The 72,089-nt window shown below is 37.1% G+C and overlaps 5 protein-coding genes across 7 annotated transcripts in view; 2 read left to right on the forward strand and 3 right to left on the reverse strand.

Moving 5' to 3' along the window:
* Positions 1-5,972, reverse strand: part of LOC132133413 (CD209 antigen-like protein C) — a 17,700-nt gene extending 11,728 nt beyond the window's left edge. The window contains exon 1 of one of the 2 annotated variants that reach the window (XM_059546217.1): positions 3,804-3,936. In XM_059546217.1, the coding sequence (XP_059402200.1) occupies positions 3,804-3,906 (103 nt within the window). In that variant the 5' untranslated portion in view covers positions 3,907-3,936. Of the gene's footprint in view, positions 1-3,803; positions 3,937-5,090 lie in introns of those variants that run through there. The other variant, XM_059546219.1, reaches the window with a different exon arrangement.
* Positions 5,973-13,581: 7,609 nt separating this feature from the next.
* On the forward strand, positions 13,582-17,744 carry LOC132133419 (dnaJ homolog subfamily A member 4-like). Of its 2 annotated transcripts, none has more exons than XM_059546225.1 (8): positions 13,582-13,744; positions 14,041-14,188; positions 14,967-15,141; positions 15,296-15,400; positions 15,510-15,737; positions 15,819-16,049; positions 16,187-16,287; positions 16,994-17,744. In XM_059546225.1, exons 2-8 carry the CDS (start codon positions 14,057-14,059, stop codon positions 17,207-17,209), a joined length of 1,188 nt encoding a protein of 395 aa, XP_059402208.1. In that variant the 5' UTR covers positions 13,582-13,744; positions 14,041-14,056; the 3' UTR covers positions 17,210-17,744. The 2 variants fall into 2 exon arrangements, with proteins under 2 accessions (XP_059402208.1, XP_059402209.1); XM_059546226.1 differs by lacking the exon at positions 13,582-13,744 and adding an exon at positions 14,446-14,552 and having other exon boundaries at positions 14,176-14,289.
* A 769-nt stretch (positions 17,745-18,513) lies between these two features.
* LOC132133064 (small ribosomal subunit protein eS27-like) lies at positions 18,514-20,618 on the reverse strand. Its single transcript, XM_059545756.1, has 4 exons — positions 20,455-20,618; positions 18,965-19,073; positions 18,767-18,877; positions 18,514-18,641 (listed from the first exon to the last, which is right to left on the reverse strand). Exons 1-4 carry the CDS (start codon positions 20,458-20,460, stop codon positions 18,613-18,615), a joined length of 255 nt encoding a protein of 84 aa, XP_059401739.1. The 5' UTR covers positions 20,461-20,618; the 3' UTR covers positions 18,514-18,612.
* Positions 20,619-21,815: 1,197 nt separating this feature from the next.
* Positions 21,816-34,888, forward strand: LOC132133774 (ras-related protein Rab-8B-like). Its single transcript, XM_059546729.1, has 7 exons — positions 21,816-22,008; positions 25,729-25,789; positions 28,575-28,635; positions 28,738-28,815; positions 30,527-30,616; positions 30,919-31,035; positions 33,048-34,888. The coding sequence occupies exons 1-7, from the start codon at positions 21,885-21,887 to the stop codon at positions 33,138-33,140; spliced, it is 624 nt and encodes a 207-aa protein (XP_059402712.1). The 5' UTR covers positions 21,816-21,884; the 3' UTR covers positions 33,141-34,888.
* A 364-nt stretch (positions 34,889-35,252) lies between these two features.
* LOC132133775 (transient receptor potential cation channel subfamily M member 1-like) lies at positions 35,253-55,369 on the reverse strand. Its single transcript, XM_059546730.1, has 28 exons — positions 55,168-55,369; positions 53,165-53,389; positions 48,283-48,359; positions 47,639-47,831; positions 47,260-47,473; positions 46,815-46,939; positions 46,493-46,664; positions 45,754-45,928; positions 45,328-45,451; positions 43,753-43,825; positions 43,562-43,662; positions 43,298-43,474; positions 42,641-42,775; positions 42,408-42,458; positions 42,103-42,243; positions 41,466-41,495; positions 41,087-41,379; positions 40,663-40,891; positions 39,948-40,076; positions 39,411-39,542; positions 39,048-39,176; positions 38,659-38,910; positions 38,378-38,552; positions 37,941-37,961; positions 37,634-37,778; positions 37,255-37,457; positions 36,998-37,130; positions 35,253-36,891 (listed from the first exon to the last, which is right to left on the reverse strand). Exons 2-28 carry the CDS (start codon positions 53,240-53,242, stop codon positions 35,397-35,399), a joined length of 5,202 nt encoding a protein of 1,733 aa, XP_059402713.1. The 5' UTR covers positions 53,243-53,389; positions 55,168-55,369; the 3' UTR covers positions 35,253-35,396.
* Between the last annotated feature and the right edge of the window lie 16,720 nt (positions 55,370-72,089).

A 72,089-nucleotide genomic window follows, 5' to 3' on the forward strand; every position in this document is an offset into this window, starting at 1 on the left:
GAACTATCCACTACATGTTCCACAAATTGGTCGCGTAACAGATTCTCAGAATTTGACATTACGTATGGGGACTGTTGCTTAACGCCCTCAAGGAGGCTCATTAGAGCGAGGGAAAACTCCAACAAAGTCTCCCCTTCCCGCTGCTTTCGTGAGAAAAAGGCCTCCTGTAATGCCACATATGATTGAGAGCAACCAAATACCTCTCGCAATGCGGAGAGAATTTTGTCTGGGTCCCCTTTTTCAACCGCGGAACGGTGCCGGATCTCCTCCCGTGCCTCCCCCTCCAAATGGTCAAACAAAAAAAATGCCCTATCAGTCACAGAGAGGTGACGCAACTGCATGCACGCTTGTACTTCCTCAATCCACTCCTCAATGCTGATGCCCGTATGGCCATTAAACTTTGGGCACCTTCGATCTCGAGGCACAAAAACAAATCTTTCCGGCTGGGTGGCACCCGTACCCAAGGGTACGGGTGCCCCCACAGGCATTACTGGAGCACTAAATGCTGCACTGGGACCCGGAAATTCAACAGTACGTTCTTGATGGAGCTTTTCATTATCAGTTTTTAGCTGCGCCACCAACTCTCTTAACTGTTGCAACTCTTCCTCCATAATAATGCACTCACCAATCGTAGAGGGAAGCCAACTGACAGGGGAGGTCCAGTTCACACCAACTACGCCGCTGTTTTGCCTCAAAAACAAACAAACAAAAAAAAACACAAGATACAAACACACAAGTATGCAAAAGTATATATATTTCTTTTTTTTTTTTTTTAAATATACATAGTCACGTCCTCACCCAACACACCCAAAAAAAAAAAGTCATCCTGCCGACTACGCCAATTTGTAACGTGGCGGTACAAAAGCAAAGGAGGTCGTAAGGGTGTTTTCCCACACTCTTAACACAAAATATGCATATGTATGACAATGTATGGTCGACTACGCCACCCCAGACCACTGGGGAAATAACAGCCCTAAGGGCACACAGGTTCGTCTTGAATGAGTGGGTGAGGAGACATGAATAATATAGAAAAGTTTATTATGTTTGTCAATATTGACCAATAAATAGCTAAAAACTTCCAAGTGAAAACTCTACATTGGCCATATAATAAACAGGAAAGCACACCATCAATCTGCATCTACACACACACACAATAAATCAATTCCCATTAAAGAAAACCAAATGGCCAACAGGAGCGGTAGCTGGGGGTCCGGGTCGGCTGCCAAATTGTACAACGAACCCCCCCCCCCACAATAGTCCACTACAAATACCCAAATGCACACGTGAAAGTTAGATGGCAGCAGGCACACAGCACTATAACGTGAACACCACACAAATGGCAGCCTCGCCTTCACCCCCCAGAGACCCAGCTCCTATAACAAAAAAAAAAAAGAAGAAAACACAAACTGATAACTACAATCTGACAGAAACTCAAAGAAATAAATAAAACAAAAATAACAAACGTTTATAAAGTACAATACCCCCAAATAAGTAAAACAAAAAAAACAATGTCACAAAATAAATCAAATAATTCAAGAAATTAAACCACTTAGCACAAACAAAATAGCACAATGTAACAAAAACAGGTTAACAGTTTGAAATAAACCAAGTTCACTCCGGTTTACAGTGCTCAGAGATGAGGCACGGACTGAACGTAAACCAAGGAAAACCAAATAATCAAACAACCACACGGTAGACACGAGATGCTGATTCCAAGTTAGACCAAGGGAATTCCATATGCGGCGGCCCGGGGAGACGTTCAGCCTGCCCTCGAAACCATGCACTACACCCCGATAGCAACGTGAATCAACCGCTGGGTTGCTATCGTGATAAAGGTCGAGGCAAAACAGCGACGCAGTCGCGATCACGGTTCAGTGTTGATGCTCACTTCCCACTAATTAGCCCAAAAAGACTCAGTTATGCAGGAGAGCCCACGGGATGATCCTGCACGCAAACCGCTTCGTAGTTGCACACCATATTCAATATAGCGGCTCAGTCAGACCATATGAGTGACGTGCTATCAATGCCACTGAGGACAAAACCAATCATAAATAGCCGAGTCGCAGTCAATTACTTGTTATAAACAAAACTATACATACCGGTGAAGAGTGGGCAGCCAGCACAAAGCAGCGGGAAGGAAAAAAAAAAGAGCAGCTTACAATCCAAGCCTGACAACAAGAAAAATTCTCATCAACCACCTGCACAGAACGAGACGCACGAGTTCACCCCAAACAACTCACATACCTGTGGCGACCACGGATGACGTCACGAGGGAAATACAAGGACGCATGCCAAGTGGCCATAACATGTCCTTTATATATCTCAAACCAAATAAGGAGGAGGGGTTACTAAACTAAGCACAGGTGGATGACATTCCCTACAGTGGATTCAACCACCCTGCTACATTTACAAAGCCTTTACTATGATGCAGTTGATTATTGTTAACTTGATTCACTATGTCGGAGTTATTGAATCACAAGATAATAGCTGCTGAAAGTTTAATCTTCTGGACCAGTCGAATTCACAAATAAATCATTGGGATTTAAAGTCGCGCTGAACATGAAAATATGTGGATTTATGCATTAAAATGGTGTTTTAAAAGATCAAACTCAGTAAACAAATAATTAATAATAAAGCATTATATTCACAGAAAAGCAGATATGAGCGCAGAATACGAACGCAACACGTTTAATTACGCATTAAGAATTTTCCTCCCATAACCTGCTAGACTGTAGATAGAATGCTTTATTAAAAATGTTTACTGAGTTTGGACTTTTTTAAAACACGTTTTAATGCATTACGCCACGTTAAGCATTTTCATTTTAGGCCAAGGGTTTTCTATGGGAGGAAAACGCTTAAAACGTAATTAAATGCATTGCGTTCTTAATCTGGACTTATCTGCCTGTCAGTGAATAGAATTCTTTATTACTAATGTGTTTACTGAGTTTGGTCTTTTAATTGCTTAAGCCACGTTAAGCATAGAATGTCCCGAATCATTCCAGCTGATTGAAAAGAATCGTCTCAATTAATGGTCACAAGATGGGTGTCGGAGAATATACCGATTTAATATATTAATTTAATATCTCAATATGTGTTGTTTTGGCACAACGATGATGGAGATCAGTGTTTGCTTTAGTTGCGCTCTTGAACCTTAATCATATAACATTAACGTTTGTTTGGCTGCCACAGCTGTGTGTTTTTGAACACATTTGTTGTGGCAAAAAAGGTCAAAGGCAAATAATGACATAATCATCTTTAAAAATTATGTTTTCTAATTTTGTCCATTGAATCTTATGTAAACATGTTCTAATAATACATTAAAGTTAAATAATGAACAGGCTGTTATGGAATATTGTCAAGCACATAAAAAACAGTAGTTTTTTTCAACTTGTAGTACCACAGCTATAATAATAATAATAATAATAATAATAATAAAAACTCATTAAAGATTAGTCCGCAATAAGATCAGAACTTGTTCAGATTTGAAATACTGTTTCTCAGTGTTGACTCTGAGCACTGTAACTTTACATTATCTACTTTCTTGTAAACAGAATGCATTGTTTTCTACGGGATTTTACTGTTTTAATGCAAAATCAGTTGTTACTGTTAGAATATGCAATTTTTTACAGTGTATAGGCAAACAAGAACATATGCTGAAAAGTTAAAATAATTCCATTTCATAAAAAGCAGAAACACTTACTTATTTTTAAAAAGAAAATTGAAATAATATTTAGATTAGATCGAAATATTATATTTATCATTCCTCATTTCCATTTCTGCTTCAAATTAAACTTTCTGCTTACTTTGCTTTTGAGCTTTTCCTTCATCCTGGCAGTGAGGTGCACATGTGTCCTTCATATCTACATTTTCAATATTTTCATAAATGTCTTCTAATTCCATTGTCATCTCTTATGTCTGACAGCATGAGTTAAAAGAGGAGTTGTGGCTGAATGATAGGAATGGTTTCTCTTGTCTTGTAAATAGGACTAACCCTCAACAGGAAGTGGCTTTTTAAATTTAGATGCAGAGTACTTTGAAATTCTCTGCGTGCAGACTCAAACCCTTAAACAGGCCTCACTGGACCTTTGTATTGATGGCAATAAACTGGAAGGGAATGAATTATGTTTTTAAGCTGTGACAGAGAGGATGATGGTAGGAAAAAATGCCTTTAAAAGATGCCTTCATGTTTCAGTTTACACACAAGCGGGTGGCAACAGTATATTTACGCAGGCATTTACTCATATGTAGAGGTCAGTGCTCTGCCATTTATTTACTTTATGAATACATATAATAGCTGACATAAATGTAAAAAAAGGTTGTAAATTGTTAGTTTATTAGTGATTAGTTTACATTTACCTTCTAACAAATCTAATCTGAAAATCCAAATTTTGTACATTACAGACAATAATATAACAAAATGAATATCATGATGGAGATTTATATGATGCAATCAGCTGTCAGTGACATAGCATGGACCTCAAATTATGCAATTACAATAGCAATTGATTGCTTAAAATATAACATAAAAGTGAATACATTATGAAATATCAATAATTTAGGGGTGAAAGTTTCACAACCCCTTTTCTATTCAGTGAGCATGGCAGATCATTCCAGTTGCTCAAGACAGATTTTGCAGTTCAGTGCAATCCTCAATTCCATTATCATCATTTGGCTCACCATCAACCCAAAACCTGAACATAACGTGTCAGACTCTGTTAATGTTTCCGTTATTAGGACTTCTTATTTAGATTTAAACAGATTTTGATTCAAAAGATTTAGTCAGCATCTAAACAATAGGGATAATTGCATTTACATTTATTCATTTAGCAGCTAAATATAGAAACATCAAATTTAATATTATGTAAGTGCCAACAGTTCTTGTCACCACAATGACAAGTTTCAGGAGTATGCTAAAAATACAGAAGGGACATTTTTACAGCAGCATTTTCATTAGAAGTGCCCTCAATTGTGTTTGCAGTTCAAGTTGGTTGCAGAACAGGTGCGTCTTCAGCTGTAATAGTCTCACTTCTCATGTTTTTAAAATAATAATAATAATAAAAAAACAACAAATAAAGTGTTTTAGCTCTTACCATTGTTTCAGTGGTGAATTATCCACCCATTTCGTGTTGCCCTCCTGCTCTCTGTGAGACAAACCAATCCACACCATGTCCTTGATGGATGAAGTTATGAACCTCTGTGTGTGAATGAAAATAGGAATCAGCGTGATTCTTTCACTTTCTCTCCTTTCACACAAACACACACAGAGACAGTACTGTCTATGATAAAATAATAGGAAAATAAAGAAAATTTGAAAATAAAAATATTGTGTGAATGTGATGGGAAAGTAAAATACAGGCAAAAATTACGCAATGGGGCAATTTTATTGAGTTGCTGATTTCAGTATTTAAAACACAGACTATGTTCTATGTTCAGTCTGAATGGGTGAACCAGTAAAATTGAGAGGCCTAAATAACCCCATGTGCACATATTTAAATATTATTAAATAAATAAATAAATATTTACTTACTATTGATTTCAACAAGATTCTTCTGACTTAAAGATTTGCAGTTGCTCTGTAAATGTCTTTTCTCAGCAGTGAGATCATTGAATCTGGTCTCCAACTGGCCTTTCGTAAGATCATTGACTCTGGTCTCCAGCTCTAGTTTCTTCTAATTTGAAGAGTTGCTCTGTAACTGGCTTTTCTCAGCAGTGAGATCATTGAATCTGGTCTCCAACTGTCTACAGTGTTGCCAAATCTGTGGTTGTCTTGTGGAATTGGGCTACTTTATCACTGCTACCACGGGTTACTTTTCATGTTCGAACACAATAATGTGATATTAAGTGTCTGGAATGCGATTTTTACAAGGGAACCCACCTTAGAAATGCAGTTAGTTTGGGCTAGTTTTGTGGTTCCTTATGTTAATGTGATGTAGGTCCAGAAGGTCAAGCATGGGCTCAAGCAGATAATCAAGGTCTTCAGGATTACAAGAGTCCTTCAACGTGTCATCGGGATTCACAAAGTCAATTTTTGAAATTGATATCGGGGAGTAGAGAGGAGCCACAGACTTTCGATCTGAGGAAGGAAAGTCTATGTCTGAGCAAAACGCCAGCAAAACACCAGCAGTCTGAGCAAAACACCAGCATTTGAGCACGATACCAAGACTGAGGAATAGAAAGAAAGACTTCACTATGAACAGACTTCAGCAGACTATAATACAGACATGTGGATGTTCATATATTAACAACATTATACTGATCCTTCATTCTCTGAGCACAAAGGCACTAATGCTATAAGTCGAAGAGCCTTTTTTTCTTGAAGCAGCAGCTCTATAGAGGTCATGAACTCCTTCACAGTAAACTTGAATGCTCAAGTCAAGTCAAGTCAAGTCACCTTTATTTATATAGCGCTTTAAACAAAATACATTGCGTCAAAGCAACTGAACAACATTCATTAGGAAAACAGTGTCAATAATGCAAAATGATAGTTAAAGGCAGTTCCTCATTGAATTCAGTGATGTCATCTCTGTTCAGTTAAATAGTGTCTGTGCATTTATTTGCAATCAAGTCAACAATATCGCTGTAGATGATGTGACCCCAACTAAGCAAGCCAGAGGCGACAGCGGCAAGGAACCGAAACTCCATCGGTGACAGAATGGAGAAAAAAACCTTGGGAGAAACCAGGCTCAGTTGGGGGGCCAGTTCTCCTCTGACCAGACGAAACCAGTAGTTCAATTCCAGGCTGCAGCAAAGTCAGATTGTGCAGAAGAATCATCTGTTTCCAGTGGTCTTGTCCTGGTGGTCCTCTGAGACAAGGTCTTTACAGGGGATCTGTATCTGGGGCTCTAGTTGTCCTGGTCTCCGCTGTCTTTCAGGGCAGTAGAGGTCCTTTCTAGGTGCTGATCCACCATCTGGTCTGGATACGTACTGGATCCGGGTGACTGCAGTGACCCTCTGATCTGGATACAGACTGGATCTGGTGGCTACGGTGACCTCGGAATAAGAGAGAAACAGACAAATATTAGCGTAGATGCCATTCTTCTAATGATGTAGCAAGTACATAGGGTGTTATGGGAAGTGTTCCTGGTTCCGGTTTACCTAATTAATGCAGCCTAAAAATCCTTTAATGGATTTGGATATTAAAAGCATATTAGTATGTTATGTGTAAGACAGGTTAAAGAGATGGGTCTCAAATCTGTGTTACTTTCATATCAACACTTGATCACATGAGGGAAGCCAAATTTCCTGCCACAAATGAGTGGCGTTCATTCTTAGAGGAAGTGTTTATGCCTGCTCCTACATCACCATGGGCTCACATGATACCAACCCTTTATACTTTTCTCCTGTTCATAGCCTTAACTTTATTTCTTTTAAGCACTTGTTATGCCAGATGTTTTGTAAATCCTACTGTACAAATTACCTTCATCTCAACACCTGATGACTAAATAAATGAATAGATTTAACAAGGTCTTGGAAACATTCCTCTGAGATTTTGGTCCATATTGACATGATAGCATCACGCATCATAATGTGAATCTCTCGTTCCTCCAAATCCCAAAGTTGCTCTATTGGATTAAGATCTGTTGACTGTGGAGGCCATTTGAGTAAAGTGAACTCATTTTAATGTACAAGAAACCAGTCTAAGATGATTTGAGCTTTGTGACATGGTGAATTATCCTGCTGGAAGTAGTCATCAGAAGATAGGTACACTGTAGTCATAAATTGATGGACATGTTCAGCTACGGCACTCAGGTAGGCCGTGGCATTTAAAAAATGCTCAATTGGTACTAAGGAGCCCAAAGTGTGCCAAGAAAATATCCCCCACACCATTACACCACCACCAGCAGCCTGACCGTTGAGACAAGGCAGGATGGATCCATGCTTTCATGTTCTTTATACCAAATTCTGACCCTACCATCTGAATTTTGCAGCAGAAGTCCATACTCATCAGACAACGTTATTTTCCAATCTTCTATTGTTTAATTTTGGTGAGCCTTTTGGTGTAGCCTCAGTTTCCAGTTCTTAGCTGATAGGAGCGTTGTTCAGAGATAGTATTCTGCCTTGGTTGTAACAAGTGGTTATTTGAGTTACTGTTGCCTTTCTATAATCTATAAAATCTATAATAACCAGTCTGCTCATTCTCCTCTGACCTGTGACATCAACAAGGCATTTTTGTTCTCACAACTGCCACTCACTGAATATTTTCTGTATTTCGGACCATTCTCTGTAAACCATAGAGATGGTTGTGCATGAAAATCCCAGTAGATCAGCAGTTTTTGAAACACTTAGACCAGCCCGTCTGGCACCAACAACCCACTTCAACTTTCAAAACTTAAATCTCCTTTCTTCCCTACCCACATAGCAAATGTCTCCTGGCCCAGATCTGGGCCACACAATGACTTTTCCCTCTGCCGAAGTACAGCAAAGAATGACAGCCCAGAAGTGGCCCAAAACTGGATTAAAGACTCAGGCCACACATGGGCCATAACTGGCCTGAATCTCAGCCAGTTAATCAGCCTTAGCTGGCTCTGATCTGGGTCAAAACAGGTTTTATTATTGGTGCCAATTCTCAGCCTTAAGTAAACCAGAATCCCCAAATCTGAGCCACACCTGAGCCTTATATAGGCCCATATCCAGCCCGAATGGATTTCACACGGGCCATATGTGGGCCAGATCTGGGCCAACACTATATTGCTGTCTGGGAATTTTAATATTTCATGTTATTAACTTGTATATTACTATGATCGCAATTATTCATTTTGTGACATGCTTTAATGTAGACACAAACTATGCCAATAAAGTACATTAAACTTAATAGAAAATCAGACTTAAAACCCACACATCATGTAACTGTGCAATAAAAAACGTATTGCATTGGCTTTTCTATTTACTTTTATAAAGAATAAATCAACCAATAAAAAGTGAGTGTATAAAGTATACAGTCTATAAGAGAAATGTAACAGATACACTGTAAAAAATCTAATGAGCTATTTACTTAAAAAATGTAGGTAACAATATTACACATAATATTTTTGAGTAGTTTTTCAGGCTTGATTTTTTTAATGGCATCTACCTGAATAAATCATGTGAAATCTCCTAAATTAATGAATCTATGACACAATACATTTTATATAATTAGGGAAATGTGCTCATTTATTTTAAGTTTATTCTCAAAAGTCTGTGATTTTAAATGAGGTATGTTTGTATTTTGTTATTTTATTTACAAGAGTCTATACAGCCAATCACATCAAGTAGGAAAATACTTGAGAAATACTGGAAAGTACTGCACTAGCAAAGCTACTGCTCATTAAACAAGGTTTAATGCCTTAGAAGAATAGTATCCATACCCACAAGCTCTACTCTTCAGCACAGTGGTAACAACTGCACTGTGCAATGGAAACTTCAATGTTACAGAAACTCTTACAAAGGTCAAATGTAACTGAACATTAAACATTAATAGATGCTTCCTTTCACCCAAAAATATAAAGTAGCATTTAATTTCAAAATTTACTCTCCATATCCAGCCATATGCAAAGAATGCTGGGAACTAACAGTCACTCCTAAAATAAAACTGCAAAACTGAGCTAATTCTCTTAAAATAAATAGGCAGCCTTCTTTCCTTAATTATTTTAGTTTAATCAGTTCCTCAATTCAAGCACCAAAACTGCTTAAGTTTCCTTAAAAAAATGAGGGAAACACATATCTTGGTTTTATTTATTAAAAATTCCTCATTCTTTTCTATACAACACTGAATCATAATTTCTTTAATGAAATCCACACATTATTTTTAATTATCACCTTAATTTTTTTAATGAAAATTACAAGACTCATGGTTCACTTTTTACAGTGTAGGCACATGTAACTTAATCATAATAATTTATTACAGATGTGACAAAGAGCAGTACCACAGTAGTCCAAATGACGATGCATTGCAGTTGCAGTCCACTCTGGCAGAATATAATAGTAGTGTGAGGAACAGGGCATAATTTAAGTTGTTAAAGCTGAAAATACTATCCCGATCCACTCCATCAAGACCAGGGGGGCAGGGTTTCATATTTTTTTGAAACACCCCTGGGCGCCGCCGTTGGCTAGCGGACCCCCACCTGCTGTTAGCATTCATTGACTCCCATTCATTTTGGCGTCACTTTGACAGCGAATAACTTCTGAGGCGTTTAAAGACTCCATTTGTCCATTCATTATTTCTAAAGAAACACGAAAATGTATAAAAGGCCCCATTACCTTGTATTTTACCTTATGGCCCCGTAGAGACAGTTTTTGTAAAAATAGGCTAACCATTGCATCATAACCTGCGACTCTCTGTCGCACAGTAGAGAAATTACCGTATGGACAGGAGGAGAAGCTCGCAGGCAATCTTTAACTGTCTATGAGGCAATCGGGGGGGGGGACATGGAGGCATGAAGTCAAGGGAGAAGCCATAGAGAGTCCATAAAAGCAACTGGACAAAATTATTCAACAACGCCTGCAAGATTCGGTGGGTGATTCAGATTTCTCTTGGCACAGCGATTAGAAGACTTACAATTGTCAGACAGGTTGCTCACGTGACATCTACGTCATCAAGCTCAGTTTGAGTCTGCGCAATATGCTCGACCCCCAGGAAGTGCGTGCTTCTAATTGACTTCACTTGTCTCCATTGAATCCAATGGGGTCGCTGTGTACTGCACAGTTTCATACTGAGCTTGATGACATAGATGTCACGTGAGCAACATGTAAGTCTTCTAATCGCTGTGCCAAGAGAAATCTGAATCACCCACCGAATCTTGCAGAGAAGGCGAGCGTGAACAGGAGCAAATTTTGGTAAGTATTCTGATTAATTATCTCCCTTGACTTCATGCCTCCACATCCCCACGATTGCCTCATATTTCTCTACTGTGCGACAGAGAGTCGTAGGTTATGACGTAATCATTAGCCTATTTTTTACAAAACCTGCTTCTACGGGACCATAACGTAAGATACAAGGTAATGGAGCATTTTATAAATTTTCGTGTTTCTATAGAAATAATTAATGGACAAATGGAGTCTTTAAACGCCTCAGATGTAAAGTTATTCGCTGTCAAAGCAACGCCAAAATGAATAGGAGTCAATGGAATGCTAACAGCAGGTGGGGGTCCGCTAGCCAATGGCGGCAGAGGTGCTTCAAAAAAATATGAAACCCTGCCCCCCTGGTCAAGACGAGCGTTTCTCATTCAAAACACGCATCACCGGAAACGTGGCATGTCACAATCTATGACAAAACCGGAAAGAGCCAATGAGCGTTTGATATCGCTGCCGTAAAACTTGTTGTAAAACTTCTTAACGACACATTTTTAAATAGTTACTATAGCTACAGAGGAAGGAGATACATATTGCCAATGAATGTGGTTTGAATTTGGATCTGTTCCTCACACCAAGTATCAAATGGATACAGGATTTAAATAAAAATAAAATACTTTCATGATCATTTTATTTAATGCTTGTGCATGACAGCATACTAATACAAATGATGTGCCCCCACTATCTATTATAGATCAGTGTGTGTCCCATAGTAAACCAAATAAATATTACATGATAATGGTTAAATACTCTCTCTCTCTCTCTCTCTCTCTCTCTCTCTTTCTTTTCATGTAAGGATTCTAAGATTATTTGTACCAAGAATAATAATATAACATTTAATTAAATTATAATTAAGTGCAGTTTAATGCACTTGACTGATTTGCTTAATTTTTAAATTATAATATTTTATTCTGTTTTGACTTGCCATTTCAAAAACAAAATTTTAACAATACTACACTTCATTAAAATGTATGTGATCATTTAACAATTAACATGCAATATTGTATTAAATTTTATCTTGCTTATCATGGGTCATAATATGCTGCCAGATCTTAGCCTGATTTGGGCCACATATTATCACCTGACTGATCTGGGCCACACTCCTCCCATCAACAATCGGCCCTCATATTGTTTGCCGGATCCCCGCCGTGCCGTCATTCCACTGTCGGGCCAGTGCGACCCAGGGGTTAAAGCGGGCCGGGCGGGGCTCATAGCCTCGGGCCAGTAACACCGAGGCCAGAATAGCGCAGGGTTTCCACAGTGGAGCCTGAAGCTCCGCTGCGCGTCACTAAAACACGCCCTTTACACGCCTCTCAGAACAACGTCACGCAATCTCATCATTTCACCAACAAAGAGTTATCAGAAAACTAAGAAATAAGTCACTGGAACATGCGCGATCACAAAACGAACATGATAAAAGCGGCCGTTTGTTAGCATGCTTTGTTATATATTCAAATTCAAAAGCATCAATGTTTTAACTATAGAATAAGTGATAGCCTACATTGATCATATTGATTTAATTTATCAGGACTCACAATTAATCACACATAAATACACTTATTTCTATTTTATTTATTTTTAACGCTTATGAAAATAGCCTGCTTATTCAGTCGAGTCTGTTTCTGTTTATTTGTAGCCACAGTAACCTATGTCACATTTAGAATGAAATATCTCTATTTTTATAAAAGCTCCCGAACAAAAAACATTAGGCTATTATATTTTTTTATGATGAGCTAAACTCACGAAACGAGATGACAGATAAAATGTTACTTAATAAATACACAATTGTGATAGAGAATAAGAAGCTGACGTCGGATTTATCCAAGCGGTCATATTTACCATGTTTACTATGGTAAGGTTAATGTTTAGCGTGCATTAGTCTTTTACATCGCTTATAAATATTTCTGCCTTGTTTAGTGGTTATAATCCACATCGGATCAAGTTATTTCAAACACTTGCTGCTAACTAAGAGTGAGTTTTGAGCTCAACTTATTTTAAAAAGTCTTTAATACCGGTGTTAAAGCTGTTATCTTTCTGAAATGATCCGCAGTGCTGAGCTCTCTAGACGCGGAGAAACTCCGCCTTTGTTCATACTATGCTATGCTATGTGGGTAGACGCCTAAATGCATCGAGTTGCTGCCATGTGATTGGTTGATTATCAGTTTGTTTTACCAAGCAATTTGACGGGTGAGTGTATAGTCCTTATTCAGATTCATATTTTATATTGCTTGCAATAAAATCAGCATTTAACTTGTTATTTCAGCTAAGTGTCCAGAAAACAGTTTATGTACTAAAATTAAATAAAATTAAAATGACACTAAAAGAAATAAATGAATAAATATCATCACAACTATACGTAATATATCCACCATCGTCATGTAGCCTGATGAAACGTTTGTTAAAGAGCGACCTCTGCCGAGCAATTGCCAGAACAAATCTCAAGGCAAATAAATTTTTGGAATGACATTGAATCATTTTACATTTTTTCAATAATTATTTTCCTGTTTATCCCTGTAAAGCTGCTCTCAAACAGCCTTTGATGTATTGTATAAAGCGCTAGATTGACACAACATTGGCTCTCCTTTACTTAGATTTACTTTAGTAATATAGCTACGTTCTATATATTAAATTGGCTTGATTATTATTATTGTTGTTGTTGGCATGCGAAAACAAAATAACTCATCATAACTGTCTGGAGACCGTAAAAGCATCTCAAATACCATGTGAGGCTGCATTTCCTTGTTCCATCTATGCTTCGCACCGACGCTCGAGAAGGTTCTGGAGCGCGAGGCGTTATATAAGAGCGACAGCGCGCGCGGCGCTCGGGCAGAAGAACAACAGAACAGTCACACAAGCAGAGAGACGCACGCGACGCGACGCGAAACAGCGAACCGGCTTTTCCTCTTCTTTTATTCCTGTGAGTATTACAAACTCATAACACACAAACACGGCTCGCGAAGCTTTATTTGAAGTATTCTCTAGAGTCTAATGTAACGTAACGTACAGTTTGAGTATCACTTTAGCTTTCAAGTAAATTAACCTACATTCTGTTGTTATTCAAGTGACAGCTTGCATTAACCTGCTCTAATATTGTTTAATGTATTATAAGTATGTCTAGTTTCATGAATAAACATTGCATTTATTATGCTTTTTAACTAAGTCATAGGCAGACTAGGCAGGACTGTTGATATGTTGTGTTCCTGTTCTCTGTAGCTGATTCCTGTCAAAGATGGTTCGAGAAACAGGTTTCTACGATCTGCTCGGCGTGAGTCCAAAAGCCTCGCTGGACGAGATCAAGAAGGCATATCGGAAACTGGCGCTGAAATATCACCCGGATAAAAACCCGAACGAAGGCGAGAAAGTAAGTGGAGACTTACTGGACACCGTATCATGTTTCACGTTGAGTGATAAATACAGCGACAGAAAAGAGTGGAACTTTCTGGAAGTGTCCCGAACAATCACGTGAGCTGCGTCATGCGTTTCTAAACATATGATCGCTTTGAGATCTATCCGCATTTATGGATGCAAATAATTCATGCTGGTTGGCTTTTTTTTAATTACTATATATATTTTTTATCTTGTTTTTTTTTTTATGTTGTTTTATCTGTTTTTACTTAGATATTTGTTAGAACTGTCTTTGAGAGGAAGAGACCAAACTGCCAATTGCCAAAAATCAACACAAATAAAAATCATGGAGGAAAAAAAAAGAAATCCAAAATATTAAAGTAAGAAAAATAAAAAGTCTGTGATAAAATGACAAAAATAATAAATGGTTAAAGTTGGGGGGAAATTAAAAATCCTAATACAAAGTGTTGTAAAAAAAGCCTAAGTGAAAAAAAAGAAAAAAAAGAAAATGAATTGAGGTAGAAAAAAAACGCTCAACAAGTGGCAAAGAAGAAAGGTAATCTATATAATATATAATAATAATGATAATAATATCATTTTAAAATACTAATACTATACTTTTGTTAATTATTAAAGGAAAATACCTGACACAGGAAGGCTTTATGGCACTTAGGTCTTCAGTAGAACTCATTTGAACTGTTATTATATGCTCCATGGAAACTGATGCATGATGGGAAGTATTTATGCATGCATTATTAAAATGAGTACTATAAGTTTCCTTTCTATTCCACCAGTTTAAACTCATATCACAAGCCTACGAGGTCCTGTCAGATCCCAAAAAGCGGGATTTGTATGACCAAGGTGGTGAACAAGCCATAAAGGAAGGAGGCACGGGAGGAGGAGGATCTCCCATGGACATTTTCAACATGTTCTTTGGTGGCGGAGGCAGAATGCAGAGAGAAAGAAAAGGTGAGACATTTATTTACTGCAGCAGGTGGCAGTGAGCAGCTGTGGTGTTTTGTAGCGTCCCCCCATGGGAAGTTAATGAAAGGTTTTGGGGGTCCTAAATATAGTTTGTGCACTTAAATGTTGGTTGCTAATACTGTTATCTTAACTTTTTCAGGTAAGAATGTGGTTCACCAGCTGGGAATCACACTGGAGGAATTGTACAATGGCTCAACCAGAAAACTTGGTCTTCAGAAGAATGTGATCTGTGAAAAATGTGATGGTAAGAAGTTCTACGGAGTTCGTTTAATTGGTAGATTGTTATAATAATATTGTAGTTCAAGACCCAATGGTGATTTAAATATATCATATGTAAATGATCTATCTTGCAGGTTATGGAGGCAAAAAAGGCGCAATTGAAAAATGCTCAACATGCAAAGGAAGAGGGGTTCAGGTCCAGGTGCAACAGATCGGACCGGGAATGATTCAGCAGATTCAGAGCATGTGCTCCGACTGCCAAGGACAGGGAGAGAGGTTCAACTCCAAGGACCGCTGCAAGAACTGCAATGGACACAAAGTAGAACGCAAGAAGAAGATTCTTGAAGTCCATATTGACAAAGGTAGAGGAACTTTGGATAATTCCAGGCCTTACTGCCTTCAAAAGTATTTTAGAAACATACTAATAATGGTCTTTGTCACAGGTATGAAGGACGGCCAGAAGATCACATTCCAAGGAGAAGGAGATCAAGAGCCTGGACTGGAGCCTGGTGATGTTATAATCGTACTCGACTTGAAAGAACACTCAGTCTTCCAAAGAAATAATGACAACCTGATCATGAAGATGAAGATCAAGCTGGTGGAAGCGCTCTGTGGGTTTAAAAAAACTGTTTGTACGCTAGATAACCGATTGTTGCTCATCCAATCAGCTCCAGGTATGTCCTATATACTATATTTTGTGAAGAATATTTGAGTCTATTATTTGAGAATTATATTTTGATCAAATTAAACATTTAAAGTATGAAATAAATACATTTGGATTCATCTGAATTTTTATTATTTTTTCTTTTAGGAAAAGTAATCAGACCTAATGATGTAAAATGTATTCATAATGAGGGAATGCCTTTGTATAGAGACCCTTATGAGAAAGGTCTTCTCATCATACAGTTTGAGGTAAGTTAGTACCGCGTGTTACACATTTGATCTGATTATATTACTATTATGTTTTATTATTTTTATTGCATCATGGTTTATTTTATTTGACGTTGCTTCACATCTTCTAGAAACGAACAATAAATAGATGGCCTACTGCCAAGTTATAAATTAAAATAATTGAAAATAAGACAAATTAATTTTAAATCAGTTTTTTGATAATTAATAACCATACTATTATATTGCTAATATATTGTATTCTTTTACCGTTTGTGTTTAAGTTTTCTTTGCATCTTCTAAGAACAAAAACAAAACTAATTTGGTATAAACGTATTTAAACATTAACTTAATGCATATCAAAATACTGAAAATAAATAAAAATTATGATTATTATAATATTTATTTAAATTTTAGTTAGCATCTTCTAGGAACAAAATAAATTGCTGTTAAAGAGAGCACTGCTAAAAGAAAAACAAGTTACTAATAAAACCTAATTAAATGCACATTAAAGCAATTTAATATAATGTGGGATTGTTTTGATTATTAATTTCTTAATTGATATTTTATAGTATTTTGCTTTGCAACCTATATTAAAAACAAATTGTGTATAAAAACCAAACAAAAAATGATAATAATAGAGGAAAAACTTGTGTGAAAGCAAACAATGATTAAATTGTAATTTGTGTTGAGCCGGTCATATCTTACAGAAGGCGTTCTGTTCCCTCAGATTGAGTTCCCTGATAAACATTGGCTACCTGAGCACATGCTGCCTGACCTGGAGAGGCTACTTCCTGTCAGAGATCACGTCATGATGTCAGATGATATGGAAGAGGTGGACCTGTGTGAAGTAGACTATGAAAGACAAAAGAGAAACTACGGTGGTGAAGCCTACGATGAAGACGAAGGTCCCAGGCATAGTGGCGTCCAGTGCCAGACTCAGTAAATCTCATGTATAAGAAACACTGGTGCAATTCTTGTGTGACTGCAAATATACACCAAATATTAGGCCAGTTACATTGAATTCTTGCCGAGCAATATGTACAGCAAGAATTTCCTCACCAAGCCTTATGAAACGGACCATTTTCTTGCCACCATTGGAATTCTTTGTGAAGTTTCTGATGAGGAGCCAGGATTATTACTTTTTTTTTGTTGGCAATTACCACCATAAATGAGTATCACCAGACATTTAATTAAAGCATCTATTTTGGATAAAACTGTCATTAATTTACAAATGAAATTTAGTAGTTTAAATTTGCATGTAAATGTATTCCGTATGTTTTAACCCGTTTACTTTTGTATAATAATCTGTCGATGTGCTTTGGTTGAGTGGGTGCTGTACTTGTTTTTTTGTCTTGTTTTTTTTGCCAGTTGAAAATCTGTATTTGTACATTTTTTAAGAATGTGACACACCATACATTTATTGTGTCGTTTCCTCCCTTAAAATGTTTTATTGTTCACAAATAAAACATTTAATTAAATCCCTTCTTTACACAACTGCCAAGTAAGTTAAAGCAATGAAATTTTTTTTATAATTTTTATAATTTTCTAGCTAATTGTATATTATATAAAACCCTCACATCCAATTTAAAGTCTGGGGTCAGTAAGATTATGTATTTTTATTTATTTTCAAGAAATCAATACATTTAATCAACAAGGATACATCAAATTGAAAAAGTTATGGTAAGGAAAAATCCACTTTAAATAAATGCTGCTTTTGAATATTATATTCACAAAAAAGTCCTGAGAAAAAAATGGGTTCCACAAAAATAATAAGAACAACTGTTTCGATAATAGGAAACTAATTAGTAAATTAGAATGATCTCTGAAGGATCATGTGACTCTGAAGAATGGAGTAATGATGCTGAAAATTCAGCATGCATCACAGAAATAAACTACATCATATGATCTTAATATTTCACAATATTACTGTATTTTTCATCAAATAAATACAGACTTGGTGAGCTAGAGAGACTTTCTGAAAATCTATACCCTCCCCAAACTTAAATGGTAGTGCAGATAGATATGAAAGGTTTCAGCAATAAAAGATAAATGTTAAAAATTACATAACATGACACAGAGGAGCTGAATATCATATGGGATGAGAAATTAAACTGAAAATGCTGCACTGACTGTTTTCAATATATTTGTTTGGATTAAATTGCAGGATGCAATTGTATCATGCAAAAGAAACTGTATTAAGAAGCACTGAACTGATGGTAGAAAGAACCTGCCATGCACCATTCATAATCATATTTAAAGTTCATTCACTGTAATCAATGAAAAATTAAGGCATTAAGAAGTTGCACAAATCTTTGTATTCAAAGCATCACTTCATTTTCATTCTTCTCAGTGCTGCTTTCTTCTGAAAGAACAACCTATTTGAAAAAAGAAAATGCGTAGCTTGAGAAACTGGATCAAATATTGTGATTTATAGTTACTTATGATTTAAAAGCACAACCCAGACCTGGATCTGTTTTACAATCATTCAGCAAATACACACCCTCGGTCAGTCTTGCTTTTCCTCCTGTGGGCTGGCAGAGCACTGTTGAACACCCGACGCACAACACAACCGTCTGCGCATGACTGAACACAGTCGTGATCTTATAACAACCTGTAGGGAGAGAAAGAGAAAAGATAAAATAAGTGTGATATATTACACATGATAAGGCAACCAAACCCTCTAAAGAAGATCTCAAACCTGGGCATTTTACATCCATGAAGTACGAGTTGGGACTCTGCACAAGCCTTTTCTTCTTATGCTGTCTTCTTTCAATATCAAAGGACGGGTTCAGCAGATCTTTGGCCAGCTGTTAAAATATAGTTCAAATTAGGGCTGGCTGTCACAATTCCTCGATTCAATTTGGGCACTCTGTTTGAAAAAGTAACAGACTGGATTTCGTCCTTGTTGAGTAACTGTTTTGATGTCAACATATTTAGGAAATCAATGCGGCTGTAGCACTTCCATCGTAAAGAAATGGCCAAATATTAAAGATTAAGTGGACATTTGAATTACATGTTGTTTAGTCAATATTAAAAAAGGAATAGATCACACTGCAAAAAGTGTAAAAACAATCGTCAGGCCGTTGGCATCTCCACAGGCATTTGATATGATGCGTAATTATAATGTGTAATCTTCTGTTTATAATATGTTATGTATTTACCAGTTTTGTTCAATAAAACCATATGATTACTTGCGTTTGATAGTTTATTTGAAATCATAATTATGTCCTCATTGCCATTATATATGAATTTTAAGTCATTTTAAAGGCTACTGTTCACTAAGGTCTATTTTTTTACAAAAAAAAAAAAAAAAGAATTATTATAATTATTCGATTACCAAAATAATAATTGGTGATAGCCCTAGTTAAAATATAGTTTTTTTGTTTTGTATATAAAATAATTACAAATAACTATTACAATTAAATATGTACATATAATTACACAAACACACATAAATAGTTAGTGTATATGTACATATATATATATATATATATTAGTGAAAAGAAATGTTTTGAGTTTAATTATTTACATAAAATTACACACATTTAATATATAACTTTATATAAATTTCATATATAAGCAATTATGTAAATACTTTAATTTTAAAAGGTGTGTAATGTAAATATTCTGATTTTAACTAAATAAAATATTTAAAAACATTACATAAAATTCTGTTTTTCTCTCTCACACATACCCCCCATAAATGTTACTATACACTTCCTCCAACAATATGAGTCATTTTACTCTGTTAATAACTAAATCTACTATTTAGGCAAAATTAGTTTATATTTATGTAACAGAAACACTATAGCAAAAACACTACCGTCTGACACCATGCTTCTTTGGACAAAAAAATATTTTTTCAACAGCCATATTCTTCACTCATCATTCTCAGTCTGAAAACTACAATACCATAGATTTAAAAAAACTGATAAAACATCAGTCTTATCCAAGCTATCACTTTACTCGGTGCCTTGCACAAGTTTATGTATCACTCATGTAAGTGAAACATTAGGCCCTATCTGAACCCTGCGCGCGCAAGCACCACGTGAAATAACAGACTTTTCCCATGTTTACCGCACGGTTAAAATATCCAGCAACCGAGCTGATATAAAAACGCCAGACGATAGTTTATATTAACAGCTGTCAAATGTGAGAATCGTTGTCTAGCTGAGGTAACGTACTTACAGGCATTGTGTATAGCTGCTGATATTCACATTCGAGCCGTGTGTCTGCTTCTCTCCTCGAGTCTCAGTCTCGATGACTGCTGCAGGGTTGCCACGCGCAGCTTCATAAAGCACATCTGAAGAGACATGCCCAGGCATGCTCCATAATAAAACACGCCTTTATACATTAGACCTTATAAAACTGAAAAACATTACCGTGATTTCCTGAATATTACATTAGCTCGACAACGGTAAGTGATGGCGAGCGAGTTGGCGAAATGTTGCTGTCGGTGTCGGTCAGCTCATATCTCAAAGAACATTGATCGCAGCTTTACACAATATTATTTAATATATTTCTCCTATCATATATATATATATATATATATATATATATATATATATATATATATATATATATATATATATATATGTGTGTGTGTGTGTGTGTTGTAACAAAACAAACCAAAACAAGTAAACCTTCTGGATTAATAATTCCCGTTTTGGCAACATTAATGGTAATTCTCAGAGCTCGAGTTAATGAGATGCGGCACAGCTCCCGTCACTACGGGATACATTTACTTGTTCATTTTAAACATTCGTGTTATTGTTTATTCTTATTTGACCTAAAGGCAAACTTTGAGTAAACCTACACTCAGCTGGCAGATCTTGTGACTGCCCCCCCCCCCCTAGTGGTTTTGAATGGCAGCACCACTTCAGAATTATTTTCAGTACTGTCGACTTTGGTACTGTGGAAAAATAATTCAAGAACGTCATTTTTTTTCAAATAGATAAGCAAAATGAACCATTTGCATACAGTTTTTTATTGTAGTTTTTTTTAATTCATGAGAATGACGTTCAGTTGTATATATTATTATTGATTTTTAAGTAAAGCTTTGTTACTGTGGAAATTGAATTTCTGTCACAATTTGGTTTCAATCATTTATATAAAGGTCTTGCATGCCAACACACACACACACACACACACACACACACACACACACACACACACACACACACACACACACACACATATATATATAAGCAAAAGTGCAATTAATCAATCAATCAATAAATAGTATGAAAAGATCAAATATAAAAACCTTAGCCTATAATAAATAAATAAAATAATAATAATAATAAAAAAACTTAATGTCCAAAGACTTTCTAAAAAGTCTTTACTCTTAGTGTTAAATATCGGATCAATATCAGTACAAAATCTTTAAAGATGGTGTAAAAGTCTACACTTTTAAAACCTTACTTCGTGTAATTTATCTTGGGGAGTTCCGTATACTGTCCTCCTAGATACTGCACTAACCAATCACGCGAGAGACATTGTGCTGACGTCACACCACGAGGCTCCGCCCTCGCTCGAGACCCTATGATTTGTGTGTCAATGCCTTGAACAAGGGAAACTGTGCAGTGTCAATCATAAAGGGAATACCGGCTCGGTAAATGGCGAAGACTTACGATTACCTCTTCAAACTCTTGCTAATAGGAGACAGTGGAGTGGGAAAGACATGTCTGCTGTTCAGATTCAGCGAGGACGCGTTTAACACCACCTTCATCTCCACAATCGGTCAGTTCACCGGTGATCTGGTAGAAGGGACTGGACGGTGTTCCCGTTATCTGCAGGACAATAGTGCTTAGATACATAAAGCTGTAATAATGAAGTTTCTAGTTGCATTTGCATTTGTAAAGTAGGGTAAAAAAAGCACCTGTGTGTGTATTTTAATAAATCATGTGATTACTTGTTACATTAATAAAACATCTGGATTTGTTTAGAAATGAACAGGCCTATGATAGGCTCAGCTTGCTTATGTAGATATATTTAAACAAATATATCTATCTGTCTAGATTATTTATATATCATTTTAAATATATAGACAGATTATATATATATCTGTCTGTGTATACAGACACACACACACACACACACACATATATATATATATATATATATATATATAAATATATATATATATATAGGAAACAATGCTTCAGCTCAGTGAAGGTGTGAAAGTTATATTTTGCTGACCAGTTCTGTATCTACTTTTAACCTGTCAAACCCTGGTGACTTATGGCCTTAAAGTTCATACAGGAGTCTACTCAAGGGAAACACAAACAGTGTATTGAGTTAAATAGGCATTCTATGTTCATGCCGATGTACTCAAGCCACTCAATACATTGCCGTTAGAGGTTTTGTTGTAGCATTCAGGTTTAAAACCATGGGAGGATGCTGTTTTCCATATTATAATCATTATCATCCATATTATAGTCATTTTTCTGTGACCGTGAGAAAGAAGGCATGTGAATCTTCATGACGCAGAAAACTTTCTCTAAATTATTGATAAGTATGCAGGGTGAAGAAGCTTGCTAGTGACATTGCAAATGCTTAAATAACCCTTTTTCTTTCTTTTCTTTTTATTTATCAAAAAAAAAATTGTCAGCATGATCAAATAAACAACAACAACAACAACAAAAGTTAAAAAGACACTTTTTTTTAATACACTTTAAAAAGTGATGCCACATAAGAAGTATTCTGTGCTCTTCAGTGAATAGTTAAAAATATATTTACATATTTTCTCTTAGTGTGAAGAACACTTTTTCAGTATAAAGAACCTTTTGTGGAATGGAAAGGTTCTTCATGGAACCATAGATGGTGATAAAGAAACTCTTATTTTTTACATAAAAAATGCTATTTTAATTTTTTTAACATCTTGAATATCTTATACAGTTTAAAATCTCAAGTACATTTATCTCGCTTGAAAGATTTTTAGATAAAATTTGGCTTAAGAAAATGATTTTGCTGTATGTGTAAACATTGCACAGTTGTCTTTCGTCGGCCTGCACAGAGACTTTAGTCATTTCCTTTGTCGGTTTTTCCATCTGATTAAAACGTCACCGCCCCCTCTGCCTTTGTTTGTCATGATGTCTTGCAATGGGGTCTCTGAGCCTTGACTTTCTTTCAGACTTTAGCTGTATTTAAAGCCCATTTTTCATTCTCTGTTAAAAAGCAGTAATTTTGCTGAAATGTTGATGTTGAGATGTTAGAAATCATCACGGTCAGTCTGCATAAACAACATTTTGGTGCCAACATCAGCACGGGGTGCTGGGGAAAGTACAGTTTCTTTGTGCAGGGTCAAAGTAGACTTGACCATGAACAGAGGGCTGTACTGTGTGAATCCTCATCATGCTCTCGTGATATTCACTCAGCCCATCTCAGCATTCTTCCGCCAATGCAGCCAAGCTTTTGACTTGCATCTGTTTTCTTGTACCAGGACGTCCAGGACCCCGGTTGTGGACACTCTGCACTTCCCCTCACTTCTCTGAGGGTTGTGATATTGCTTAACTAATCTGCTTGATAAATTATGTTCCTCATTTTAGCTGTAGCTAAAAATTTCTGTTAAATTACTGAATGTAAATGTATTAAACATTTGTGTCATTGATTGACACTACATTATCTGAAGAAAATGTGAACAGTGATCACTCAATCAAAACTCACCATCACGATACTAGAGTGTTGTGGATGGTTATGTACAACTAATATGTGACTCTGGAGCACAAAACCAGCCTTATGTCACTGGGGTATATTTGTAGCAATAGACAAAAAAACATTGTATGGGTCGAAATGATCAATTTTACTTTTATGCCAAAAATCATTAGGATATTGAGTAAAGATCATGTTCCATGAAGATATTTAGCAAATGATCTACTGTAAATTTGTCTAAACTTAATTTTTGATTAGTAATATGCATTTCTTTCAAATTTCTTTTTTCAGTATTTCGATTATTTTGCACCCTCAGATTCCAGATTTTCAAATAGTTGTATCTCGGCCAAATATTGTCCGATCCTAATAAACCATACATCAATGGAAAGCTTGTTTATTCACTTATTTATCCACTTAAGGTCCAGGTTCAGGGTCACATTTGTGAAATTGCATGATAAATTATTTGTTCTTCACTGTAAATGTAATAACCATGTTTCATTGACTAAAATGCCAACAAACAACTCAATTTTGACGTTTTCTGAAGAAAATGTGATTGTTTTTTACTCAATCACAACTCACATCCACTAAAGTGAAAGTGTGTGAACTTTTTTTATTTGACAAATGACATAAGATAGAAGTCTTACCGATGGAGTCTAACTAAATTTAGTCAGGTTTGTGCTTAAGGCAAGAACACTTATTTGGTATAAACCTCTAGTTTACCAGACCAGATCTTAAACCACTATATTGTTGTAGCATTAGACATTTTTCCACAGGAAAACCACACCACAGAGCAACTCATTTGACTATTTGTGTAAGACATATTTTATTATTAATTTCTCTATATTTGCACTGAATGCCCCTTTTTTCGTCATACATTATCTTAAAAGGCCTTCATCTTGATTCAGTTCTTTATTAGAAATATTATCATCTTTGGGGCGGCAGTGGCTCAGTGGTTCATGTAGGTTGTCTACAAACCGGAAGGTTGGTGGTTCGATCCCCGGCTCCACCCGACCAAGTGTCGAGGTGTCCTTGAGCAAGACACCTAACCCAAGCTGCTCCGGACGAGCTGGATGGCGCCTTGAATGGCAGACACCGCAGTCGGTGTGTGAATGGGTGAATGTGAGGCAAATTGTAAAGCGCTTTGGATGGCCATGTGGTCTGTTGAAAGCGCTATATAAATGCAGTCCATTTACCATTGTATAGTTTATTTTTGGGGGAAGTCGTGGCCTAATGGTTAGAGAGTCGGACTCCCAATCGAAGGGTTGTGAGTTCGAGTCTCGGGCCGGCAGGAATTGTAGGTGGGGGGAGTGCATGTACAGTTCTCTCTCCACCTTCAATATCATGACTTAGGTGCCCTTGAGCAAGGCATCGAACCCCCAACTGCTCCCCGGGCGCCGCAGCATAAATGGCTGCCCACTGCTCCGGGTGTGTGCTCACAGTGTGTGTGTGTGTGTTCACTGCTCTGTGTGTGTGCACTTCGGATGGGTTAAATGCAGAGCACAAATTCTGAGTATGGGTCACCATACTTGGCTGAATGTCACTTCACTTTCACATCTCTCCTCAATAGGCCACGAAAGTCAGAAATACAGGGAACAAACTAAAATGTTGAGTTTATTGTTGCTTGGCACATAGCATTTGTGTGAGACTAGCTGGAATACAAAAAAGTATTTGCACCAGCAAGGCAATAATAATAATAATAATAATCAAATTTGCAAGAGGAGCAGTTTAATCCCAGGAACCAGAAATAACTAATTATATTATCTCCTCTGCAGTGCAACATTGATTGTTTCTCTTTTTCTCTGTTGCCAGGAATTGATTTCAAAATCAGAACTATTGAGCTCAGTGGGAAGAAAATCAAGCTGCAGATATGGTGAGCCGTTTGTTGGTCATGAATAAGCATTAAAGTCCCATTTCATATACATCTAATTATATCGTCATTTACACTTCATCTTCATCACTTCATCAGGCATATTTAAAGCTGTGCAAACTGTTGGCGTGTTATTTACAACCTAAACAGACTTTCTGAATATAGTGAACACAAAGCTTTTGCTCTTAATCAGAGTTTTGTTGCTACAAACAGTTAGCTTTTTTTGGATATTTTTGTCCAATAAAATGCTCTCTAGAATGAGAATACCCTTGTAAAAAAAGGAGTACACAATAATATAATTTAAAAGAATTTACTTAAGTGAATGTAATGGTTTCAGGTACTTGACTACATATTATTTGCAATTAAATGAGAATATACATGTGCTGGTCATATAATTAGAATATCATCAAAAAGTTGATTTATTTCACTAATTCCATTCAAAAAGTGAAACTTGTATATTATATTTATTCATTACACACAGACTGATATATTTCAAATGTTTATTTCTTTTAATTTTGATGTTTACAACTGACAACTAAGGAAAATCCCAAATTCAGTATCTCAGAAAATTAGAATATTGTGAAAAGGTTTGATATTGAAGACACCTGGTGCCACACTCTAATCAGTTAATTAACTCAAAACACCTGCAAAGCCTTTAAATCTCAGTCTAGTTCTGTAGGCTACACAATCATGGGGAAGACTGTTGACTTGACAGTTGTCCAAAAGACGACCATTGACAAAAGGTCATTACAAAAGAGGCTGGCTGTTCACAGAGCTCTGTGTCCAAGCACATTAATAGAGAGGGGAAGGGAAGGAAAAGATGTGATAGAAAAAAAGTGTACAAGCAATAGGGATAACTGTACCCTGGAGAGGATTGTGAAACAAAACCCATTCAAAAATGTGGGGGAGGTTGACAAAGAGTGGACTGCAGCTGGAGTCAGTGCTTCAAGAACCACTACGCACAGACGTATGCAAGACATGGGTTTCAGCTGTCGCATTCCTTGTGTCAAGCCACTCTTGAACAACAGACGGCATCAGAAGAGACTCGCTTAAAAAAGGACTGGACTGCTGCTGAGTGGTCCAAAGTTATGTTCTCTGATGAAAGTAAATTTTGCATTTCCTTTGGATATCAGGGTCCCAGAGTCTGGAGGAAGAGAGGTGAGGCACACAATCCACATTGCTTGAGGTCCAGTGTAAAGTGTCCACAGTCAGTGATGGTTTGCGGTGCCACGTCATCTGCTGGTGTTGGTCCACTGTGTTTTCTGAGGTCTAAGGTCAACGCAGCCGTATACCAGGAAGTTTTAGAGCACTTCATGCTTCCTGCTGCTGACCAACTTTATGGAGATGCAGATTTCATTTTCCAACAGGACTTGGCACCTGCACACAGTGCCAAAGCTTCCAGTACCTGGTTTAAGGACCATGTTATCCCTGTTCTTAATTGGCCAGCAAACTCGCCTGACCTTAACCCCATAGAAAATCTATGGGGTATTGTGAAGGGGAAGATGCGATATGCCAGACCCAACAATGCAGAAGAGCTGAAGGCCACTATCAGAGCAACCTGGGCTCTCATAACACCTGAGCAGTGCCACAGACTGATCGACTCCACGGCACGCCGCATTGATGCAGTAATTCAGGCAAAAGGAGTGCTGTACATGCTCATACTTATCATTTTTATACTTTTTAGTTGGCCAAGATTTCTAAAAATCCTTTCTTAGTATTGGTCTTAATTTATATTCTAATTTTCTGAGATACTGAATTTGGGATTTTCCTTAGTTGTCAGTTATAATTATCAAAATAAAAAAATATATATATTTGAAATATATCAGTCTGTGTGTAATCAATGAATATAATATACAAGTTTCACTTTTTGAATGGAATTTATGAAATAAATAAACTTTTTGATGATATTCGTATTATATGACCAGTGCCTGTATTAGTTTAAATTTATATTAAAGGGATAGTTCATCCAAAAAAATATGAAAATAACCCCATGATTTGACTTCAAAAAGTCTTCAAGCCAATATAAGGCCTCCTTAAATGCTTAGACCTATATATCAGTTAAATCTTACACAGGTACCGGAATAAAACATTGATTTTCAAAATCTTATAAGTAATGTGTCAAACATATAACCACACATAATTATAAATGGTAAAATTACCCTGTCATCATACCACCAGCCTTTCAGTCAAATTTCGAAAATTAGCCACTAACCAGAGCTTATGCATACTTTAACTGATAGGCCTAATAGCCTACATATAAGTTATTGCTAATATGACGGAAATGACATCACACACTGTGGCTGGTCTTCCTTTGGGGCGGCAGTGGCTCAGTGGTTCATGTAGGTTGTCTACAAACCGGAAGGTTGGTGGTTCAATCCCCGGCTCCACCTGACCTGAGGTGTCCTTTAGCAAGACACCTAACCCCAGCTGCTCCCGAAGAGCTGGATGGCGCCTTGAATGGCTGATGTGTGAATGAGTGTGTGAATGGGTGAATGTGAGGCAAATTGTAAAGCACTTTGGATGGCCATGTGGCCTGTTGAAAGCGCTATATAAATGCAGTCCATTTACCATTTACCATTCCTGTTAAGAGTCATAATGCTTACGCACTCTGTTCAGTTAGGTGACTAATGAAGGATGAGACATGCAGACAGTAGTGTACATCCGTACCTCTCAGGATGTTTAATTTAATAAATCTCTGTAAACGAATGTGAAGTGGTAAGGCTGAGCGGGGTGACAAAAGAAGGAAGGAACATGTTTGTGTGTGACTGACTGTCTGATTGTTTTACAGGGACACAGCAGGGCAGGAAAGATTTAGGACGATCACCACGGCGTACTACAGAGGCGCTATGGTAAAACACCATTGGTTACTACTCATGTCTGTGTGGAAGTGTAGATTGCTGAAAATGCATTTTTCATATATTTTCACATATTTCTGCTTGGCTTGTTTTCAGGGCATTATGTTGGTATATGACATCACCAGCGAAAAGTCATTTGAGAACATTAAAAACTGGATCCGCAACATCGAGGAGGTAACATTGAGGAGGAATATGTTTACATATGTGCTTGGTAACATGAATTGATAAAGTATCATCATTTAGATTATACAACCCGAATTCTGGAAAAGTTGGGACGTTTTTTAAATTTTAATAAAATGAAAACTAAAGGAATTTCAAATCACATGAGCCAATATTTTATTCACAATAGAACATAGATAACGTAGCAAATGTTTAAACACTTTTATCCACTTAATTAGCTCATTTAAAATTTAATGCCTGCTACAGGTCTCAAAAAAGTTGGCATGGGGGCAACAAATGGCTAAAAAAGCAAGCAGTTTTGAAAAGATTCAGCTGGGAGAACATCTAGTGATTAATTAAGTTAATTGATATCAGGTCTGTAACATGATTAGCTATAAAAGCTTTGTCTTAGAGAAGCAGAGTCTCTCAGAAGTAAAGATGGGCAGAGGCTCTCCAATCTGTGAAAGACTGCGTAAAAAAATTGTGGAAAACTTTAAAAACAATGTTCCTCAACGTCAAATTGCAAAGGCTTTGCAAATCTCATCATCTACAGTGCATAACATCATCAAAAGATTCAGAGAAACTGGAGAAATCTCTGTGCGTAAGGGACAAGGCCGGAGACCTTTATTGGATGCCCGTGGTCTTCGGGCTCTCAGACGACACTGCATCACTCATCGGCATGATTGTGTCAATGACATTACTAAATGGGCCCAGGAATACTTTCAGAAACCACTGTCGGTAAACACAATCCGCCGTGCCATCAGCAGATGCCAACTAAAGCTCTATCATGCAAAAAGGAAGCCATATGTGAACATGGTCCAGAAGCGCCGTCGTGTCCTGTGGGCCAAGGCTCATTTAAAATGGACTATTTCAAAGTGGAATAGTGTTTTATGGTCAGACGAGTCCAAATTTGACATTCTTGTTGGAAATCACGGACGCCGTGTCCTCCGGGCTAAAGAGGAGGGAGACCTTCCAGCTTGCATGTTTTGGAAGGCTCTGTGAATGCTGAAAGGTATATAAAAGTTTTAGAGCAACATATGCTTCCCTCCAAACAACGTCTATTTCAGGGAAGGCCTTGTTTATTTCAGCAGGACAATGCAAAACCACATACTGCAGCTATAACAACAGCATGGCTTCGTCGTAGAAGAGTCCGGGTGCTAACCTGGCCTGCCTGCAGTCCAGATCTTTCACCTATAGAGAACATTTGGCGCATCATTAAACGAAAAATACGTCAAAGACGACCACGAACTCTTCAGCAGCTGGAAATCTATATAAGGCAAGAATGGGACCAAATTCCAACAGCAAAACTCCAGCAACTCATAGCCTCAATGCCCAGACATCTTAGAAAAGTTTTGAAAAGAAAAGGAGATGCTACACCATGGTAAACATGCCCCGTCCCAACTATTTTGAGACCTGTAGCAGAAATCAAAATTGAAATGAAAACTTTCTCAGTTTAAACATTTGCTATGTTATCTATGTTCTATTGTGAATAAAATATTGGCTCATGTGATTTGAAAGTCTTTTAGTTTTCATTTTATTAAAATTTAAAAAACGTCCCAACTTTTCCGGAATTCGGGTTGTAATACAGATTTGGTCCATGTTGGGGGGTCCATATTAGGGGGTCATTGAATTATAGGTTTCCTAGCCACTCTGTAAATTTATATCAAATATAATTTATTGTTTATTTGATACATTTGTTAGAGACCTTCTCAATTACTCATTTCAGCATGCATCATCTGACGTAGAGAAGATGATCCTCGGAAACAAATGTGACATGAACGACAGGAGACAGGTGTCCAAAGAGAGAGGAGAGAAAGTGAGGCTTCTCATGTCTTACAAGCTTACAGATTTTCATACAAATAATACATTATTTAAAGTAAACAATATAAAATGAATCTATTAAAATGAAGAATAAAGAAAATGCATTTTATTTTAAAATGCCATTCTTGTAACATTACCTCTTTATTATAGGTATGTTATTTCGAATCAGATATACAGTATCTTGAGTGAGATTGGTTATAATTTTTTATTATATATTTTGTATTTTATTTATATATATATATATTTTTTGTAGTTTTTTTATCAATAACTGTTGTAATTTTTTGCCTTTTTGTCCAGTTGGCAATTGATTACGGGATCAAGTTTTTGGAAACAAGTGCAAAAACCAGCATAAATGTCGAAGAGGCCTTTTTCACACTTGCTAGAGACATTATGGCTCGACTTAACAGAAAAATGGTGAGTGTTTTTTTTGTGTGTGTGTATTTTACTAGATATAATTTATTATTATTTGCTTTAAAAAAAAACGTTACAATAAATCACATTTTAAAATGGTATTTTATAACTCCATATTTTATAACAATTTTAAAACTGCATTTAGTTTGATATTAGGTGAGCTGTTACAAAAAGTGCAATACTTGATATAATTAACCATTAATTGTACATCAGTTATTTAAAATTGCTTACAATTATTTTAAACATGGATCATTGTTACAATGAATCACATTTTCATGAACAGTCACTACTGCAGGTGAAAAATTATTTTATAATTGCATTTATTTTTATATCGGTTCAGCATTTAAGTATAAAAAGTTGCAGGATTACTTTTTTTAAATTTTATATTATTATATACAGTTGCAATCAAAATTATTCAACCCCCTTGACCTGCAATACATTTTGCTGTAGAGAACAACATTTTATGACATCAGTCCAACAAAGGCATCAGTAAAGTATTAGAGAAAGTTTGTTAATACACTTTTGAGTGATTCTGAGAACGGAACATTGTTGAATCATGATAAAATTCAAATTGGCTCTAAACATTCATGTTCAAAATTATTCAACCTCCTTTGTGCATAATCTTTTATTCTTTAAAATCATCACTAAACGCTGTCTTTAAGTGTTTAGAAGCTTCTGTCATCTCTCTACTGCAGTCATGGCCGATTCCTCGCCTGAAAAAATCTTTGGTTTTCACATTGCCACTGCTTTCTTCAAACCAGATATTTGCAATGAGAATTTAGTCTGGAGACTGAACAGGTCAGTCAAGTACATTCTATGACTGATCCCTGAACCAAGCAGTAGTAGATTTGGATGTGTACTTTGGGATGACTGTCCTGCAGGAAAGTCCACTGATCATCAGCTTCAGTATTTGCACCAAAGGCATCACAATTCTTATCAAAATGGCCTGATACTTCAAAGAATCCATAATGTCCTTCATACAGTCATGATTTCCACTTCCTTCTACAGTAAAGAAACCCCATAACAGGACTGATCCACCTCCAAGTTTGACAATGGAGATGTTGTTCTTCTGCTTATGAGCTTTGCCTGTTTTGCAGCAGACATACTACTGATCCATGGGTCCAAAAAGTTCCAGTTTGGTCACATCACTCCACAGCTCCACAGGTCTACACAAATGAATTTTATCAAGTTCAAGTTGGCCTTTAGTTCTTCTTGATCAAGAGTGGTATTCATCAATATTTCTCAACATGAAGGCCATACTTGTCTAGTGTTCTTCTTACACACTGCATTGAAATAGTTTTCCTCCTTTCATCTGGTCATCTTGCAAGTCTTTGGCTGTACATTGCAGGTTTTTCTCAGTTGCTCTGATTAAACATTTTATGATATTGTGCTTTTTCTTCAACCCCCTCAAAGGTTTTCTGGTAAAACACACTTTAAGCTAAGGAATAAGGCTGAGAGCTGTGTCTCTAGGAAATTTCAATGTCTTGGAAATCTTCATATAGCCTTAGCCTTTCTAAAGTAATACAATATTTATTCTCTTTAGCTTTTATGAGATCTCTGTTGACATTTTTGCTACGCAACTTCAACACATGCATGGGCTAACTGTATGTGTAACAGCTCAAGCTAATTCTGTTTTTAATAGAGTTTCTAAAGGCTTAATTGTGTTTTGAGAGTGTTTTATTCCCCACCATGCAAATAAGTGATTTAAAAACAGCAATGTTGGATAGGGGTTGAATAATTATGACATAGCCGTATTATTAAAAAATCATATAACTCAAAAATATTTCATTATATATTGACAATATCACTTTTAATATGCCAGTGAACTGTTATAGATGCAACTTTTATTTTATCCTGGATCTTCAGAAAAGCTTGTATTTGTAAAGTACTGCAGTCTCTGAGGGGTTGAGTTATTTGCAATTTTTTGCCAACCCTAATATAATTATCGTAATAAATTATTTTTAACATGTTTTAACGAAGCAGATTTTAAATGTTTCTATTTTTCTATTAACTAGAATGATGGTGGTCAAGCAGATGATGGGGGGCCTGTGAAGATTTCAGAGAAACGCTCCAAAAAGCACAGCATCTTTAAATGTGCTCTGCTGTAACTCGCTGTGTATCTGCGACAGCCAGAAATGCTCTGCTGGTATAAAATATCACATGAGCCCCTGTAAAGAGCTGGACTATCAGGCTCAAGAATGGATGAAGGTTCGTGTTTCCAAGCCCTTAAAGTCAAGATGGAACAGAGGAATGATGCAATTTGAGAGATTTAGTGGGTTCACTCGTTGGTAGAGTCAGAATAGGAAATGTTTCCATTGTTGTGTGGTGATAATCGAGATGAGTATGGCAAAAGATAATGGATCAGATATGAACGGTTTTGTTTTGAAACAAATGTTTTTGTTAAATATTCTTTGTGGACATGGCACATGCTGTCTTAAAACATTCGCTGCTGAAGGCTTAGATGTATCTTGTACAGTATTTCTGAATTAGTCAGTGAGTCTTGTTGTAATATGTTCCAGAGTGTCTTTTATACAGCATATACACTGCGTTCTTGCACTGGTCAAAAAAAATGAATAGAGAAGATATGTAAAATGCAATTTTTGGAATGCCAGTGGGTTAAAAGCACTTTATATGTGTTTTCAATGAGCTCTCCTCACAGGCACATGTCCATGTATAGCACAGACAGTCATCAATCCATCTGCAGGAAGGTTGCAAAGATAGAACATTATGGCTGCAGTGCATGAAGGGGAGAAGGAACATCTTCAGCTCAGGTATCAAAGGCAACACATCTTACCTGGCAAAGTCACCCATAGGAAGTAAGTGTGTCTGACACAGCCAAACCGGAAAACCATCAGTGTAAAGAAAATAAGATAAATTGGGCCTGTGTTGTGCTATAGCTCATTAGCATTAGGGTGATAAACTATAGGGTTTATGTTCAAATTCAGTCTTGCACTGATTTGTGAAAAATTTGTTTTGATTTGAATTTTTTTGAATATGAAGATGATCATTAATTGTTTAATTAGCTATAAATGATCAACAATTATTTAATTAATGTTTTATTTTGAAAACGGGCTGCTTGGCCATGTGAAAGCAAGTATAGAGACTAAGGTCTTTATGGCAATGCTACAGTTTGTTTTGTATTTTGCATAACAAGAAAGCTTAAATGAAACATTCAGTTGACAAACATGGTTTTATATGTTTTTCATGCTTGTACTGTCATTATGTGTAGTTGTTTTTGTCAAAGGATGCAGAGTGAATGCAGTTGGTTAGATTAACACTTTTGTTTTCTAACAAGAGACATTTAGGTCTCCTATTCAAGCTGCACTGATAGTTGTGTCAGATGAAGTAGTAATGATTACAGCAATAAAACGTCCCCATTTGGGAATTCTCTCTTCCGACTAGTGCTGATATTGGGAACCTTAATGCCTTGGAACTGTATCCATTAATCATTTGTAAGTCACTTGGATAAAAGCATCTGCTAAATGAATAAATGTAAATGTGAATGTGAATGTAATCTGAGTTGGAGTGTTTGAATCTGGATACCACCTAAGTACACTGAATGAAAGTTTTAGTTATCATTATTTTACTTTGACAAATGTACCATATATCATGACCACTGATTTTCAGATGGGACCATTGTTATGCATGAAATTTTTATTCATATTTTTAATTGTTTGACCGAATTTTTAAGAGATAACTTCGTTATTGGACTCTATAATGCGATCGGTTACCTGAAAAGTTACTATATGCTCATTTAAAAGTGTTAAAACCTTAACAAAGAAAGTGTGAACAAGAATTTGAAGTGTGATTTTATTAATTGTAGACTTTTATAACCAAAGTAAATACTGTATAAACCTGTCTTCATATTTTTCAGCTTATTTTTCCAAGTTTTGTCATCTTTCTTCCAGCAATTCATCATCCAGAACAGCAGATGGTGCTATTACACAGTCTTTTCCTTGCTTGAACAGAATGTGCCATTCATACAACATGCCAACTACAAACATTTTGCATTGAGGTAGACTAATTTTGTCCTTTGACTTTGCATAGTCTTACTTTTTAGCCCATACATTACCATTACATTTTACCAATCAGAAAACATTAAGCAGTTAGCAAGGATAGCAAGGATACATACTGTCACATAATGTATTTTGTACCTTGAATAAATATAATAATAGAAATACTTTAAGTGCAAGCACACACAAAATGGACAGTTGATACTATGGCTTTGGAGTTTTACTTACTACTCAATTAACTCGATCACAACACCTGATTACATACTGTTGATATATAAGTATACAGTGTTACAGGTGGATATACAGAACTTAATGTGTGTGTCGTTCTTGTCTGTTGAATTTATCTTCTTATCAGACTTCCTCTGGAGTGTCTGAATATGGTTTGCTTGATGGTGCATCGTTTGTTGTCTTCTGTGCTGTTGAACCTGGATCATCAGGAGAGTCTCCATATGCTCCAGCAAGGTCTCTTTCACTGCTTGATTCGTGGAATCTTTTTTTCAAGCTGTTTCCTAAGGACATGCAAGGTTTTGTGGACCAGCTCTTAGATCTTCCAGGGAGAAACATTGTGTCTTCTGGCAGAAGCAGATGGCTACCATCAGCTTGGACTTCAGAATCAAAGGGAACTACACCTGTTGGTATCTCATCTGTTTGCTGTCCGTCTAGCTTCTCTGAACTGTCCTCCTTTCCAAGTCCTCCTTCAGGTTCATCTGGTTCCTTTGTCGCCTCCTGCTCAGTATCTTTCAGGCATTTGTCCACATCGTCAATACCCTCTACCCGTTTTACCCGATCTACATCTAGCGATGCCTGTCCACCAGTCATCCCCACCGGGTTTCTTATCCCATCTTCAATTATTGACTGAGCACTTTCATGATTCGTTGATCCAGCTGAACTGTCCAGTGTCTTCTCCCCATCTCGCATTCCCATGTCCTCTTTACTGTGTCTAGAAGAAACTCTCAGCATCTGTTGCTCAGACTGGTCAGAAGATTGCTCTACTTTGAAACTGTTGTTAAACTGGTCAATCTGATCTACCAAGGGTCTTACCATTGATACCTTTGGCATCTGCCCAAAAAGACTAGGGTGTACCTTGTACTCATATCCAGCAGTCCAACGTCTTGTAACTGGAGACCCATCCATTCCTTCTCCTTCTTGATTTGCTTCCCTTCCACTTGCTTGATCAAATGTGATTGTGCTCCAACACTTTCGTACAGTGGATGGGGATATGCTTGCTATTTCTCCTGGATAGTATTTGAAAGCTTTAACCTTTTCTAATGGGTAGGAGGTAGTTGCCTGAAGTTTTACTCTCTCCATCATCAAAGCTTCTTTCTTTGTTGCATTATCCGAAAAAGATGTCTGGCTGTGAGGAACTGTAGATTTTGGTGATTCTGGCTTTGTCCCTTCATCCTCAACATCCTTATCACAAGGGAAGATTCGGATGTCCACACATGAGCCAAGGCGTCTTTTTGCCCCTGGAACATCTACCTCTAGATTCTGGCCATATTCCTTTGTGTTGAGGTTTGTAGTGCTTATTGTTTTACTCAGATCTGCCTCTTTATCTTCAGGTGGACGGTCATCTACACCCAGGTAATAGCGGTAGAGGCTGTACCCATCAGCACTGTTGATGCTACTGTGACGTTGGAGAGAGGAGGGGTCACAAATAGAAGAGGCGTTTGACCGTGCCCGGGTCAATTCAGAGTGATCGATTCCCACTAGTCTTTCCAAGGCATTTACCATCCGGCCATTAATCTCTTCCAGTTGGGACAAACGAAGGTCCACGGTCTGAAGAGAGGCCTTCATTGTGTTCTCCCTCTCATTCACCTCTTCAAGGCGCATGGACATGTTCTCAACCCTGAGCGGGAGCAAGAAGAGTATGTATATGTGATGACTGCACAGATAAGAAGTTGTTTGCAAACTGGGGTTGAAGTTATTTACCCGTATTCCTGTACTGAAATTACCTTTCATTTGTAACCCTGATACGCTCATCATTTGAGGACTGTTGCTCATCTTCTTTCTCCCTGAAATATTCCTCCACACACTGTTCCTCAAACTCATACAGCATCTTCAGCTCCTCCGGGGTAAGAATAAGCTCTTAATGGGGAAAAGAGAAAATACAAGCAAATATTTTTCTCATGCTTGGTTTCAAATTATTACCCACTTGGACACCTGCATCTTGATCCTTTGTAATTTTGTCTGGTAATTTTTTGAAACTTACTTAATCCTTTATCCTTTTCATCTAGTTCTCCCTCCTTTTTCTTGCTACAGCGGCAGCAGAGTTTGCGGAAAAGAATGTAGAGGTGGCTAAAGATAATCATTGGTGGAGGTAGCACAGGCCTGTCATGGAAGGTCATGATGAGCTGATATCTCTGAAATTTCCACACCTGGTTGGAGATGGACTTAACCTCAAAGAACGTGTTGCTTTATTGGAAAGAAACACATAGCAAGTAGCGAATCAACACCACTGGACTGTTGCTAGATATACAGCAATGAAGAAATTTTTGTAAAGACCAATATCTACAAAATATTTTTTACTTATATTTAACTTACTTCAAGTGAAATAGGTAATCAAAACCATGAAATGGTAGCATTCTTACTTGAAGACAGCAATGAGCAAGTTCACAAGCAGGATGTTGGCCACTAACAAATAACAGGCCATGATGGCTGGAGTCAACCAGGCTCCAGGGATGCATGGTGGAAGCTTTTTCCCATCCTCATCATATAAATTATCTCCACAGGGGGCTGTTTAAAAAAGGCTTTCTTGTTACATTGTAGTACCAGCAATCCTTCTGTTCCGCATTAACAACAATTCCAGTGCCATTATAGCATTAGTTATAGCATTATAGCATTAGTGTTATTTTTGATGACAACAGTGTTTATCATTGTGACAAATGTTTTGCTTACGATTTATTTCCATTGCGTAAACTTGAGCACATTCCAGAAGGGCAGAATAGACACGAACAGTCAGTTAGTGCAAGTGGAAACCAGAAACAAGAACAAAGAGTGCAACAAGAATTATTCAAATCAAGAGACAGGCAGGAAAATAATCAACTATAAACTGCTGCAATCTGTTTGAAACAGTAATGGCATACAGTCTTAAATAGTGAAATAACCACAATTTGACAACAAATTTTTCTGTCTCCAAGTTTGAAAGTTATAAGACTGAATACTCAAAAGGTTCCTAACACAAGAAAAGCACTAGACATGTTGTTATAGGGTAAACTGCAAACAGCAGGGTGACTGGGATATTAGTGAGGTATTTGGAAGGTGGAACAGAGTGTTAAATGCCATCTATACCCTGGAGGCAGAAAACAAAATCTTACTATAAATTCTAGTCTTACGGTCTATCGAATCTGCAAACACCTCTCCATAGATCATCCAATAAGGCATGTAGAAGATATTGCGGGCCAGGCGCCATGTTGGCTCCTCATCTGGATGTAGGATAGCCTGCCGTGCCACACCGAAACTCATCAGGACCACCAACATGATCACCACAAAGTATAGCATGTCAATCATCTGCAAGACAGGTGGCAGCTTATTATATTCATAAAGTCCATATGGTTGGAAATTTGTGTACTAGGTCTAGATATATAATAGATTTAGTCGAAATGAATTATGTTACCATTTTCCCTATCATCATGACATAAGGTCCTAGGTACTTGTTGACTCCAAATATGTCCAGTACGCGGATATACCAGAAGATTATGTCTACGCAGTAGATTACACGGCCGTAGCCCAGGTAGGGTTCATTTTGCAGCCTAAGAAGTAGGCCAAGCAAAAAGGTCGAGATGGCCACCAGGTCTGTGATGTTCCAGTACTCCTCTAACCACACGTTTATCTTTTGCCTGAGTTTTCCCGGTTCTGACATCAAGATCTGGAAGAGATAGTACCAGATATAGGCTACAAGCTGATTCTTTGCTGTTGAGTTTGGGTTCATTTTATTGTTTTCGGATCGATTTCTAAGAGCTGTGGGTGCAGTGGTGTTTTAAGGAGAGAGATGTACATCTTTACCTGTCTGACTTTCTCCAACCCCAAAGTGATGATGTATGAAATAACAATCCACTCTTGTAAGGATGGCCAACGTTCCATCTTCACCAGTACTATGTAATTGTACAGCATGAGATAGCCAAGGTAGGAAATCTGTCCAATGCAAATTGATTTTAAATTTCAACATAATTTGATTTGTTATTTTAATAACAATACAGTTAAAAATGGGTAAGATATAAAATATAACAATTATTTTCTATTGTAAGTATTCTACAATATCTTCTACTCAAGCCGTTCAGGGTATTTCCCCACCTTTGGCCCAAAATGCTGGGATAAAATAAGATAAACAGTTTGGAAAATGTATGAACGGACAATTTTTTTACTCACAGTATTAAACCAAAATTTGGTGAAAGGTGCATTGTAGAACTCAAAGATCTTCGTTCCAATTGGAATCCGCCTCGTTTTCTTATTACCTTCCTCCTCGTCTCCTTTCTTAGAGGTTGCATCTGCATTGGCATCCTAGATGTACATGAGATGGTTTTACAACAGAATTCATAGAAATTGCAGCCTCTCTAAAATCTAAATCATCCTGGATTTGTTTTAACCAGACCAAACATAAGATTAAGATGCTGTTTGATGCAGCATTAACCTCTGAGCTAAAGTTCCTGGACTGTTTTTTCCCATACAAAACTAACCATAATTACTGAATTTTTGATAAGCTGTAAAAGAATAGAGTTTCTGAAAACTACATATGCTTTCTATTATTTAATCCTTCCACATTCTATCTCCATCACAGGTTTCACACAAGACCTGTGTTTACTGATGGATTAAGCTCTTATTATGTAGTGTCAACGGCTTTAAGTTATGCACTGATATAATAAAAGAAGGGTTTTGTTTAAATAGAAGGAATGGTGCAGTTTTTACCCGGCCGGACTTATCATCATCCTTTGTCTTCCTGTCCTCATTTTTTGCAGTGACTTGATGAGATGTGTCATCACCCAGACGGAAATCCAACAGTAGGATAAAAGGTGGGCAAATGAGGCTGAGGATCACCTGGAGTTGCAGAAACAGAAAAAGGCATATTACAATCAAGAAATAACTTTTTTTATATTTTTATATACATTTCCAAATTTATAACTCTACAATCTCAAACTCAGGGTTTCTACAGGGTTTGTGAAGGTAAATGTAAGACTTTTAAAAACCTTTTTAAGCCCAAGTAAAGAGAGAAATAGGGAATATATAGAAGGGCACACAAAGAAATTCATAAAGTTAAGTGAGTTTATGATTAAAATAAGAATAAATATCTGCTAGTATCGTAAGAAAATGACCTTTTCAAGGGAAAAACAAGTTTATTTTTCTGACCCCACCGTCAGATATTTGTACTTGTTTTAAGCATGAACTCAGTTTTCAGAAAATAAGACTTTGCATCTCGAGTAAATGCATCTTGATTTAAGGATGTTAAGATATTTGTAGTGGAAAACTAAACGAAAATAATCAGCAAGGTTTGATGCAGTACATGTAACATTTAATGCCACGACTTCCAGTTTAAGACCACTTTAACGCTTTAATTTGTGAAAGGGGAAATTATGACCTTTTAAGAACAGCAGGAATTTTTTAATTTGAAAAGAAAATACCTTACCTTCAATCCTGGATTTTTACCCATCCTCAGGCTGCCCATCCACATGTCAGTGAGAAGCATCTGGCTGCAGGTGTGGGCTATGAAGTCTCTGTGCTTGGCAGCCACTGCCAGTTTCAGACAGGTAGAGTTACTCCAGTTCTTTAACTCGTACGTCAACAGTTTCATGGCTAGCTGCTCATCATGTTTGTAGGACTGATCCAGCAACTCATAGGCCAAGGTTCCAAACTCCCTAAAACGACAAGAAGATCAATTTTTAGTGTAGAAGACTTTTTCTTTTTCAGTATTTAAGTAACAAAATAGTTCAAAGACTGTAAAGTTTTTGAAGGAAGAACACTTAGCATAGCATTTTAGCATTTAGATTTGAGTTGTACTATTGCCTACATATTAGTGAACCTGATTTGAAAGGGGCTTTGCATCAACTCACTTGGAGTTGTTGTCGAGGTCCTGGGATATGTCCTCCACCATCTCACTCTGAGACGACTCGTGAGCCATAGCTTTGAGGAGCTTACAGGCCACCAGAGCCTTAGCCATACCCTCCTCGCCCCTCTGCCACAGGAACAGAGACATCTTTTGCCTTTTCATCAGCACTGCCCAGACCATCAGCTCATGGAACGGATACTGGAAGCGGCAGACCTCTGGGTCATCCACGTCAATGTCCTCTTCTTCTTCTTTCTTCTTCTTTTGCTTCTTCTTGCCTTTTGGTCTAGGCTCATCATCCTAATGAGGTGAACAGGATATTTATATTAATAAAGAATCTGTTCTCTCTGATAATGTAAAAAGAAGGTCCAATGCTTGACATTTACCTCCATTCCAAGCAGCTTTAGGGCTTTAGGCTGGAAATAAAAAGATATTAGATTTAGACTATTTGTGCACACTGAAAACATTTATTAATTTGAGTAATCTCTGTAGCTGCATTCCAATTCAGAGGCTACATCCTTCAAGGCAATGAAGGATACAGCAGATGGATCCTTTGCTGCCCAGGCTATCCCAAGATTCATTGTGTGCCGATGATGACAAGATTTTTTCATAGAAAGTACCAGATGAATCTTTTCATTGTAAGTATTGGGTTACAGCTTACTTGAATATATATAATGATACAAATGTCAAATGTGAGATTTTTTTCTAAAAGCTGTTTAAATTTGGACATATCTTAGATTTCATTTAATAGAAGGTTTATACTTGTTATTATGCACATTATTAGACAGATGTGAGCATGTTTAAGTATTTTGTGAACCCTGTTTAGTATTCAGTCTGTTAATAGATATCACATTCGTCAACAGCAGCTGTCACATTTGCTAGGCAAAAAGATCAATCCTTCATAGGCTAGACCATCCCATTTAACACTTGGTGTGACCTTCACAGTCTTCGAAGGCGTGACCTTTGAAGTATGCATCCTTTGAAGGATGCAGCCTTCAAATTGGGACACAGCTTATGTCTTACCCTCTTTAGTCCATAAAGATTGTTATAAAGAGCTCTGAAGTTTTTTCTTGTGTAGTTACAGCGATATGCTCCGCCCATCAGGTACTCCAACACCAGTCCAATGTCAATCAGTGTTATTTGGTAATCCGGTGGGAGATTCCCCTTTGAAATCAAATGACAAAACTTATTTCATCTGAGATGTTTGTCATGTTATTTTTTATGAAAGAAAAGTGATGCATAAAATTATATTTTTACATTTTCTTTTGAAAACGTAAGCAGTGGAGTTGGATTAAACAGAATTCAAAAGTAATATCAGTCAGCTTTACCTTTTTAACATCTCGTACGACAATATGCAGAGTGTTGGCAGGACCGAGTTTCTGGAAAACACAAAATAACACCAGCTATGAGATTGTGTATGATTGAGTAATAAAATCATGAGAATATAAAAAAAATATGACAGCAGGACCTGTCTTTTTTCTGCAGATTAATGAATTGCCCTCATGCTCTATTGTACCTCCTTTGTGATAAGCTCAAAAATGATAATGGTTGCAGTGCTTACAGTGTTGTATAACTCCTCTAATCGAGGGATGGTTAGAAAATGGTGAATGTTTACACCATTTTCTAGCATGAGCTTGACAAAATCCACTCTGTCCAGAACCAAAGCATCCATCATGGCCTGCTCGAGGGAATTCACCTGAAGAGGGTGACAGCGAGCAAGAACTTACAGTGAGGAAAAGCTAAGTATACTAAAAGAGTAAACTTAAAGATAGGTAGGCTTATTCATGTATATGTTACATAAATTATATAGATTAACCAGTTGTTAATGTAGGAAAAAGTGGAATATAAACCCTCTCCCAAATGTCTCACTTAACATGTACCAGTGTTTACTACAGACTGTATACCACAAAATAATGATAAGCAAGCTGCATGGATGGTGTAATTCGATTCAGAAACAAATGACTCTTATGAGCCACTTTTGTTTAAGGAGTCAAAAACCTACAGCACTAACAGTAAAGTCTGATTCACAATCAAATGACTCCTATGAGCTGGCTCTTTTAACTGGCAAAGAATCAAGAACTCTGAAATTACTGGGTCTTGTTGATCTTTTAGACAAGTTTTGTACTTTCGATTCACTAAGAATAGCAGTAAGACTTAATAAATAAATGAATGGTGAATTTTAATTTTAATTGTAGTGAATTTAATTTTAATGTCTTACCCAGTTCAGTAGTTCTAACTTTCTGGGGTCAGTTTCCTCTGGTTGTTCTGGTTTGGCTTTGCCTCCTTTGCCCTTTTTTCCTCTGACCTTTCCCTTGATACGTTGAGTTGCTCCTTTCTGTTTTTCATGAGATGGTGCTGCGCTGGTGGAGACGGCACTAGCAAGGGCACTCGCAGGCTATGAAAACAAACATTTTAACTTAAGAAAGGTCTTTATGAAATAATTTATTTTATTATTTAGAAACAAGGTAAATATTTCACTCACTGGTAGATTGTGTCCATACACAAAGATTTGGTTGCGTGCTATATCCACTCTATTCCAGGCCAGAGCCAAGCTCAGCTGATCTGGAGCTGATGCGTTTGTTCCTGAATTACAACCAGCCAACATTATTAATGTTAATTTCTAACCATGAACTAAATTTGTGGTATTTCAGAAGGTCCACATTTTCACTATACCTTTCAGTAAAGCAGTGAGGATAGCCATTTCAATGTCATCTTGTCCCTCAGCGCCCATTCGAAAGACTGTTATCTACACATACCAAGTTAGACGGGGTAGCAAAACTTTAATATATTGACACTTTCATACTTTTATTTTGGGTGAGGAATTAATTACTGTGGGGAAAATGAATAGAAAATCTGCTTTTGTTGAAAGTTGTTTAAAATTGTTATTTCCCTCTCAAATTAAGTTATACAGCTTTCCTTGTTTAGGATGTCTTGCATCAAATGCAATTATATTAAATTTGGAGTCACGTGTATGTTAATTTTAAATGTAATCACGTTGGCATGGATGAGTGGCCCTCTTCCAAAACATTCTTGAGTGTTAGCATGCATCGCTAATGAGAGACTTATGGTGGAGTCTGGGCAGTTAGATTAGTACCTCATGGATGGAATGGGAGGGGTGATACCTTAAATTGAACTCTTTATAATATTTTGAGAATGAATGCTAGTTAATTTCATTTTTGATATCTCGGTTTAAGTAAACCATTTCGACACGGATGAAAAACACTAGAATTCTTGCTTTCATAATAGCGTCTGCTAAGCGATCAATAGTCATGTTTAATAGTGGGCTTAAAAGTTGTATGTACATTTATTTCCCTATATAAACCAAAGGATTTATGTACATATGTGGACATTTGCGCTCTTAACACACATTAGCATTAGCATTTCATGTAAAAACACTGTTGCGGAAAGCCATTAGCCAATCTAATACCAGACATCGAGATGTTATGTCACTGAAATAAGCAGAGGAGCTGTTCAGTGTGGATTAGAGAGAAATGGACCCACCCTTCCTCCCCGCGTCTGCTCATATTCATGAACAGGGTGAATGAATGTAGCTCATCGGCAAGAACAGGTGGCACTACGCTGTTCCTAGTCCAGATGTATAGAGCTACAGATGATCTCCTGCCCTGAGGCAGTATTACTAAATACTTAACACATCACTAAGCCTCAGTTTAAGCTGAACAAATATTAGCATTAACCAATAACCAGTTCCCAGAGTGCACTGGGTCATCCTGTTGGTGATCTAGGCAGGTATCTAGTGATTGTGAAGTTCTAACGTTTGGAGTCTGAAAGCGCTTGCAATCTGTTAATCACGATTGTCTCATATCTGAGACATTGACATATATGGTCTCAATGCTCCTGATTAGAGCATCTGCAAAATGCTTAATCATATGAAAAGATGTGATGTGATATGAAGTTATGCACCTGGTTAATAAAACTAGAGAGCAAATGCAGATGGATATATGAGAGGGACACATGAATAAAGACACATGACAAAATGAATAATGAATGGAAATGTTTATTGATGAAAGTTTGCACAAAGAATAAAAAAAATTGTCAATTTAGTCTGGTCTTAAAGCTGAAAAGTATCAAAAGCCAATCTAAAACAAGAAGACCTGACCAGAATAGGAGACACACTAAGACTATCTTAGGCTTAAGCAGTTTTATCAGGGAAGAAAATGAGAGTGGGCTTGTGTTGATGGATGTTGGTCTACAACTGTTACATGATCTTATGCCATTGTAGATACTTACCAACTCCCTCTTCTTCATGCATTCAATGACCATGAGCAGAATTTGCCCTGACTGCATTTTGTTGTAGTTAAAGGTTTTCTGGATGGTGACCAGCAGTTGCTCTTTTACGTCATCATTTACAAGTCTAAAAAAATAAAATTCAGTTGTGATAATGAATATTTTTGACAGCTGACTCTTTCCATTAAAGATGGATCAGTACTAGAAATTTATGGGATAATGTGCATATAGCTAGTCATTAGTGGACATAAACCCCTACAAAGGGATCAGGACCAGGAGTGATGCAAATGGTTCCACTGATCGTAAATTAATTAATTTCTTATTTATATCAACATTTATAGTTTCAACATTTGAAAACAGAATGACGCTATTGAAAAATTAGAATAAAGTATTCCATAGATCAGTGTAATAATGACTATTAATACTCACCCTTCAATTTCAGAATATTTGTGGGCAAAGGAAATGATGTCAGAGGCTCGACCACTGCCATCACAGACCACAACAGGCACTGGTGGTTCCTCACGCAGACTTTCCAAGACAATCGAGATCACATTGGGACCCCCCTCCACAATCAGACATACCACGGGTACACCCTGGCCCAGTCCTAACATGCATACACAGAAAAAAGCAATTAACTTTCCTAAATGTTTTGAATCCCTTAGTACAGGGATTGTGCACATATCAATATAATACTATTACAAAACATTAGCCTGAATGTTTAAGCCTTTTGGGTGTTTTGTGCTTTAAATCTTATTTTCAATTACTCCAAATGCATGCACATTAAAAATCAAAAATCCCTTTTGTAATCAACAAAAGGAGAGGTGAAGTGGTGAGTACAATCATTTTAATTCGACTCTACCGGGTCTGATCCCAGATGACGATGTGAGTGGTGACAGCTGAGCCTCCCTTTGCTGTCCCTGCCTTATCACGAGCTCCAGGCATAGGATGACAAAGGGAAACCCACAGGTCACAGACACCAAAGCCTTGATCAAATCTGAAATGGCATGGAGCATCTCTATTGGTACCTGACCCTATGAACCCCATTACTGATTATCAGGATATATCTCATGTCAATCAAACCCTTAGCATGCTTTCAAATGTGTCCTCTTAGGATCGGAGGTACATTAGACCTAAAGCAGATAAGATTTGCTGATGCTACCACACTTACGTGTGTTAATCTTCTGGAGGGAGATGTGTTTCTCCAACTGCCTGCGTAGTTTGACCTCTGCCCCATATTTCCCACATGTGCCATTATCAGATAGTATGAAGTGCGAGTGGCTATTGTTGAGAACAGCAAGTTTGCTCAGAGGATTGGAGATGGCCTGATATGGTTTGTTCACCTGAAAAGGAACAGTAAATTGTGGATATTACTGGACAAGTACAGAGGTTCTACCATTCGATGACGTAGCATTGCACCTCGGGAGATTGTTACTTCATATGTTTGAGCACCATCATGTTTTTTTTACTATACATCGATAGTTTGTGCTTACATCTTTTCCAATTAGATCCTCTTTGCTCTCCAGGATTCCCCATGGAGCGATTCCTATAGCACAGACCTTCCCTCTGGATTTCGAAGAGTGATCCTTCAAAGCATCTCCAACGTGCCGGATCACACCTAATAAAATATCAAACCAATAAAATATTTATCAAGATACCAAAACAGAAGATACAGTAGATCCAACGTTGTTTCCAACAAGTGATTTCAACCATGTGGATTGGAATCATACTTTTAGACCTGAGATGAGCAACTCCATTTCTGAAAGACCACTGTCCTGCAGAATTTAGCTCTATTCCTAATTAACACACATTTTCTAGTAATCCTGAAGATTTTGGTTAAATTTCTCAGGTATGTTTGTGGATGGAGCTAAACTTTGCCGGAAAGTGGCCCTCCAGGACCAGAGTTGCCCATCCCTGTTGTAGTCAATGAATACCCACCAGTGCTGACTCCACCAGTGAAGATCCATGCTCCGGTGGTCACGGCAGCCTTGATCAGTCCTTTTCCAAAAACTTGCTTGAGTTTGGGCTGCAGGTCGAAGTTCTGGAGGCCACCATGAACTGATATAAGCAGTGTGGGCAACTCCAGCTGCCATTCCTTCACCATGAGATGCAGCAAGTTGTCCGGCTTGGTATCATGTGACACCCGAATATACTGTAAGAAATATTAAATTATAAGATTAATGTCAGATTTAACTGTTGTTCTTGAATGAAATATGTATATATCCTCACTAAGTGAGCTATGCTAGCAGGGTTCTTCGTTTACAATTGCTATACAATTACGTTAGCAAATTCACCCCATAATGTTCAAAATAGATACCATGGCTTTGTTGACAAATCCTCCTCCTTGAAATTCAATGATGCCATAGGCGTCAGTAGGGGCAATCTGGGTATGTTTAACCACAGACCATTTCTCTTGAGGAGGGTCCACGTGTACAAGCTGGTTCTCTTCTGAGGGCTTGTTGGTTGCCGGAATGGCTGGGTGCTGAGTCACTAAATAACCACAAGCACACCTGAGGAAAATCACAGCAGAAGTAATGCTGGAGGTCTGTTTTACTGCATGCAACAGGATGTTGCTTACGTAACTCAATTAGCTGATATTTCACCATGGAAATAATTTGGTTTGAGGGTACTGCATATTTTTCTTTGCACATAGAGCACCTATCAGGGTTTTGTCTAAACTGCAGTCTGTGTTCAATGGGCACATGCATGAGAGCACACCCTGGCATCCCTCCATCCACAGGAAGTGTGGTGGACTGAACTACACCGGCCCCATCACATCCAGCCTTGAGACATGCCCACACAGTGATCTATGAAAGGGCTTATGATGTCACACATCACCCCTCATTACATAAGAGTCTAAAAAGCCTCAAAAACAGAATGAGTCATAGAGGTAATTTGTCTCGCACAATGGTGTCATTAGTTGCGTGTTCTTTTGAAATTGTTTAAAATAGAAAGGCTCACCTTGTTGGGTCCTTGGCTGGAAATATATGAATACATTCTCTTTTGTGAAAGGTTTTCTCAATCCAAACTTTCTGGACCTAGGAAACAAACAAGAAAAGACAGTGAATAAAATAAAAATAAAATAATGGAATAATGCTTTTCTGACCCAAAGAAGCAGTAGTTTGGTTATACAAGCACAAACCTTCAAAATTACACATATATTTAATGTACCATTCGACCATATTAATATATGTATAACATCAATTACAGCAAGAACTGCTTTTAGTCCCTTGAGTTTGCCCAGAGTGAATACAGTAAATCCTCTTTGCGATGATAATCCTTACTAAAGTATGAGTGGTACAGAACGCACAAGCCGTAGAAATAACGAACACATGGAAGAGAAAATATATACATGGCAAATGTCTAAAGTGATTAAATATAGAGACTTCTGGTGAAATGCATTTGTTTATTTGTTTTAGCACTGATAAGTGTGCTTTCATGAATATAAGGGTATACAGATAATGCTGGTCTTTTACAGTTCCCGTAGTCAGCTACTAAAACTGCAAAGCAACTGTTTCTTGTGTCAGGATGTGCAGATACGAGTTGAATGAAACAGCATCCAGAGAGTCATTGACGGTATCCAGGCTGTGTCCTGTTTTGCCTGAAATTATTAGTGCATAGCAAATTGGAGTGCAAACTCTGCTCCAGACCATAATTATTCTCTCTTTTTTCTGTTTTAGAAGGTGCCAAGGAAACCCACCAACATTTTTAGCTTTCGCTAAAAGATTCTGCTGTGCCAGCTTTCTGCTCCGCACACTGGACGTAAATAACCTTTGGTTCAAAGCCATATCTGTCTGGGCTTTTGTTATTGGTTCAACCGTAATTAAGACGAAAGCTTTTGAGGAAAATCTCTGAAAAATCAGTCACAGAATATTAGTCAAGATAAGAAAGACAGAACATGTTAGAAACCCACAAAAACCATGGCTTTCCATCACACATTTATAAGTTTAAAGCAATACATTCATAGTTTCTAAAGTATTTCACCTCTTAAATTTTTGTTGCACTTTTTAAACAAAAAAAAAATACTTTCTTAAAAATCATACATTGTTTAACAATGACAACGTTTTATTGGAAACTGCTAATTTCGTCCAGAAAAACATTGTGAATCATTCTCAATTTATATTTTAATACTACAATCTCATAATTCCAATCCTGATCTCATCATCACATCAGTGGTCCCTGGATCCATGGGTTGCTTCTGGTCACCCAGTGTTAGCTAGTAGGGGTCCTACCTGTGGAGCCTCTAGTTGAAATTAAGAAGGTGGCAAAAAGAAAGTTTCTGCATCAGTGTCCCTCCTGGAGCTCTGCTTGCGAGGGGTGCTCTTTCCCAGAGCGCCGGTGCCCAATGAATCCCACAAGACATGAAACTTCATCACTTTATGAGGGGCTGTTCATATGATGAGCATGTGAGCAGGCTCTTTGTTCGGGGCACATCCCATGACTCCAGTTCAAGGTAATCCTTTTGGGAGTCCCATGACCCCTCTCTCCTTGCCCACAGGGTATTTTCATCCCTCGCTGGAGCAAAGCACAATAAATCTACTTTGATAGCTTCATAACCCCCGTGAAACGCACTTCTTAATTCTCAGAAAATGTTTCGAGATGGCTTTTCCTACCTCAAACACTTCTTGCAAGTTGATGTAGAGAGTCAGGTTTGTATCTAGAATCAGACAGGAATGGGAACTCACCACAGTTTTTCATTTGAAAGTGTTAGACTCCTCCAACCACTTTGATTTCAAGCCCAATTTGCATAATTGAGAGAATTGGGCGCAGACATTTTTTTGAAAAGAGGCCTAGTTGAGACATGACACGACATCTGGTCATCCAGAACTAATTGTTGAAATGGTTCTGATGGACTAACAGTCACTTCTAGGAATTGATGACGCTACTGACTTTAATCTTTTAGAGAATAGAGTTTTATACAAAAAATAAGTCGTCTGTAACCTCATCATCTTATTTGGGAAATCTACTCAATAGATGTTGCATCAGTTGATTCTAGAAGTTACAATTGTGAAGATATTCATAATTCATTTCACGTGAGTTGGTTTCATGAAGTGACTAGTACTTGAAAAAAAAGTAAATCATCAGTAAATCGGTCTAAGCTGGTGTTTAGCTGATTTACTAGCATGACCAGCTTAAAAATATCCTCAGCACAGACCGGCCTGACCAATTTGGCCAGCTATGGAAATGATATAACTACACTGGGCTGGTTTAAAATCTATTATTCAGCAGGGTTGCCTTGTCAACTATTGAAAATATGGGAAGATGTCAATTTTTGCCCTTTATGGGTCAAATAGAAATGGTGAGATCATTGGTTTAAAGTACTTTTCAATGGGTCCTTTCCTCAACCATCTCACTCTTTCAGCAGTTCGGTGCTGTCGTCAAAACGCACGTGGACTAATTAAAGCTCTTGAAGACAAAGGGCTCTTGCCACTGCAGTAGTTCAGCCAGTGTGACGCACTTATTTCGGCTAGTTTAAACTCATTATCCACAGCAATTAAAACTCAAATCTGCTGACTGAGCGCTCATCAGCTTGAAGTTTTGCACAGAAAATGCACAAAAGCATTTTCTTGCTCAAATTAACAAGGCCTATAGCAAACCTGGCAACAGTTGACACCATTGAGTCTTTAGTCAGACATCTCACACGGTGTTGCTCAACTAAAAAGGCATTTGTTCATAAATAGGATTGTGGCTGCGATTTGTGAGAGCTCAGTAATCAGATTAAATGGTTATGCAAATATTTCTTACAGATTTTGTACAAGTTGGCATTTTCCCATTATAAAGGCAAAACCCACAAAGATAAAGTAAATACATACTTTCTGAAATGTATATATAACATTGCCTGTTCACACACTTCATGAATTGTATAAGTCTTTCCGAAACTAGACACTGAAGGTCACATGAGAGGCCAACAGTCCTGTGACCCATTGTTTAGAACTAAAGAGCAGTGTAAGATTTGATTTGCGATCTATCTATCTATCTATCTATCTATCTATCTATCTATCTATCTATCTATCTATCTATCTATCTATCTATCTATCTATCTATCTATCTATCTATCTATCTATCTATCTATCTATCTATCTAACTATCTATCTATCTATCTATCTATCTATCTATCTATCTATCTATCTATCTATCTATACCAGGTTATACCAGGTCTGGACACAATAGGTCTGGGGACTTCTGGGTAAGTTTAACATGCTTAACCTTTTTAAAACAGTGCTTTCTCATTCTTACTCGGCCTCTAAAAAGATTCATTGTCCGTGTGGGTTTGAAAATCCAGTTAGCAATCATCACATGAGACCAACATGTCACTGATTAGCCTTGAGATTTCTTAGTCATAAGACACATTTTTTAGACAACTATGTTTGTGTGAGAGTGCTTTCGTCTGTCTTTGTGAGCGGGGGAAGGGACAGAGACATTTTAGAGGATGCATGCATGCAAATGTCAAAGGAAGTGTTTTAGTAACAATCATATCCTTCTTTCCTCATTAACTCAGTCCGGACACACATCCTACAAAACTGTACTGACAGAAAATAATAAAGGTGTTACTTATGGTTGCAATTATACACTAATCACTCATTTGTAAAGTTTGTGGTTCCTCACAAGAATTTGATTAATGCATTCTGACTTCTTTACCCGCTACTAGAAGATATTGAGTAAATTACTTAATTTGAAAATTCCTGCATGTATTGCATCAGTTCAAAGTGCGCCACTCGACGTTAGCAAGAGTTTACCACTGTAAAGATATGTTGAATTCCTTGGGCAGGCTATATTTTCAGTCTTAATCACATGAAAGCAGACATTTGAAAGTAGGTAGGTAAAGTGCTAAATCCCGCCCAGCAGCTGGTGCTCATACTGGGCATTATGGGGGATTAGAGGCAGCGGAGGAGCATCAAACCACAGAGGTGCCGCTCATTCTGGTGCTGCTGGAGAAGGCTGCGTTACTTGCTGGAACCACCCTTTTGATCATTAAGATTAGGATTTAGATTAGTAAGAGATTTAAAGATGTAAATCTGTTTTATATAATGCATATCTAACATCTTGTTTTGCCACATTGTAACAAGTAAAATTTGCTTATGTAAACATATGACACATTATAGTAGTAATATTTAAAAATGATCTAAAGTAATAATTATTACTATTATTATAATACATTATATATTATATTATATTATATTAATTCTATTAATAATGGGCTGCTTGTTATTGTTTCTTTACATATTTTGGTATTTTTTTTAACTTAAACTTCAGCTTTGTAAAATATTATTATATTATATTATATTATATTATATTATATTATATTATATTATATTATATTATATTATATTATATTATATTATATTATATTATATTATATTATATTATTATTCAAATCCTTGAATTAGCTGGCCAAATAGTGTATACATAATATAATATAATATAATATAATATAATATAATATAATATAATATAATATAATATAATATAATATAATATAATATAATATAATATAATATAATATAATATAATATAATAATGTGTTTTCTATTATTTTAGTACTTCAACTAAACATAAAACAGTTGAAACTAGTTGAAATAAAGTAGTTTAAGTCTTTCATACATTTTTTTTTCTGGTTAATGATTCTTTTATTTTTGGCAATGACACTGTTTTTAATGGTTTTAGTTTAAGTTACAGTTTTACTTAACTAAAATAAATCTGCTTTGAATACCTGGTTCAGTATCATGTCACATAGACCTGACTTCACTCATAAAGAAGAACATCTTTTCATTCATTTCAGTCATCTCTACATCACTCGATCAAATCCAAAGCCCTAAACATGGGTTAAGTGTAAAATCCTTACCTTCTGTGACAATGATGTTGAGCGTTTGACGGAGGCCCGTTTGATGGAGCCACTGGCACTTCTACCTCCCCGCTCCATGTGTCCCGTTCACTCCACACCTCAAAGACTCATTCCCGAATCGGACCCTCTAAGACCCTCTTTTGTTCTGTCTGTAAAGCGGTCCCTGCACTAGCAGTGCTCAAACTCATCTCCTGATGTTCACTCTTTGGGTTCTCCCGCCCTTAACTGACAAGATAGAAAGACACATATGAGGATAAAACATCTCTCGATGACATGTTTGACACACAGACCCCGTTTCCTCCGCCTGACAGCCTGTAATCAGGATTAATGCAGCCAGCTCTTGGGAGCTTGCGACTTTAATGGGGGAGAGATTTAATAAATGGTTATTGAAGGTAAATCTACTTTGGGACACTGTGGCCCAAAAAGGTTTTGAAATCATGCAAACTTTCCTGGACTTCGAAGACTTGAGTTACGATAAGAAAGCGGGTAGGCCTAGACTAACTGTGAAATCTCTGATTCAGTCGTAAAGTTTGAAGAGAAAGTCTGTGAGGACAAAAAGTTTTGCTAACTGTGAAACTATTTACCTGGTTAGATCATGGTGATCTTACTACACACGTGCTAGTATTTTTTATTTTTGTTAAAGGTACGAAGACTATGTTAACAGTCAGAGTTTTTGCACTTTACAACCAAGGGATTATTTGAGGACATGAATTAAATGAATTTCTCTTTAAATACATGCACAAAGAAACAAAAGAATCAATCAAATAAAACCTGAAACAGATGTGCCCCTTCCAGACCTTTCAAATCAATTACACTGAGAGGAACCTTTACTGTATTAATGATATGTGAACGTTTGAAAAAGTAGAATACTGTCCTCTTGTGGTTACAGTTATTATTACATATGTGTTCAGAATGTCCGTTACACATATTCTGGATTAATTGTATAATAATATATTATAAGAAATTATACATAATATATAAATATTATTATATACAGTACATGTATATATAAATAAAAGTATAATGCACTGTAAATGTGTGTTATTTTAGTATAATTGAGATATTTTAGTCTTATACATATACTTTAGTCTTATACTTTAAATCAGTTTTTATTTTTAAAATCTTAAAAAGGTCTTAGTAATTTTGTTTATTTTTCATATTTAGTATTTCTATACATATTTTTATTGATTTGATTTCAGTTTTATGTTTAGTTATTTAGTAAAAGTTAAATTATATATATATATATATATATATATATATATATGAATTCATTTAACAGTCATTTTATTTCAAGTAATGCCATTTTTATGGGTTTAGTTTTATTGTGTATATCATGTGTGTGTGTGTGTGTGTGTGTGTGAAATCACATAATGATTTTATACATAACATTTTTGTTTGTGTTTCTCAGTCTATTCATTAATTTCCAATTGTGTATGCTATATTGGCTGAAGACATCATTATAACAAATGCATGCCAACCTGGTGAACAAACACCCAGCTCCTCATCTCATTATAAGAGGATGAAAAGTAAAGTAATCCATGTTAAGTCAAGAACACCACAGCTGATGCGAATAGAGCTCCTGTGTGTCTGCCTCATCCAAAGCAGAAAAAGACTTTTGTTATGTAGAGGTCAGATCTGGAGCCCTTGTGAGAAATTAAAAGTTTCTAGTGTTGCATAAGAGTTGCAACCCACTGATGGCTTGATTTTGTATTATTTATGAGGCTTTGTGCTTTTTAAAATGACAATATCATAATTCATAAAAATCAATCCAAAAAATGGCTTCATGCTCAAGGGGATTTAAAACAAGCCAGGACAAACACTGATTTGTTTACAGACTAAAATGAAAACATCTACTTATTCCTCCAACACTTTTGATTAAATGCCACAGATGAGTGCATTTGCTAATTGAATCCCTGACATACAAGAATCACACAACAATAACATTTCAAGTAGCTACAGATGAATCTATAGCGTGCATAAACACAAGACATAAACACTCTTACCGATGCTGAATTCTGTGAACTTCAAAACAGATGTCACTGTGCTCTAAACAATGAAGGTTCTTCCACAAAACGATGCTCAAAGTGTTTCCACTGCTTTAAGAACAGATAATGCATAATTTCTCCTCGTAAGCAGACACAAATGAGCTTTATGGGTGCAGATGGCTCAGGCGCACATTCTAATTCCCTACAACTCATGAGCCTGTTATGGTGACCAAAGCTCTCCACAAAACACTGAGGGCTTCCACATACAGCATGCAACTGACAGCGAACTGTATTGCCTTCTATCACTATTTTGTAGTATATAAAAAAAAAACCTTCCTGCTCCTGTGAAAGCATGGGTTTATTATTTGGAACAGGCAATGTATTTACACTACACCTTGTCTATTTCCTATGACCAGTCATTGCTGTCCTGAACAAATAAATATCAGAATGCAAATGAGCCCGAGTGTATAATACACAGCCACTGTGTATGTAGGGATATAAGAGGGACTGAGTCTACATAAGTGAGAATATCTAAAATGTGAAGACAAATCAGTGAAGCAGCCGATATGGTTTGCACATGATCTCCCCTCTCAGGGATGTTCTGAAACCCCTTCCATCGTCTTAAGGTGGATTTCCATACACTAACATTGGCATTGCCTAGAAAGCTCAGCAGACATTAATTGGCAATGCAGGATTATGAGAATAAACATTATTGCATTTGTGCTGGTGGGGATCATATCAAGTGACATATCCAATTTCAAGACTGCTGACTGATGAGTTGTTTTATATAAAATTAATGCACAATATTACCTTATTTTAGAAATAACCATGCAATATAAATTGCCAGCCAGCCAGCCAGCCAGCCAGCAAGCTCATTCTCTGAACTTTTGAGTTGTTATATATTTCTTACCACTAGATAGCGCTCATACAGCATTGTTTCTTACATATCTGACATATTCAAACTAGAAGCTGACTTGAACTTTCACTTCCTGGTCTCTTTGTCTGCCTGATTTGCATAAGAGACAAGTTTTAGGTCAACAGTGCAGGCTACTGACAGATACTTGTTTGCTTCCTGAACATCTCCTCCTGTTGTACTTCTTGTCAACAGATACTTGTGTTAAGCAACAGTATGAAAATGACTCATATGTTTTCAAGCAGGTATCTTTTCTGCCTGAACCAGTTATCACACGCATCTTGCAGGTGGTCACATCCATGATTCAACATAACCTCTCTATTGACAAGGCCGCCTGCAGAGGGTCACACACAAGGTTTCTAGGAACTGTCTGATGGACTCATCAGACCTATTCAAGAGCTCACATTTAGGTCTGTTAACCTTTCTGAATCATTGCTTGGTCCACATGAAGAAAAAAGAAATAAATCCAACCAGACACCAGAACCTTCACAAACCGACAAAACAAACACAGAGTTCATTGAGTCGTGCTGTAGATGGCCAACAGCTGTCATGAATGCTTTGTTTTGTTTTCTACTTGTTAATTTCCAAATATTTTTTCCCTAACATGTTTCCAAAAAGAAGTAAAATATAGTAAACAGCTGGCCAGCAGGTTAAACCCCCCAAAATTAGTTCCATATGTGCTAATCTATGGAAAACACTTCCTAGAAATGATTGCAACCTCAGACTTCCACTTCCTTTAAGTCAAAAGGAAGAGAATAAAAGAAGTGGGTTCAAAGAAAGACTTTTCAGTCAGTATATTACCAGCGTCATGGGATATTTGTTCCCGTGTAGTCAGATTACAGGCAGCTATGCATTGCAGAGATGAATTATGCAGCAGGTGTCTGTCCTACCTGGAAGCTGATGGCCTCACCTGGTTGTTTTAGAGACAGACAACAGCCCCAGCAGGCACAAAGGTGTGCTTTCTGCTCTTTACTCTACCCACATGTGTTTGGAGGAGGGGGAGGTGGGGACTTGATGGACATGAATGGTGGATCACGTACACCTCATGCTCTCAGAGAAGGTACAAGAGATTGACAGGTGGGACCATTCATGTCTGTGTCTTTCAAAATTCATGCCATCAAAAAAGGGAAACACAGGTTGGACAAGCACCAGAGAGAAAGGAAAACTTTACACATGTCTGATAGCGGGGCATGTCAAGGCATGTCGATTTCTCCCAGCAGAGCTTCTAGAGACAGGAGCATTTGAACCTGTGGCTCTAGTTGAACTAGTCTATCTTGTATGAAATACAGAAGACACTGGAGAGACTGTTATGGACTTTAGAATAACTAATCTAGTGCGTTAAACTTTGTTTTTATTTCTTTTCATTTCCTCCTAGTCAAAACACTCTTTGTTCGAGCTTAAAATATACAATTGATCTTTTTTGCTAACAGTCATAACATAGTCACAGTATTATATGCAGTGAAGGATTAACCCGCTAATAACCACGTCACTGCATGTTTTCAGTGTGAGACCATCACAGGCACGTGTCTCTCTGTACACTGTACATCTTCAGGTAAACATCACTCAAGAGTTGGTGAAATCGTAACCATTGGCCTTTAGTTGGCTTTCTTGAGACATGGAATTAAGAGATTGATTTTATGTAAATGAATGGCTCAAATATCCTCTATTTTGCATTTATTCAGTGCATTTAACATCTTTGGACATTATAGCGTTTTCATTTCTTGCACTGTATTCAACTTGGATTCCAACACTTTACCAAAGATATGCTTTAAAAAGTTGAAATGAGTGAATGTTTATGAACATTTAATCATCAAATAAATTATTTTCACTCTAGATTTATCTGCCTATTGAGTTTTTTTTAAGATTATAGAACAGTGTTTTGGTTTAGGATAGGGTTGAAGGGATCAGGCATATGTATGTTATAGTGAAAATGTAATACAAATATATTTACAGTTCTAAAAAATTTCTAAAGATTATTTACATTTCTAAAGCTGCCCATGTGTACAGTCATGGCCAAAAATATCAGCACCCTTGGTAAATATGATCAAAGAAGGCTGTGAGGTTAGAGAACACCTGACAAGAGATCAGAGACAATTCCTTAATTCCAGAATCACTCCAGACCCTTCGCTTCTCCTCTTCAGTTCACTCCACTCATTTTCTATAGGGTTCAGGTCAGAGGACTGGAATGGCCATAGCAGAAGCTTGCTTTGGTGCTCAGTGACCCATTTCTGTGTTTTTTTTTAGGTTTGTGTTTGGATTATTGTACGGTTGGAAGATTTTTTTTACTTTTTATCTGTGTTCACCAAACCCATCTTGAGTTTTTGCTGCTAAAAAGCTAATTTTTTAGTTTTATCTCACCATAGAAGCCAGTCCTATTTGAAGTTCCAGTTATGTCTGATAAATAAATATGCTTTAGTTTGTTTTTGGATGAGCTAGAGCTAAAATATCTACTTCAGAGATATTTTACTCATAAGAATTTCTAGGGGTGCCAATAATTGTGTCCAATGAGTATTTGAGAAAAAACTTTATTTCATAATGATATTTCCCCCCATTTTAAATTCTTATTATCCAATGAAAGTATACATTTTGTGAATTTTTTAAATAAAAGATCAAAAGGATTAACAATGCAGATTAATTTTCACAGCCTTCTTTGATCATATTTACCAAGGATGCCGATATTTTTGGCCATGGCTGTAAATACTTTTTCACCTTTTAGATGCAGTCACTATTCCATATACTTCCATAAAACTAAACATACTGTTTGAATATCTATAAATACCAATGAGATCAGGTTTGAATTTATAAGGCTCTTTTAAATATTTCATAAACTTTTTCCTCATTAAAACAGAAAAGGAAATATTTTGATATTCATACTACATTAAACAGAAGCCTATGTGCTTTGTGCAGCTACTGTTGAAACAAAAAACTTGGTGTAAGAAAACAGCAGTCTAATTTAATTATTTATTGGCTCATTTAATGTTTCGCCAATTGACGCCCAACAGAGCAAGTGAAATCAAGTTCTATAATACGAGTAATTAAGAGACTTTTAAAATGAATCATGAAACTGGTGAACTATGCTCTATATTATAATGTAACATGTTGCTAGAATTGTTTTTTAAACACTTTAAATGGAGAAAGATTGTTGGTAAAAGCTAATCTATTTGCAGCAGCTAGCTCTGCATGCTAACCAGCCCTGCTGTGTGCTTCAGCACTGTTGTTTACCATTTAGGCTTACACACATTTCTCAAGGCATGTGGAAAGCATTACGATTTACCACAGTTTTCATGTCATGTCATCAGGACACAAAACATTACTGATGGAGAGGATTTCATTCATTTAAGAATGGAGTGATGGAAACATTTAGTCAAAGGTTAGCGCTGAATGATACAAAACAGTGTCTACTGAAACACAAGCATCAAATACAAGCCTTTCTCCTCGAACAAATGTGAAATGACATCACATAAAGTGGGCCACAGCCACCAAGATGCATTTTCCCCCATTTCCTACAAGAAAAAGTGTTAACACTTTTACATTCGCACAGATGCAAATTTATTTTTTAATTCCTGGGTCTCATAATCAGATTAGGGTCTCTCCACATAGTTTGTGTAAGCACTATTAGTGCAAAAAACTCCCATTTTAATTGTCAAGTGTTCAAAAAAGTGGTTGTGGTTGACTGAGCGCAACTCAGCAAGCCCTAACAAAGCAGTAAAAACAACAGTAATGAGGATTACAGCTTGTTTCCTGTGTGGAATTGTGGGGGCTGGGGCGGGTGGGAGGGAGCGAATACGAGAGACCGACTGGGAGAGGTGTCATATCACTCTTGTGAGAGACCTTCTGTAATTACACAGGATGTTTTGGGTAAGCACATGAATAGTGCAAGTTTCCATGCTGATCCTGGTGTTTTCCTGTTTTTTATTAGAAGACTTTCTTCTGATACACTCGGTGTCAGTGAATATTCACACCACATTCCCTTCCAATGCAACACACGATGTCCTATATGATTTATGATGATGCCATTGCGGCCCACTGCTATTGATTTACCATAATTTGATGACAAGTATTATAAAGCCTGTGAAATCTTGCAATTATGCAAGTAAAACATAACTTCCTGCAAAGGCTTCTCAGATGCAAGATTTAAAAAAATTCTGAAGAAAACAACCAACAAAACCCAAGTCTCCATGATATTTTAGTCCTTAGATATAGCCTGATCCCTCCTTTAGAGCAAGTTTACAGTGGGAGAAGTCGCAAATAGTGACAGTGCACCTTTCCTCAGCATTTGAGGTATAATTCATATTTGTAGCACAAACAGGGTATAGGAAAAGCTAAATTTCTTCCAATCTGTAACCCTATGAGCATTCGAAATAGTGATTCATGGCTAAGCAATCGCCTCTAATGGGTTGATCTTATTCTTCAGTCATGAGAAGGAGAAAGAAAATCATATTCTTTAGATGCTATGTAGGTATTTTAATGACTCTTCTCTGTTCCCAAGCCTTGCCGAGGGGGCTTAACTATCTAAACCGAGCAGGTGTTCTGCATTGAAAAGAAACATAGGAATAGGCGGTCTTAATTCTGTTCTGCTCCTAAGGTGTAGCCATCTACGTGTGATTCTCCAGATTGGTTGGGGGCTGGTGGAGGAGGAGCAGCCCAGTGCACCGTCTGTCTCTGGGTCTTGGGAAAGAGGGGATTTGCCCCTGAAACCATGAGGCCTCGTGGGTGGAACGACCTCAGTGTTTCTCTGCAGGACCAACCTACCTCCTTTTCTTTTGCTCTTTCTCCGCCTTCAGCACTGTGCAGAGCTCACGTCTAGGGTAAACACTTCTTAGAAAATCTCCCCAAGGGTTACCTCATTCCATGAATACCCCTCTTCGAATTCTGGAAAGGGTGAAGGGGGACACTAGTGAGCCTTATAATTGTAGGTTCAAATCCCTTTCTACTCCGAGAACAAAGTTGGACAAAAGGTCATACCCCCAAACAGGACACTTGGCTGAGCGAGGGGAAATCCCTCTGAAGAGGCTTCCTCTTGCTTTTTAACTTGGAATTGATGAGTTGTGATAGATTTGACAGGTAGTGAGTTGTGGACGCCCTTATATTCAGAACTGGATGCAACTTGTGCGACCCTAATAACCTTATATCTATTTAAGTAAACAGAAGATTAGTTTTTTTGTATAGGTGCCAATGGCTATTAACCTAGAAGTCACTCTGACCTGTCCCCTGTCATCACTGTTTGTGATTTAACTCATTTGTGTAATGGAAAAAGGAGTGGCTTCTCTCCTCGGTGTGAAGGTTTGTATTAAGCCCCTCTGTTTTCTTTCAGCAGTGGCCTCTTTATGCTAACTAAGTCGAGGTTCAATTCGGGGTGATGTGCCTTGCTGAAATGGGAGGAGAAAACTCTCAGGCTTTTCATCTCCAAGTCAGCTGTGTAAACTTCTAATATCAAACTAAATGTCTGCAGTCATGAGAGCCAGATGTTATATCCAAGAGGGATTACATTATTTTCATGTCTTTCTCCCCTTGGTGTTGTTTCTTTTTCCGTTCTGGGTGAAAGAGCTTTTGGAAACTGCCATTTCAAGATCTCTCAAATGTCATGCTAAATGGATATTTTATTGCAAAGAAGTGATACTTGTTATCATTTGTTTCATATTTGTTTGACTTTTTAGTTTTTCCTATGAAACGTGAAAAGAGAAATGACTCTTTTCCATACAGTTATAATGAATGGGGTCTGGAGCTTTAACACTCAGCAAGAACTGAAAAAACGGCGTAGAAGTAGTCTATATTCAATATTTGCTAATGAATCAGTTATACCTAAAATTCATGATTTTTTTGTGTTCTAGGGAAGAACATTTATCCTGGTGCATTCACACCGGAGTTCCTACTTGTAACACCAGTGGAAAAAAATCTGCTGTATTGGTCATTTCCAAGACTGCAAGACAACAAGAGACTAAAATAGACATGTCTACCGTCTGTTACTCACGAGACAGACATACGCCATTACTACACATGTCTACATTGCACATGTTTACACTAACCAGCATATAGTATCCTATAACTAACCTAAATTACTATGAGGCAAACCCCATTTCAAACCACGGCCCAGCTCTCACATATTTTACAGTAACAAACTCTCCATTATATGACCATAATGTAAATGAACATCAACAAGAGAATATAATCACCAAATATCTGGATCAGTCTCTGTAGTGCTTGACTGCCTCACAACACAAAGATTGACTAGACTGGGATTATTGTGTAAAACAAACATGGGCAGTCAATATTTGTTCCGCCCAAGCCAAATGATGTTGTCAGCAACTCAGCACTAGCTAACTGTTGTCGTTAGGTTACAGAAGCTTAATCATTCTCAACATGGCATCTCAGAGTCTCATAAATATTACAGAGCTGTACTCTAATTGAGGTATGATACCTTGAAACATTGTATATGCTATAGGCAAATCATCAATTAAGATGTTTCCAGTGGAGCCAATGATCCTATTTGCTAAATGGAGGAGACGAATGTGGGTCAGTGTGTTGAGAATGTAAACCACATAGCTCAGCTTGAATTCAGGATGATTTGTGGTGAGTCTAAGTGCCACATGGTAGATGTTAACAGAACAAATACGAAATGCAGTCTTGTGCTTTATTTTACCCACACAATCTTGTTTACATGCACCATTTTATTTGTGCCACTTTTTACATCCCACAGTTGTCAACAAAGACATGACCTGAAATTGAACTTTACGGGAACAGATTGCAACTGCAAAAATAAATAAATAAATAAAAAATTGTAATTGTGGGTACGCTGGAAAGCCTGAAAACACGCAATAAATATGCCTGCTGTCAAGATGGATGCAGGAGGGTTATTAACTAGTTCTTACGAACATTTGGGTGGAGAAGACACTGAAGTCAGTTGTTGTTTATCATTGGAGCACCAGCATCGACCTGTCAAGCAACAGTTGAGATGAAATGATAAGAAACGATGGACATGCAAAAAAATTTAAATAAATAAAAATAAAAATCAACTGACCATGCACAGAGGAAGATCTCTGTTCTGATGAGGACAGAACCTTCATCCCATTTCACTGTTGCTAATATTGCTCTTGATCTGGTTTGACATATTACTGGTATTTACAAATGAAAGAGTTAATTAAAAAAATATAGATTTCATATATACCTGAGTTTGTGGCCTATATTGAATGTTATTTTGAATGACAAGAAGCTTTCTATTGCAACATTCTCATGGCCTGCATGCATGAAAAAAATAAAATAAAAATACATACACCTAGTCCAGTTCATGAACAAATTATTTGAACAGGTTCCTTTTAGTGAATCATAAACATACTCCATGACTAGTGACACTTAAGTGAACCATGAACATACAGACTAGTGTTAAGCGATTCATGAACAGATAAGTCTTATGAGGCAGTTTTTTATCGTGAATTAAATAACCTTTTTTAAATGTGGACTGTCCATATAAATCAGAATGACAAATAATTTTTATAAACATGTTAGCTGGATCAGTGTCATCCAATTCATGATTCTTCTGAACTAGTTATTTTTAGTGAACTGAAAACAAAGTGTAACAAGTGTAGTCCAATCCATCAACAAATTACTGAACGGACACTTTTAGTGAATTTAAAAACAAAGTAAAAAACTGTACAGAGCTACCAGTTTACACTAAACGCAGATAAAAGCTAAAGACTGAATACAGTCTTTACGATGACAGGAACTGTATTAAGGTCAGATCAAGCAATTTCACAACTTCTACGTTTTTGTTTACTGAAAGGTTTTTTTTTTTTTTTTTTCTGAAAGATGTTTCATCAGCTGAACAATAAGTATGCAGTTATACAGCAGTCAATTGAACATACTGTACTTCTATCCCTAACGGTCTCATTTTCATTCCTGTCAAAAATCTCAGATATGGCACAACCCTGAAGGTCTGTTCCAAAACAAATGCATTTTTTAGCTGGTTCTTTTAATGAATAGTTCAAAAAAAAGAGTTACTAGTTTGCGTCAGTCTGAAAAACACTGTGCTGGATAATTTACAGCATTAGCAGAGAGTAGACTTCTTTCATATGTAAACAAACTGGACATTACAACTGAAATGTACTCAGATGAACTGGAATCAAATCAAAGCAATTTAGAATCAAGAGTTGTAAATCAGAATCTAATTTAAACCGGAAATTTGTATCAATATCCAGTCCTTGCAGATGTACTCAGAGGTGGATCAAAGGCGAATATAACTGGGCAGTGAAAAACACTGTGCAGCAACTAGGGACATTCATAAAACATGTCCATCTTTAATGCTTAGACTTTGAGTCTGCGTTTCAAAAACAACAGCCAGCGTAAAAATTCAAGACCATTTCATCCAAGTCATGGATTGGAGTCGGCCTGTTACCATCTGTTTAATCTTGCTAATGATAACTGTCTTACCTTGTATTTATGGGACCTTATCTGTAGATGTATTATCTGAAGCACAGATGGTGTGTGTGTGTGTTTGGTGGTGGGGTTTTGGATGGGGGCAGGGATGGGATGGGGGTAACTACAAATGGGAAGGAAATGTAATAATTGGCTATGCTTCAGCAGAGAGGACAGAACCTGATAGAGTTGACTATGGGCAAAGGCTAAGTGAGATTAGGATGTGCCATGTGGTATCTGTAGAGGAAGACTCAATATACTTGAGCATTTTAGCCTTTAACTGAACCCTAAAGCTTGCATTCATGTTATCTAAAATATATATACCATATACATAGTGTTCAGGCAAAATAACACATTGAGATTTTTTTGTGTCCAACCGGACGACTAAAGGCTCTCCCTGTTCACAAATATTTGACCCACTTTGACAATATCCTGAACACTGTGCTCTTTAGAAGAACCAGAGAACTAGAAGCAACATATTTTAGAAAGAGGAATTCCCAGTAAAAACATTTACCCAGTGATTAGTTGCTATGCAGCATAAAAAGAACAAGGATTTCCAAATAACATTTTGGATCTTCCCATTTCTTTGCAGCTCCATTTACTAAGTGGATTATTGTTATATATATTATAATTATTATATTCATTAACGTGGATATTAATTTTGAGATTTAAAGTTAAATTTAACAATGTTAATATCATTAACACATTAAGAATAAGTGGGCATTATATGATGGCTGGGATAATCTAAATGTAAAAACAGAAATAAGCATGAAATAAACATGCATTAAATATTCAATACTGGTAGATACCAATTAATTATGATAAAATTTTTTACTATTGTTCGATATATCAAATAATACAGCTTGTTGAAAAGATGTGTGCAATTACTTTCCATCAGACTTATGATCTTCACATGCAATATCATAAAAATCCCATAAAAAACCACAACTCCCCAGCATTGTGGCCACAAGTGCTGTACATAAAACAAAAAATGTCAAAAAATGTACAAGTTTCAACAGACCTCTTGTGCAACACAGTCTTCTAATACTCATGCTAAAGGACAGGAACTGAAAGTGTAAAGTTTGCATGAGAAGACAAAAAGCAATCTAAGCATTATTGAGCCTAAAACAAACAACCATTGTGGCACTGCACAACTCTAAGAGATAACAACAGTTTCGGAGATCAGTAGATTCAAACATCTTTATACCCTTACAACCATTGCTTTTTCATCCAACGCACATGCGGCCTGGATATTTTTGTTTTGATATGACAAAACATTGCTCAGCTATGTTCCTGAGAATCTAATGACAGTACAAAATGGCCTCATGGGTAATAAAATGTGAGGCCCTTAGACAGGGCCTCTGCTTTTTGTGACTCAAAAGGCTCATCACAGAGTTGTAAGTCCTGTTCTACTATCTGTCTGGGTCTGCTTCAGAGGGACATGCTCTCTCCGTAGGGGCTGCTGTCTCACTGGTAATTGTAAGTGGGTGTGTGTTTGGGGTTGTGCTGTAATTTGTATGGTGCCTGCTGTCTGGGTGAGGCTCTGACTTGAACTGACTGAACTGAGACCCGGTGATGTTGGTCATTTGCATGGGTTTTTATAATTGCTGGTTTGCTTAAAGTGAACCAAGATGGGATGATTCTTTAGGTAGACATGGGGTTGTGAAGACCTAAAGGATCTCCTCCACTTAAAGGGATAGTTCACCCAAAAATGACAATTCTGTCATCATTTACTCACCCTCATGTCGTTCCAAACCTGTATGAGTTGCTTTCTTATGTTGACAAAGAAGAAGATATTTTAAAGATTGCTGGTAATCAAAAAGTTGGTGGTTGCCATTGACTTCCACAGTAGGATTTTTTTTTCGTATTCGTAAAAAACTATGGAAGTCAATGGCAACCAACAACTGTTTGATTACCAGCAATCTTTAAAATATCTTCTATGTTCAACATAAGAAAGCAACTCATTACAGATTTGGAACGACATGAGGGTGAGTAAATGATGACAGAATTGTAATTTTTAGGTGAACTATCCCTTTAAGCTTCTTTTACAAAAGCCACTAGCACAGTCAATTCTCTAAAAGACAAAACACTGATAATAAAACTAATACTAAAAGTTTTTTGGGGGATATATTAATCTAAAAGGTGATACATAATGACAGCTGTCATGCTTTATCAATGTACTGAAAGAAAACTTGAAATAGATTGACACTGTAAATTTATATCCAATTGAATGTACAGTAAAAAGTGGTGGGAGAAATTCATTATTAAAAAAAATGCAGCTGCTATTTGCACTAAGTGTCAATAGCAATAGCTTTTCTGATGTGATTTGAAATTCGAACCCAGGTGAATCACGTGAAAATGAACATATCACACATTTTACCATCTACATTACAATGTGGATCTATCAAACTATTCTGTTTAAGCATCCAGACCAGACTGACATAGCAACAATGACTCAACCAATAGCGCAAGTTTGGGGTGTGGCTACTGTTTTTGATGGCCAATGGCAGTTAGGAAACTTGTTTGAAAACAATCTTTGTTTTGAAAAACCTTTGATGATTCTAGTTGCACTGAAACACACACTTGCAAATCCCAAAGCACATTCACTTTGCTAACTTCCTATTGAAGTCAAACAAAAATATCTAGGTGAGTTGTTTGTGACTGAATAGGGTTGTCTATATGCAGTACACACTGGGGAGCTCGGTCAGGTTTGTCTCTATGCATCAACACCCCCATCTCCCCAGACTACAACACAGCACCCAGCAACTGAAAGATCCACCTCCGTCCTCTGTCTGTCTGTCTCTTTCTCCCTCCACCTCTCTGTCTGCTATCCTCCCCCTTTCTCTGGGGCCGTGCCAGGATCCCACTGCACCCGAGCGTAAACTCCAGCAGAAACTGGTGAAAGGGGATCGCATCAGAATTACTGTGCATCACGTTGTTATATTAAGCTAATGAATGATATCAGCAGTTGCTCTAATAATGTAACCAGATACACATTATGCAACTCTGCAACTGCAGGGCATGTTAGTACATAATTTCAAACTGCGTGTGGCATTATGGTTAAAGAGTTTCCTGAAAAAAACAGGTGTGGATGTGAATCACACAAACTGCAGTATGTTTACAAAGATCAAGAGCATTGCCAAAATAGGCTTACAAAATCATTTATAATGACATGGGGATTTCTAAGCATCAAGTGTGGATCTAAATTGTGGCTTTTTCCTGGGGAGAAACATGAGGATGAACATAATATTGACCTGTGTGGATCTAGAAAAAAAATGTGTTTAAAGAGAATAAGAAAAAGAGGTGAACAGCAGTGATATTATAACTCTGGCTGATTCCATTAACCAATGAACTGTCGTAATTATTACATTAATTATTACATGAATAATTACATGATTAAATTTGATGGTGAGAAAGGTGAGAGGTGAGAAATGTTTAGGCAATTTCATTTTTGGGTGAACTATGCCTTTAAGTGTGCTTTATATCACAGTAAATTACAAAAAAAGAATTTGTGGAAATAAGCATGAACAATTAAATATCCAATATTGACCTGTGTGTGTGCGTTTGCGCACATGCTTTTCTATCCCAGTGGGAACTTAAACCTGAATACCCAGTGACCCTTGGGGACTGGTGTTGTCACTGTGGGAACCTGAATTGAGGTCCCCATGGGGAAACAAGCTTATAAATCATACAGAATTAGTTATTTGACAATGTAAAAATGCAGAATGTTTTCAGTGAGGGGTTGGTTTAGGTGTAGGGGTAGATTTAAATTAAAAGAGACAAGATAGTCAATGCACGATCTGCCGTTTTATTCTTATCTGAAACTAGGCAATGTAAACATGGAGTGCTAAAAACTCTCATGCAGTATACGATTAATTCATACTCGAAGGTGGAGGGCGCTCTAGCTCTGAAAGTCCAAAACAGACTCACAGGACTAATAAATTATGACCTATACTATTACTATACCAATACTATACAATTTGTAGAGTATAAAATCCATTACGCATATGGAGAGTCCACACAAGTATAGTACTGTAAACCAGATGTGTGTGTGTGTGTGTGTGTGTGTGTGATCTCTATAAAATAAAGCACTGCAAGATGTTTCAAATCAGCTTTAGAGGCACTGAAAGAAAAATGTTACAGTTACTGCAATGTGTTACAGTCACATTACCTAACCAAATTGATATAAAATCCATTGTGCCTGTAACACATATTCAGCGTGTTATGTATCAAAGTCAAAGTTGATTGATGAAAACGTTGCACTGTCATGATGTATAGTGCAAATTCTGACAGTAGAACAAATGCAGTCAATACCTGCAGTAATGGATACAGAAATACTGTTTACTATTGTACTGAATATACTCTATACCTTGCAAAGTTTCCTGACAAACAATTTTTTATAGTATTGACTAATACTGTACTGTACTGATTCTGCATGCTGTGAACAATGGGCATAGAATATGTGGGCGATGTAACCACGCACCCCTCCCCCCCAACACACACGCACACACACACACTTTAAATAAACATACATTTGTCTCCCATACTTTTTTCAGACAAGTGCTCATGTAGAGATTTTCAAAGGGCCAGTGTGAATAAATAAATTCGAAGAGACAAGATAGTCAATGCATGATCTGCCTTTTTATTCTTATCTGAAACTAGGCGATGTAAACATGGAGTGCTAAAAACTCTCATGCAGTATACGATTCATTCATACTCGAAGCCAGAGGGCGCTCTAGCTCTGAAAGTCCAAAACGGACTCACAGAACTAATAACTTATGACCTGCAAGAAATCACTAAGAAATCACTAAGAAATCACTAATCACTAATAATAATAATAATAATAATAATAAGAAGAAGAAGAAGAAGAAGAAGAAGAAGAAGAAGAATAAAACCTGTCAATTGAAAAAAAAAGTATTATATTTCAAATTTCTGTCCCCCACACTATTGAAATGGTGTTAAAGCAGGCTACACCCCTGCTGTGACCTGTTGATGAGTTACAGTTTTACAGTTCTCCACCCACTGGCTCCCTCTTATCAAGTTTTTTCATGACTAAACTAACTTAAGCTTATGCAACTTTCAATTGATATTTCATGCATTTCCACACGCATGAGATATTAAAAGATTCATGTTAAAAAGACTAAAACTCTTGAAAGAAAAAAAAAAGAAAGAAGAAAGAAAGAAAGAAAGAAAGAAAGAAAGAAAAGAAAAATACGATAGCCACTTCCTGGTGAGCCCTTCTGAAGAATCAGTGTATCAGGCATGACGTTGTGCAAACATTCCCACATCCGACCTAAACAATCATCTGATTCCTGATAGATATCTGTTTTATAACAATGTTTGTTTGGGGTGCGAATGCGTTGCTGTGCGCTCGGCTAGCATTGCGTGTCTAGCAGAGCCATCTAGCACAATTTGGTGACGCAGGGGAGCTATTAATATCACAGGAACTGGATGTACTCATGTCTGCAGCAGGTCACTTGAGATCAAACAAAGTGTACAACATTTGAGGGACGCTGCAGTTTTTGGTAAGGCTGCGAGAGAAAAATTATAAGTTTTCTCACTTTCGTCGTGTGAGAAAGTGGGTTTGGGGAAAGAGAGTTGAACATTGCGCAGCCCCGATGAGCCTCGCCCCCTTTTGAACCCATTGACTCGCTGCACTCCCATCAAAACAACCAGACAAAGAATGTGCACACAACGGGGGAGGGTTTTGTTTTCGGTCTAAGGGGTAGAATCCGTCTTATTGTGGCTACCATTATTGTACTATTTGAAATGGACAGTCCAATTAAAAATCTATTTTAGTAGATAAATCATTTTAGAAATTGTCTCTCAAATGAAAGGGATAGTTAACCCCATGGCATCATTACTTACTAAAACTATTGTTTCAAAAACTTTCAAGCTCTGAAATATATATATACAAAAGTAGGCCTAGTTATGACTAATTCATGAACTAGGCTTTTTAGTTGGATTTTTTTTTTTTTCAATGAATCAGTTGGTCCAGTTCACAAAAACAGTGAATGATAAATTCATGTATCAGACTGACCTGGTTCTCAAATCACATTCACAAATCTTTTGCTTCTCTAACAGACCCTTGTGAACACAACTATTTGTTAATGTCGCTGTACTGTACTTTCATGTGCCTGTAATGTGCAGGCTTGTATACAGGGTTTGATTTGTAAAGAAAACAGAGAGGGGGATGATTTAGAAAAAAAAAATCTCCTCAGGTGGAGACAAGTTAAGGCATGGTAAAGTAATATTAATTAATATAAGTCTAACCTAATAGTCACTTAATGTTACATAATGTAGGTGTCACGTCATAAAATGTTTTTAATATGACCGAATTTGGATTTAATGTGATCACAGTTTAATAAAAACATTGTAAGTTAGCCCTGTTAATTGTAACAATATAATTCGAATGGTTATTCAAACAACGCATAAATTATGTACAACCCGAATTCCGGAAAAGTTGGGACGTTTTTTAAATTTTAATAAAATGAAAACTAAAGGAATTTCAAATCACATGAGCCAATATTTTATTCACAATAGAACATAGATAACGTAGCAAATGTTTAAACTGAGAAATTTTACACTTTTATCCACTTAATTAGCTCATTTAAAATTTAATGCCTGCTACAGGTCTCAAAAAAGTTGGAACGGGTGCAACAAATGGCTAAAAAAGCAAGCAGATTTGAAAAGATTCAGCCTGAAGAACATCTAGTGATTAATTAAGTTAATTGATATCAGGTCTGTAACATGATTAGCTATAAAAGCTTTGTCTTAGAGAAGCAGAGTCTCTCAGAAGTAAAGATGGGCAGAGGCTCTCCAATCTGTGAAAGACTGCGTAAAAAAATTGTGGAAAACTTTAAAAACAATGTTCCTCAACGTCAAATTGCAAAGGCTTTGCAAATCTCATCATCTACAGTGCATAACATCATCAAAAGATTGATGATGGTGTCAATGACATTACTAAATGGGCCCAGGAATAATTTCAGAAACCACTGTCGGTAAACACAATCCGCCGTGCCATCAGCAGATGCCAACTAAAGCTCTATCATGCAAAAAGGAAGCCATATGTGAACATGGTCCAGAAGCGCCGTCGTGTCCTGTGGGCCAAGGCTCATTTAAAATGGACTATTTCAAAGTGGAATAGTGTTTTATGGTCAGACGAGTCCAAATTTGACATTCTTGTTGGAAATCACGGACGCCGTGTCCTCCGGGCTAAAGAGGAGGGAGACCTTCCAGCATGTTATCAGCGTTCAGTTCAAAAGCCAGCATCTCTGATGGTATGGGGGTGCATAAGTGCATACGGTATGGGCAGCTTGCATGTTTTGGAAGGCTCTGTGAATGCTGAAAGGTATATAAAGGTTTTAGAGCAACATATGCTTCCCTCCAAACAACGTCTATTTCAGGGAAGGCCTTGTTTATTTCAGCAGGACAATGCAAAACCACATACTGCAGCTATAACAACAGCATGGCTTCGTCGTAGAAGAGTCCGGGTGCTAACCTGGCCTGCCTGCAGTCCAGATCTTTCACCTATAGAGAACATTTGGCGCATCATTAAACGAAAAATACATCAAAGACGACCACGAACTCTTCAGCAGCTGGAAATCTATATAAGGCA

Source organism: Carassius carassius, chromosome 50 (genome assembly GCF_963082965.1).
Source record: "Carassius carassius chromosome 50, fCarCar2.1, whole genome shotgun sequence".
NCBI lineage: Eukaryota > Metazoa > Chordata > Actinopteri > Cypriniformes > Cyprinidae > Carassius > Carassius carassius.

Bases quoted from the DNA above. Each gene is read 5' to 3' on its own strand.
- LOC132133419 (XM_059546225.1), top strand. From the start codon at position 14,057: ATGGTTCGAGAAACAGGTTTCTACGATCTGCTCGGCGTGAGTCCAAAA. The intron at 15,401-15,509 runs GTAAGAAGTTCT...TCTATCTTGCAG, and splicing joins GATCTGTGAAAAATGTGATG to GTTATGGAGGCAAAAAAGGC. The intron at 16,050-16,186 runs GTATGTCCTATA...TTTTTCTTTTAG, and splicing joins GCTCATCCAATCAGCTCCAG to GAAAAGTAATCAGACCTAAT.
- LOC132133064 (XM_059545756.1), bottom strand. The intron at 18,878-18,964 runs GTTTGAGATCTT...CTCTCCCTACAG, and splicing joins CATGGATGTAAAATGCCCAG to GTTGTTATAAGATCACGACT. The intron at 18,642-18,766 runs GTGTGTATTTGC...TTTTTCAAATAG, and splicing joins AAAAGCAAGACTGACCGAGG to GTTGTTCTTTCAGAAGAAAG.
- LOC132133774 (XM_059546729.1), top strand. From the start codon at position 21,885: ATGGCGAAGACTTACGATTACCTCTTCAAACTCTTGCTAATAGGAGAC. The intron at 28,636-28,737 runs GTAAAACACCAT...GCTTGTTTTCAG, and splicing joins CGTACTACAGAGGCGCTATG to GGCATTATGTTGGTATATGA. The intron at 31,036-33,047 runs GTGAGTGTTTTT...TCTATTAACTAG, and splicing joins CTCGACTTAACAGAAAAATG to AATGATGGTGGTCAAGCAGA.
- LOC132133775 (XM_059546730.1), bottom strand. From the start codon at position 53,242: ATGGAGCGGGGAGGTAGAAGTGCCAGTGGCTCCATCAAACGGGCCTCC. The intron at 48,360-53,164 runs GTAAGGATTTTA...TTTGTTTCCTAG, and splicing joins CAACATCATTGTCACAGAAG to GTCCAGAAAGTTTGGATTGA. The intron at 43,826-45,327 runs GTAAGTATCTAC...TGGTATGTGTAG, and splicing joins GCATGAAGAAGAGGGAGTTG to ATAACAGTCTTTCGAATGGG.